The sequence below is a fragment of the Arachis hypogaea genome, chromosome 13, assembly GCF_003086295.3.
Source record: "Arachis hypogaea cultivar Tifrunner chromosome 13, arahy.Tifrunner.gnm2.J5K5, whole genome shotgun sequence".
In the NCBI taxonomy this organism is placed as follows: domain Eukaryota; kingdom Viridiplantae; phylum Streptophyta; class Magnoliopsida; order Fabales; family Fabaceae; genus Arachis; species Arachis hypogaea.
The window spans coordinates 78,098,015-78,170,103 of NC_092048.1; the positions used below are offsets into that span (position 1 = coordinate 78,098,015).

Genomic DNA, 72,089 nt, shown 5'->3' on the forward strand with positions numbered 1-72,089 from the left:
CTTGGTGTTGCTTCTTTGAAATCAGAATGAGTAAAAGAGGTATGCATGGTTTTTCTTTCATTTGGTAATTTATCATTTGCTTCTTCTTTCTTTGTTTTTCGCTTCTGGGTTCGCTCATGGGGTTTGAGAAGGAGAAGAAGAGGGAGATTGACTGGTCGTATGACTGGGTTAGTGAAGATGTGAAGGCTCGAGCATTCTTGTTTCGTGACGAGGCAGCTGTAAAGGAGGTAGATGCAGTTAAAATCGTGAGGGTTGGGTTGGGTGTTCATGTGGAGTTACTGCCATGCAGTAGTGAGGATAGGGTTTATCATAGGGGGCAGGGGTTTGAATATTTCTATATGCATAGTTGTGTTTTCGAAGAACTAAGAGTGAGATTATCTTTTACTAGCTTTGAATGTCAAATTTTGAAGCAACTAAACTGTGCTCCGTCACAATTGCATCCTAATGGTTGGGCATTTTTGCGATGTTTTGAAATACTAATGGAATATCTTGAGGAAGATCCTTCTATCGATTTGTTTTTTTTTCTCTATTCTAAGCTAAAGGAGTTTAGAAAGGGGGGTGGGTTAATCTAAACAGTACTCCTGGGTTTGGTATCTTCAAATTGTATAAATCCTCTTTCAAGGACTTTAAAGAGATGTACGTGAAGGTGATGAATGTTGAAAATGAGTTTCCATTTTATATGGACGAGTTTTTGGCTGAGAGGTTTCCGTTATGGTGGTGCTCGGAACCCCAGAATATACTCGGGGCCGAAGTGATTACTCCGAGGAATGTTTGTATTATTGAGTTTCTAGTGGAACAAATTGATCGGAAAGACTTGATTTCCATGTTTGAACTGTTAAAGTGGGAGGAAAATAGAGAGGCTGTGGTAGATAATATGGGTGAGTTGTGTCTATATCTTATTGTTTATTTGCGTATTTGAGCTTTACTGAGTTGCTGTTGTGTTTTTGGAATTTGCAGGGGGTAAGTATCCTGGGGTTTCAGCTGCTTCTCTCAGGTCACATTTTAAAAGTAAGAACTTGGAGAAAGAGATGTCGTCGTCCAATCACAAAAAAGGTGGGGGAGCTGGAGAAGTTAGTCAGCCCCGTCAGGGGCGTAGGAAAGTGATTGCGAAGAAGAGGAAATCAGATGTGGTTGATTTATCCGAGGAATCTAGTGAGAAGGAACAGGGAGTGTCTTTAGAGGAGATTCATGCTTTTGTGGTAAACCAGAAGAAACTTCATGAAATGGCTGAGCATAGTGAGGGTTTATCTATATGGGGGAAGGAGTATCCCTATATGGCTGTGGCGGATGAGCATTGTCAGTCTGAAGTTGATGTATCGCTGGCAAATGAGGTCGGTGAAATGGCTGTTGGGCAGTATATGCAGGTAAGGTCTTTAGCTGTGTTATGATTCAACTTTTTGTTAGTAGGGTCTTTTATAATTTTGTTGTTGTTGTCATGGTTTGTAGGTTGTTGGTTTGAGGTTGGCTAGCTTAGGGCGTAGCCAGGAGCTGAGGCATAAGAAAGTGGCGGTGGAAAGAGATGAAATTTTGTTGTTGAAAGAAGAATTAAGTAAGAGCAAAGGTGTTGTGTTCGAGCTACAGAATAAGTTAACTGATACTGAGAAACAGTTAAAGGAAACAAAGAATAATTATGCTAAGGATGTTGAGGATTTGAAGAAAAAGGAAACTGATCTGGCGAGGATGGAAACCCGGCTGATTGATGTAACTACGCAGCTTAAAGAAATGGAGAAAAAGAAGGGTGATGAAATTTTGGATTCGTTTGTTGAAGGTTTTGAGAGGGCGTCTTTACAGGTGAAGTTCCTTGCACCAGATGTTAATCTGTTTGAGATGGATCCTGGGAAGATCGTCCGAGATAGGAAGATGGTTGAGGATGATGGCATTGCCGAAGATGAGGCAGAGAATGTTTAGTATGCTATTGTAATGTTCCTTTCTGTAGAAATTTTTATGTTCTGAATGTTTTGTGTTTGATGATGTAATTGATGATACATTATTGATAGTTGCTATTTGTAGCTTGCTAGTAGAGTCGTTTGACTTTTTTATTTATACGTTCCGAATTGATTTAAGGTGTTTGAAAAGGCCTTTGCTTAATTGATGGGAACTTCTGTTCAGAATATTCCTTTTAATGTTTGCCGAGAATGCACGGATTGTAATTAGGCGAAGATATTCGTCGTTTGAGATTTGACCATAGATGAAGTTAGATCTATGATTTTGAATTGTAAAAGCAAATATCAGAATGATGGAGGGACAGAGTTGGTATAAACTTTAGTTTAAAAGAATGAAATAAAGTTTATTATACACAGTAATATTGGTGATCCTTTGGATTCAAAGATTCAGGTAGGCTAGCCTCATTAAAACCTCTCCAAGCAAAACCCTTTAGAAAAAATCTTGGTAATAGGAAAAAGAGTACAAGCATGTCCCTGACGTTTAACTATAAAACTTCTTTAGGGAGGAAATGTTCCAGGTATTAGGAAGGGTTGTACCATTTACTAATTCAAGTCTGTATGCTCTGTTGCCGAGGACTTCTATAATTCGGTATGGACCGTCCCAGTTTGTTGCGAGTTTACCATGAGATGATGGTCTCCGTGCCGTCTCTGTCTTTCGAAGTACTAGATCGCCCTTTTGAAATGATCAGCTTCTTACCGATTTGTTGTGTCGCCGAGCTATTGTCTGTTGTGCTGCGCATTTTCGTAGCATTTCTATGTCCCTTATTTCTTTGACGATATCTAGCTCGGCTCTCCGAGCTTCATCTTGGTTGCTGAGATGAGTTCTGATGGAGCTTTGTGAGATCTCCAAAGGTATCATAGCTTCAGAGCCATACACAAAGTGGAATGGCGTCTCTTTTGGTGATGATTGTGGTGTTGTATTGTATCTCCAAAGGATTTCAAGTATTAGTTCGGCCCAGAGTCCTTTAGCATCATCTAGCTATTTCTTGAGTGCATGTAGTATGACCTTATTTGCAGCTTCTGCTAATCCGTTTGTCTGAGGATGTTCAACAGAGAAAAAATATTGCTTGATTTTGAGGTTCTGCAAAAAAGATTGAAATTTCTAATCGGCGAACTGGCGACCATTGTCAGTGATGATATGGTGAGGTAGGCCAAAACGGCAGATAATATGTTTTCACACGAAAGAAATCATTTGTTGGGATGTAATTCTGGCTAAAGGTTGGGCTTCAACCCACTTGGCAAAATAATCAATTGCAACTATGAGAAATTTTACCTGGCCCGGTGCCATTGGGAACGGACCGAGGATATCCGACCCCCATTGATTGAATGGCCAACTTACGTCGGAATAATGTAAGAACTCAGTAGGAATGTGTATGAGTGGTGCATGTTTCTGGCAATTGTCACATGTCCGAACTTTGTTTTGGCTATCCTGTTGTAAAGTCGGCCAAAAGAAACCGGCGCGGAGTATTTTTGATGCTGAACTCCGAGCTCCCGTATGTGTTTCGCAAATTCTTTCATGTGCTTCGGACAGGGCTACATCAGCCTCCGCTTTGGTAACGCACTTTAGCAACGGGCGAGTGTATCCTCGGCGGTATAAAGTCCCGTTGAGTAATGTGAAGAAAGATGCTTGTCTTTGGAACCTTTTTGCATTGTCGTCTGTTAAATTACCTATTTGTAGATATTGTATGAAGTCATTCTGCCAATCTTTTTCCTGTTTAACGCTTAACACATCTGTTGGGTTAACACTTGGAGAGGTTATGGTAGACTGATGTAATGTAGATAAGTCGGGTTGTGTGCTGCCGAGTTTAGATAAAATGTCGGCCCTTTGGTTTTATTCTCGTGGTATGTGTTGTATTTCAAATTTTGAAAATTTGGAAGTTAAATCTTTTACTAACAATAGATATTTAGAAAGTAGTAGGTCTCTTACTTGGAAAAGGTCGTTTACCTGCTGTACAACCAGTAGGGAGTCACAATATACCTTAATGGCAGATATGTGGAGATCTAAACAAAGTCGGAGTCCTGCAACGAGGGCTTCATATTCGGACTGATTATTGCTGGCTTTAAAAGATAGGTGTAAGCAATGTTCGAGAATGAAGCCATCGTCGGCCTCCAGACAGATTCCGGCACCATATCCCTCCTTGTTTGATGAACCATCTATATATAAGCTCCATTTTTTTGCATGGTCGTCTTCAGAGGGTATCGTAAGCTCTGCAATAAAGTCTACCAAAAATTGTGATTTAATCGGTCCTCTGGATTGGTACCTGATGTCGAACTCAGACAATTCGATTGACCACTTAATAAGTCTGCCTGTAATTTCTGGCTTGTGTAGCACTTGTCGTAATGGGTGATCGGTCCTGACGTAGATGACATGACTTTTGAAATAAGGTCGGAGTCTTCTTGCTGAGAATATTAATGCTAAAGCCAACTTTTCTATTCTGGGATAGTTGAGCTCGGCATGTTGGAGAGTTTTACTGACAAAGTATATTGGATGTTGAATTTTGTCCCTTTCTGTAACAAGAGCGGAGCTTATCGCCCAATCAGTAACTGATAAATATAAGAATAAATCTTCCCCTTGAAAGGGTTTTTGTAAAATTGGCAGTTTTGAGAGGGTTGTTTTTAGTGTGTTAAAAGCTCTCTCACAATCATCATTCTATTGAAATTTGTTTTTCTTTTTTATTGTTTGGAAAAAAAGAATAGATTTTGAAGCTAAACATGGGACAAATCTCGATAGTGCGGTGAGCCTTCCTGTGAGGCGTTGGACTTCTTTTACTATTTTTGGGCTTGTCATATCCACAACTGCTCGGCATTTGTCAGGATTCACCTCAATGCCCCTGCTTGTTAGTAAAAAAACCTAGGAACTTTCCACCTTGAACTGCGAAGGCGCATTTCTCCGGGTTTAGACGCATGTTGTAGCTGCGTATTTGGCCGAAGATTTCTGATAAGTCGTCAATATGGTTTTTGCCGATCTTCGTCTTGGCAACCATGTCGTCGACATATACCTCTATATTTCTACCGATCTGCTTGGCGAAGACTTTGTCCATAAGACGCTGGTAAGTTGCTCCTGCATTCTTTAGTCCAAAGGGCATAACTTTATAGCAGTAATTACCGAATTCAGTGATAAATGCCGTTTTACTTTGATTAGAGGGATGCATGAGGATTTGATTATAACCCGAATAGGCATCCATGATACTCAAGGTAGCATAACCGGAAGCGTTATCTACCAAAGAATGTATGGATGGTAAAGGATAAGAATCTTTCGGGCAGGCTTTGTTTAAGTCAGTAAAGTCGACGCACATGCGCCACTTACCGTTTTGTTTCCTTACCATTACCACGTTTGCCAGCTAGGTAGTAAATTTGATTTCTTTGATGAATTCTGCATTGATCAGCTTTTGAGTTTCCTCTAATGATGCTTTTTTCTTTTCATCGCCGAGTTTTCTTTTCTTCTGCTGCACTGGTCGTGCGGACATGTTTTTAGCTAATTGACGAACGGATTTTTTGCTAGTAAAGAATTCACAAATAAATTCTCGTTGCTAGTATAGTTTCTAAACCAACAAAGAATCCTTTCGTACAAAAATTTTGTTTGTCACTTAAGCAAACCCAATAAAAATAATAACCGAAATATTTAAACCTCGGGTCGTCTATCAAGGAATTGCAAGGAAGTGTATTATTATTGGTTATGGGTTTTTCAGAGAAATTTTTAGAGTTGGAGAATAGAAAAAATAAATAATTATAAGTTAAAGGAATGAAAATTAATGAGAGGTTTTACGTAATTAAAATAAAAGCCTTGAGTGGGAGAAGATTAATTGGAAGTTCTATCCTTGTTGGATTTCCCAAGATTAATAGTAATAGGTTGTTGTTTCTACTTAGTTGAAGTTAAGTAGGGAGCCAACTTCTATTCACAAGTCCTAATCCTCTCCCTTGGGAAGAATTAGCATTAGTAACTAGAGAGCTAGCCAACAACATCCAATTACCAATTAATTCTTGAGTATTCCAACTCAAGGGTCTCCTGTTAATCAACTCCCAAGTCATGTTAGGAGTCTACTCTATCAACATGAATACAATCTTCGTTGTTATGAAAAAGGAATAGAAAAGAGACATGATAATTGAAATAAAATTGGAAGCAATTAAATAAACAATAAAATTAAATGAAAAAGTACTTTTGCATTAATAATTTAAAGGAACATTAAACCTGAAATTGAGAATAAGAAGAAATCCTAATACTAAAACTTAAGAGAGAGGAGAGAGCCTCTCTCTCTAAAAACTACATCTAAACCTAAAATTGTGTGAATTGATGAATGTCTGATGATTTCTCCACTTTGTAGCCTCTAATCTGTATTTTCTGGGCCAAAAACTGGGTCAAAAATAGCCCAGAAATCGCTGGTTGCGAATCTTAATACGCTGGTTTTCCGTCAATGCAATGCGTGCGCGTAACATGACGCATGCGCGTCACCTAGCTGCATAGTGACTATGGCAAATTATATATCATTTCGAAGCCCCGGATGTTAGCTTTCCAACACAACTAAAACTGCCTCATTTGGACCTCTGTAGCTCAAGTTATGATCGTTTGAGTGCGAAGAGGTCAGGACTGACAGCTTTGCAGTTCCTTCAATTTATTGTATTTCTTCCACTTTTGTATGCTTCCTTTCCATCCTCCAAGCCATTCCTGCCCTGTAATCCTTGAAATCACTTAACGCACATATCACGGTATCGAATGGTAATAAGAGATGATTAATATTAGCAAATATAAGGCCAAAGAAGCATGTTTTCAATCATAGTACAAAATCAGGAAGGAAAACGTAAAACATACGAATTGTATGAATAAGTGTGAGAATAATGGATAAAATCCATTAGATTAAGCACAGGATAAACCCTAAAAATGGGGTTTATCACTAATTTATGGCTGATGATATGTGGGTCGATGTCGAGCATGTCAGAAGGCGTCTATGCGAATAGGTCAGCTTGTTCTTGTAGAAAGGTCGTGATGGCCTTTAACTCCACCGCGTCTATTGATGTACCTACATAAGTATATTTGTTAGGATCATGATTGAAATACACTTTCTGTAAGTTGCCTGATGGTGTTGGTCGCTCAAGAAAGTCGGCTCTTGGATCGAGGTCAGCTAATGCTGAGCTATTGGCGACGTGGTGGAGGTTGTTGACTTGTTGCTTGGAACGATTTGGTAGCTTCATGCTGATGTTGTAACATTGGCATGCCTCTTTATGATCTCCATGGATTGTTACAACTTGATCGTCCTGCAAAGGGAACTTAACACATAGGTGAACTGTAGATACAATGGCGCCGAACTTGTTCAAAAAAGGTCGGCCAAGTATGAGATTATATGGGCTAAAGCAGTATACTACTAAACATTGAATATCACATGTTTTGGAAAGGGGATGCTCACCCAGTGTGGTTTGTAAACCACATTGATCCTAATATCGGAACTCGCTCACCCGAGAAACCGACAAGGTCTCCTCCTGTTGATTGGAGGATGTTGTCACTAAGCTTCATTTTTTGGAATGTTTAGTAGAATAGAACGTCGGCGCTGCTTCCGGGATCCAGGAGTACTTTCCTGACCAACAGATCCCCCAATTGAAGAGTGATGACAACAGGATCATCTAGGTTGTGTATGCTTGAATCAAAGTCGGCGTGTGTGAATGTCACTTGCAGAAGCTGGGTTGCGACTCCGGCTTCGCGCTGAGGGCCACCTACCGAGCATATAGCTCGGAATGATCTCTTCCTGGCCGAGCTTAAGGGTCTTCCACTGGCGTATCCCCCTGAAATACAATTGATTATACCTCGGGGCTTTTCATATTGGCTTGAGGATGACTTTTCATTTCCCCGGTGTTGTTGTTCCGACTAATGATCGTTGCTGGAAGGTGGGATACGTTTTTGAATGTGACATCCAATGTACTTGTCAAGATGGCCTTGCCGAGCTAGCCGTTCCAAGAGATCTTTTGCCACCACACAGTCATAAGTGGTGTGGCCGTGCTTTTGGTGGAAAGCACAATATTTAGATTTGTCTACATTCTTAGTTTTCTGGTAAGTGCCGGCCTTCCTTGGTTGCTTGATGAGTTATGAATTCAGAATTTCTTTGATTATATCCTCTCGCTTATTGTTGAACTGCGTATAAGAATCAAAACGAGGTGTTAGTTTAAAACCTTTCTTACTACTCGGAGCTTTATCTTCGTCTCTGTAATTTGCTTTGTTAGACTTGCGAGCCTGTCTGAGTTCTTCGATATCGATTTGGCCTTTGGCTTTCTCACAGAACTCGGCAAGGGTCTTTGGTTTCGCCACCGCAATTGTTTCTTAGAACTTCCCAAGTCGGAGACCGCTTTTGATTGCATGCAGATAGACCTCGGGATGGAGGTCGGGTATGCTAATGGCGACTTTTGTGAAGCGAGTCATATAGTCCTTCAAACTTTCATTTTGCCCCTGCTTAATAGTATTCAGATAATCCGAGTCATGCAGATAAATTGCGGATCCAGCGAAGTGTTCTTCAAATAGCTTGGCTAGCTGCTGAAATCGTGAGATAGAACCTGAGGGCAAATCACAAAGCCAATCAAGTGCAGGACCGTCTAAATAATTCGGAAAACAATGGCATAAAGCAGTATCTGATGCACCGTTAACGATTATTATTGATCGAAATTTCTTGAGAAATTTCTTCGAATCTCTGAGCCCATCATAAGGCGTGAGTGTCAGTGGCAGGGTGAATCTTCGTGGTAGTTCGAAGTTCATCACTTCTAGTGTGAAGGGTCCCACGAGTTCGTCGAGCTCTTCGTTTTCATCTTCAGGTTGGGCTTCTTCAACTCGGATGGTCTCCGAAACATGGGAAGGATCAGAATGATGTTCGTTGTCTGCTGGTTGTTGCCGATGAGCGTTGTTATTCTCGATGCGGGCGTTGTTCATCTCGGCGATTTGGGCAAACATTTTTTGATTCTCCTCTGCCATACGCTGATTAGCTTGTTGCAACTCGGTTACCATCCGCAGAAGTTTGGATGGGGAAGGAGGTAGCACATCAGCCATGAGTGTAAGTGAAGGTAGCAGGACCAAAAGAAAAGACTTATTTCTTCGGCCCACGGTGGGCGCTAATTGTTCTTGCTTGCGAAATAGATCGGCCCCTAACGATGGATGATTGCCGAGCTATCACCTCGGTGGCTGAATGTCCAATCCTTGAATTCGAGCTTTCTTCTCAATGTGACGCAAGAGCGCGAGCAAATAAGAGAGGGGAGAGTGTACTTGCAAAGGAACTCCAAAACTTAAGTCAGTATCTCGTATTATTCGAACTTACTGAAGAAAATACTTTACCTTGCTTTATATGATGGGTTTTTCGTCTGTTACACTTTTGGCATTAAGGTCGGTTTTAAAAATGGTGGATAACGTATCTGACTTGTGTGCCGTTTGATTGTCGGTTATGATAGGAGCATTTATTTGACCGAGTTATAGCTCATAAATGGACGAGCTATAACGGATGACGCAGAGTTATAGCTCGCGTTGATAACGACCATATCAGTTGGATTCCAAATTAATATTAGGAATAAAATTATTGAGAGTACTAGAATAAGAGTACGATGTAAAAAAAAATACTAAAATAACATTCTTATGTTAATACTTAAAAAATGTAACATATTTAATTAAATATATTTGATTAAATGTAACATTCTTTTACACAAAATGTAATATATATATATATATATATATATATATATATATATATATATATATATATATATATTTTATTTAAAAATATATTTTGTCTATTTTTATATGTTATTTTTATTTTAGTAAGTAAATATTAATTTTATTATAAAATTAACTATAAGATGTATTTAAATATTTAAATTAAAATAATAGGAAAATATAAAAAAGAGAAAAGGATAAATAGGTCCCTGACCTTTTGTTCCGCGGACATTTTTGTCTCTGACCATTGAAAAATACTTTTAAGTTCTTGACCTTTACAAAACTTGGACAGATCAGTCCCTGACGGAGGCATTTGGACGGAGGGACCTATTTGTCCTTTTCTCTATAAAAAAATTATTTAAGTTGATGTCTATTTTAATAATTTTTTATTTAAAAGTAATTTAAAATAATATAAATTAAACAATATTTATTTTACAATAATTTATTTTGATACAAAAATTACCAAATATAAATTATTTTATCACAAACTTATTTTTTATTAAAATTAAATTTGTAATTTGTGAAATGAAATCCAAACACACACTTAAAAGTTGGGCTATAATTATAGAAGCGTTCGTTCTTTTGTCCTGATAAAATAGGGCCAAGGCCTATAAGACAAAGCATATTGACACCACTAGCTGTGGTCCATCGGCTGTTGCGAGAATGGTAGCGACGAACGTGAAGGCAGAAACAATGTCTCTGATGGACAAGCGCACTGCCGTCGAGGCCGAGATGAACTCGATCATCGCCCGCCTCACTCAGCCCGGCGCTCCTGGTCTCTCCGGCAATCTCGTTGATTCCGAGGTTTTCTTTTCCTTCTTCCGATTAATGTTGCCCACCGTTCGTTCCGTTTCGGCCACATTTCTCTCTCTTAGAAATTTATTCTTAATTTTCTAGGGTTTTCCCCGTACGGATATTGACATTCCAGTTGTTCGATCTGAACGACGTCGTCTTGCAGGTAGGTTATAGTCATACAATCATGATCGTTTACGATTCTAAACATTATTTTCATTTTGATACGGTTTACTTGGTAAATTGGTGCAAGTAGCAGTAGTTCTTGGTCTTAATTGTCTCGTTACAAGGGTAATTTTTTTTTACCTTCATATTTGATTTATGGATTTTGTTAACATGTTAAAAGGCTATTATCATTTGAAGTTTTAAATTTTTTCTTTTAATATATATATGCATTGAAAACATATATGTAGTTTTTCTATGTAATCTTTTTTTTATTGGTAACTTTAATATGTGTCCTTTAGCTAAACACTTGTGTTGTTAACATTGATATTCACTACAATAGCTTGAAGTGAGGGAAATTTAATACAAATGGAATCGTGGAATAGTGGATATTTGGCATCAGCGTTTACCTTGCCAATTGCGATGCTGCTGCTTTTAATGTCCCATAATTTTGCTAATCTGTGCAGAGCTGCGTAATGACCACAATGAGATAACTGAGAAGATAAATCAAAATATACAAATTTTGCATGCAGCAAGGGTTGGAAATAAATCAACATCCTTCAAGAGTTCAGGTACCAGCAAACAATCAATGTGATTATATTGCTCGTTGAAAACTGAATTGGTTTCGCTTCTCTAATTTTAGCAGTTAATCTAAGCTATTCTATCTTGTATACATATCGTTTATTTGTTCTACATGAACACCTACTACCTCTGTGTTTAAGTGTATAACTAAAGTAGGACTTAAGTCAGGGTTTTAGCATATGGCACTTGGCACCAATATTTTAAGAATGATGTTTTATTCCTTATATAGTTGGATATTGGATCCTCCCTCTTCCCATCTTTATGTAGTGCAATATGTTTTGTAAAGATGTGTCGAACCTGCAATGTGCCACTTTCAAAAAAGGTTTTGCATTGCATTTTGTAGTGCCAACTTTTAAGCAAAATAATACTTTGAGAGAAAAGATTGTAGTACATGGAAGGTAGATCAGAAATCCTGTTAAAACAAGTAAACCAACATGGGGGAAAACTGCACAAAGAAAGAACTTGCTGATCCCTTTGTAGATCCATACTTACACCCTCCTTTGCACTTCTCCAATAATGCCACATAACCAATCTACAAGACAAGACATGCTAATGAAGATATCTATGATGAATCCTCGTACTATAAGCTCATGTACTCTGCACAACATGCTGTCTTCCAAATGAACTTAAATCCTTCCTTCAACGAAATCTGCTGTATGTAATTGATATTTTATTTTTTTGTTTAACAAAACTGCTGGACAAAGCCACTGTTCTTCATAGATGCCGAAATCTGCTTGAAAAGCAGCTTTGGAGCCTTACAATATCAGAAAACATGGATGTTTGACATTACATTTTGTAGTTAAGATGTCTAATTTTCAAATTTCACTCGTGAAGCATGAACGTAAGCATTGGATGATTTATTCTTTTTATCTATCTACCATTTGACCCAAGATTAGTCTCTAAATAGAATAAGTAATAATATTTCATGTTGAATGTTTGCCTTTCTGCTCAGATAATGGTGATGGATCAGATATTCAAATCTCATCAACTGTAGATGCTGTTGCTTCAACACCGTCACAAAACATTCTTCTGAGACATTCCCCTGATTCCATGGATGTGAATGTGTTAGTCAGTAGACCCTTTGCAATGGTTGATGAAATTGCAGATGCATCACCGGCAGCTGAAGATGGCTTACAACTTGGAGACCAAATTTTGAAGTTCGGAAGTGTGGAAGCAGGTGATAATTTGCTCCAAAGACTTTCTTCTGAGGCTCAGTCAAATGTAGACCGCACAGTACCTGTTATTATAATAAGGCAAGGCACAGTGATCAATCTTACTGTCACACCAAGAACATGGCAAGGCAGAGGTCTTATGGGGTATGCTTGCAGTGCATATTATTTGGTTCTTCATTATTTAGTATGCTTTTAGCATCATACTTGTTTCACTATAAGAAGGAAGCTAAGTTAAAACTCTAGTACCCTTATGGACCGTTCTTCTCTACAAAGAGATCTTGTTTAATGAAATTTTTATTGCATTCTCAAGGCAGTTGAACAAATTTTTTTCCCCCACGCTAATTGAATAATTCTCAAGCCAGTTTCTTTCGGAAAACCTTAATGTTATAGAATCTCATTAATGCATTTAGTTTGAGTATAGTGGATTTTAGATACTAGTGATTTAGATGAAAACAAAGTAGCTTGCCTAAATAAAATCACTGGATTCAATAGTCCCTAGCTTCTCCATCATCATTATCTCTCTTCCATTCTAAGTTTTTTGTGGGACATCATTTGTCATTTAGCGTTAATTACTATAGCTCTTGGATCACTTTGTCTTGGCTTATATTATTGATTAATCTTTCCAGAAGTATGAAGAAGTTAAAATTGATTGAGCATTGATTGCCCAGTTTGGGTAAACAACTTAATTAAGCTACTTTTGAAAAAATAGCTTAAACAATAAATGACTATATTAAAAGTAGCTTATAAATAAGTTATTTTTTGTGTTTGGGTTTTTAGTTCTAAAAGTACTTATTTTATAGAAATATGATAAAAAGTAGTAGCATTATGAGAGAAGTCTTTTTTTTTAACTTCTACATAAGCTCCTAAATAGCTTCTTAGAAAGTTGCAATTTGGTTTTGAAAATTGCACCAAACATTAATACGACTATTTTTCATTAGTTAAAAGCTCAAAAAAAATTACTTTTGAAGTTTCCCAAACGGGCCCTGAGTGGAATGGATATATAATATTTTATTCAAGTTGGGCTAACTTTTTTAGGTTCCTGTAGTGTCAACAAGTCTTTAATTTGTTTTCTTGAAGCTAGAAACTTTAATGAAATACTTATTCTTTTAAACTTGTTTTTGTTACTACTAACTAATCCCTACTTTCCTAGAAGCTAACACTGTTGGAGGCTTGGTGCTCTGTTAACTATTGATTGTGAGATCTCAAATGGCAGTTACATGATTGCTTTACCTAACTCATCTGTCATCTCAGACAAAGTTCATGTCACTGTCACGTGATTTCTTTTACTCTACCACCCCTCCCCCCCCCCCCCCCCCCCCCCAAAAAAAAAAAAAACAAAAACTGACCTTTTCATACCCTCCATTGCCTTCTTTCTCTTCTGTCTCTGGTTGAGTGATGCAAGTTACATGGTGATTGCTTCTGGAAAGATTAATCTTTACTTGCATGTTACATTATCCAGATCCTTATCATTGCATTTTGTTAGAAATTGCATTAATAATTCTGTACTAATTGAAAATAGAATTATGCAAAAATGCAAAATGATCAATGTTTGAGGTTGATACTTCCATGACTAATACTACTTGTATGACTAATACTTCTTGCACATGGTTATGCTAGAAAAATGGCATAATACTTTATTGGTTGCTGAAATGCTAATTGTTGACTGAAGAATGCATATCCTTTATCTTGAAAGTTGTTGACTTCTAGAATCCGGTACCTTAGGATAGGGAGATTATCATGTGCATTTTATTTGAAGTTAACTATTAGGATTTAAATGATGTTTGTCTCCAAGTATCTGGATACAATATTTCTTAAAATTTAAGGAGTTTAGATAATAACTTTAAATTATAGAGCCATATTTAAAATAGAAAAGCCCAAAAGAAAGCCACCCTTCAACTTTACTCGATTTTCACTTTAATTCTTTAACTTCAATATTTTTCAAAATTCCTCAAACTTTCAACATCATAGGCACATGGATGATCCCGGAATTGATATTTGAAAGTTGAAAATTTGTACAACCCTAAACCTCCTTGCAACCTCTGGTGGCCATAAATCTGCAGTAACCATGTGGATTACGACAACGAAATCAAAAACATCACCGTCTTAACATTTCATATTAAAATCTCAACTTTCCTCCAACCAATGCTCACATGTCACAAGACTATGACTTCATACTGCATGACCGAATTCATGAAACATGTAACCCACTTTAAATTACTCCATTTTTAAGCAGAAATCATGGGGTATTAAGGATGCTATGCTATCCTCATGACAACTTCATTTCAATTAGACAATGTAGACTACTTATCTTGCTCAATCATGGTTTTAATCCCTACTCTACTGCCTTTCATTTCAATTAGACAATGTAGACTACTTATCTTGCTCAATCATGGTTTTAATCCCTACTCTACTGCCTTCCTTTTCGCCCTCTGTTGATTGTCACTGCTTTTCTTTTCCAGTGATGCTATTGTCAGCAACCCAGGAACTAGTAACTCTCTTCCCTTTATCTGTCTTTGTTTCCTTGCTTCTCCCTCTGTACCTGCTATTTTTTCTTTTCTCTTATCCTTCCTCTCTTTTGGTTTTCCCTTCTTTAGTATCTGTGGTTCCATTTTCCCTCCCTCCTCCTTTCTATGATGCAAACCCCAGGCCCACAGACCTGTTCTTACAATATTGGCCGTTTCAGTTGACTTGATGTTTGGGCAAAAAATTCATTGATTGTGTGTTGTGTTTGTGGATTATGTCTCTTGATTATTAGTGGATGAATTTAAGTTTTATTGTAGATTATTTTGTTTTACTATATTTTTAATGTATTTTCATGTATGCTGTATAAATTCCATAACGATTATCTATCTTTATTAGAATAACGGCCATTCCCACTACCTGCCCTCCTATTATATGGTTTCCAGCTACTTCATGCCACCATCTTAATGATACTAAAGTCACATAAACTAGTTGAAGGGTATGGTCTTTGGGGCACTCCTCAAATTAAATGTTTAGTTAACACTAGTGACATATTGACTAATTTAAACCTTCATTGATTCATTAACTGCTTTAGTCTGATAACTAAGGGGGAAAATGTTATAAATATTCCAAGTTATTATGCTGATATGTGGTATATTTATTGCTAAGCTTGCTTTCTGTTGAATGGTTGCAGATGCCATTTTCGGATCTTGTAGGGTGCGATCATCCCATGGTGGAGGCGGTTGCTTGTTTCCTTTATTTGGCTTTTTCCAAATGCTGTTATTGGCCTCATGTCGTTTTTATCTTTTGCGATTACTCACTTGTCTTGGCAAGATTTTCTGTGTTTGGGTAAAGCTTACTTTAAATTCCGAACAGCCTATATTTGTAAGATTCTCCTTTCAACTAAAAAGTATATTATCCAGTCTCAGAAGGTTTAACCATTGCGATTTAAAACATAAATGTTGGACGGTGAATTCCTGGTATTTAATTTGAAATGTAGTTATGAATATTGCTTAAAATGTGAGTGACTATTTTATAGCAACAAAGTTTTAATGCCTCTATTCTACACTAATCAATGGTTGATTTGAGGCCTAAAATCAAGAATTAGACGCCTAATGGTAACCCCCCTATGATCTACTTAACGACGTGCTTAACCCAAGCAAGAACAGTCAGAAACAACGTAGCAAAATTAAAAACAGAATGATGATCATCTATAGTAAAAAAAAAATGAAGGTGGATGAGACTCACCAATAAATTGAAGAACGAAGAAGGATGAATCCCAAGTGAATGCAGTAGGACTTATAGCGGACAGATAAGGGAATCAGGAAAGAGGAGGATGAGAGAAGTAACAGCAGCAAAATTAAAAACAGAATGATGATCATCTATAGTAAAAAAAAAATGAAGGTGGATGAGACTTACCAATAAATTGAAGAAGGAAGAAGGATGAATCCCAAGTGAACGCAGTAGGACTTGTAGCGGACAGATAAGGGAATCAGGAAAGAGGAGGATGAGAGAATTAGAGGTGAAGACTGAAGAGAGTGAAATGGAAGAAGTATGAGAGAGGATGAGAGAATTAGAGGTGAAGAAAGAGAGTGAAATGGAAGAAGTATGAGAGAATAAAGAACAAAATGGGGGGATGCAGAATAGTAACCGTCAAACGAGAGTGCAAAAGTTTGGACTTTTCTCCCAACTTTCAAATCATCTATAATGAGCATTAAATGCTCGACATAGAAATCAAAACGATGCCCCAGGTAATGGACTGGGGTAGCTCTCGCGTTGAAGGCACGGACTCCACCAACGGACTTCTAGGCTTGGGAAGACTCGATCGAAGCAAGTGCGAGCGGATTGAACGCACCAACCATGAGCTTCGATCTTCACAGTTTGTAAGAACTGTAATTAATTAACTGCTTAACTAAAATAATTTAATTGCCCGAAATAGGTTCAAAAATTTAGAATGTTAATTAGAAAATGTAAATATGATTTTTTGGACTCAGTAGATTTTTCTGAGTTGAAAAATGTAAATTTTTATGAAAAATTGCGTAAGAACGCATACCGGTAAGTTAGCCGGCAGTACCGGCTTAAATCTATCCCGTACTGCGTGATAATAATAAAAACAGTAGAAAAACTTAGGAAAACATTTAGAATTGAAAATCGGGTACTAATTCTAAAGGTTTGGCTCAAAGTTGGGCCAAACGGGCCAAAACGCTAATGGGTTGAACCGGACCCAAGTTGGGCCCAAGCCCAACATATATAACTACTTAAATGAACCCCATTCAGCCACTTTTACCATTATTGAGAGGAGAGTGCAGCTGGTAGGGTTAGAGAAGAGAGAAACCCTCCATTAAAACAGTATTCACTTCCTCATTCTTTTGTTTGTAACTTGAGCTACGGTGCTCCAAATCATGAACGGTTTGCAGCCTTGCAAAGCTCTTACCAAACCCATAACTTCAAGCTACGTATTGTGGTAAGCTTTTCTAAAATCCCTGCCCAGTTCTCAGCCCTTGTGAATTTCTAAATTTTGGGTTTTGGTTTGAGTGGATTTTGTGATTTTGGGTGTTTAGGTACACTCTAGCACTTGGTTTCTATTAGGTTTTGTCCTAATCAACTGTGGGTAAGGTAAGATTGCTCTTCTCCCTTGTGAAATTGTGTATTTAGGAACCCTAGGTATTGATTTGTGGTAAAATAATATGTATAGCTTAGAAAATTTGATTGTTGATGCTTGTTGGAGTTGCTTGGTGATTTGTTGGTGATTGGATGCTTGAATTGGACTCAAATTGGTGTATTGTGCATATTAGGAATCGGCCAAAGTATGATTTCGGTTTTCTCTATGTAATATGTAATATTTCTGGACACTTAGGCTAGTGGACCATATGATAGGTTTGAAATTGATTTTGGTAATTGTGATGTACGATGATTTCGATGATTGTGATGATTTTTTGTGAATAATGAGAATGAATTATGATGTTTGTTGATGTTGAGGATGGTGGATTGATGTTGAGATTGGATTATTGTGATTTTGTGAAATTGTGATGAGGTATGGTAGGTGATGCTTTTGAATAGTGAGATTGTGTTAAAGTTGGTTATGTTGGATTCTTGATGTAGGAATTGTGAAATAATTGAGTTTATGGTAGATAAATTGATTGAAATAGATGTTGAATTGATTGGATTGTAATGGAGAGGTAAAGTAGAGTAATTGGTAGTGTTTTGTGGTAAAATTGAGTAAGTTTTTATTTGGTTTGGTTGTGAATTTTGGAAGTTTGAGAACCTAGCTAATTTTGGTAAAAACTAGTTTTTGGTGAACTTTGACGGATCATAACTTGAGCCCCAATTTTCGAAATTGGTTGAAAATTATCTTAAATTAAAGTTCATTTAAAGATCTTTAAATTGATACAAAGTTTAATGAAAATGAATTTTTGTAGAAGTTATGAGCGTTGAAGTTTGGTGTTTAAAACTGATTTCTGCAACAGAATTTTGCAAATCTGGGATGGCATGCGTACACGGGCACCCTCATACGCGGGTGTACGTCTCTGCCAGTCCCTCTTGCGTATGCGAGATGAGCCAACAGCAAAGAATGCGTACCCGGCCTCCTGCGCCGTATGTGGGTGATGGTTTCTGTTCAGCACCCTTGCATACGCGACTCATGTATGCGTACGCATGATGGTCCAAAACTAAAGTGTGCGTACACAAACTTCGGCGTGCATATCCACATGTCCTGTTTTTGCTGAAAAATCATTTTTCTCGCGTTTTCAAGGTTTTCTAGCTTTTCAAACATCTTTAAGTACTGTTTAAGAATACTATCTAGTGCTTAGGTCCTTATACTACTAAAGATGAGTTAGAGACTTAAATAGATGAATTTTTGTATTAATTTAGAAGACAGCAACTTAGATTTCTAAAGTAATGAGGATGGATTAGTTGATAGAAATGGCGGGGTATTGTAATAATGATTAATATGATGAGTTGTGGAATTACGAATTGATGGTGGTTGAGACGAGTTTAGGACTCGGAGTTGAAAGATGACTTTACTGAGTGTTGAAAATGAATTTTGAAAACCCCTAATACATTGTTTTATGCTGAGACTGTTGAGTCGCTATGTGCCTCGGGAAAGGACTGTGGTAGTCTTTCGCTTGTCGAGGTCGCGGCGCTGGCGTAAGGACGGTGGTTAATCCCGCTTACATTGAGATGTGAGGGCTGTGGTGGTATCTCGCTCGCATAACCTTCTCTACTACATGAGTGTACAGGGCCTATATCCCTGGCGTGGCAGATTCTCTGCTGCATGAGTGTGCAGGGCCTATATCCCTGGCGTGGCAGAAAGGCTACATCCGAGAGGATATGTCGGGTTGGCATTTATAGACAAACAAGTGATATCACGAGCCAAATAGGACAGGCATTCGTCATGTGCATATTCTATATGTTTATTTGCTTTGTCGACTTGCATTGTTTGCCTGATTGTATAATATGTTTAATTGCTTCTTGCTTTACTTGCCATACGTGATAATTACTTATGCTTTACTTGTATGAATTACTTGTGTTTTCTACTGGGGTTGAGGAGGTTCAGTAGGCGATGGCGATGGGATTGCATGACGGTTAGGCTGGCAAAGGATGTGGGACAGCGGTGTAAATGTTAGTTTAGGAATTCCTTAAGATAGAATACCCTAATTCATTTATTGTTTTAAAGTTACGGTTTTAAATTTAGTTATGCTTTAAGTATTATGCTCGATGTGACGTTCTAGGATTGCCTCTGGCATCCCGGAATCTTACATCTTACATTACTGGGCACTATTACCAAACTGAGAACCTCCGGTTCTCATACCATATTCTGTTGTTATTTTTCAAATGTAGGTCGTAAACCCACCTCGGTGACTTACGTGATGGTGACAGAGCGGAGGATATTTATCCCATTCTAGAGTTATTTTGGATATTTTGCTTAGTACTCTCACTTTTGTATTTATATTGGCCTTAGAGGCTTACATTGAGAGAGATATATTGTATACTGTTTTCACTTTCAAAACTCTGTATGTCTGTATAAAACTAGTCGGCCTAAACTCCGCGGATTGAGGCTAGTATCTTATGATTATTATACTCCTATATCTACTTCTACCATGTTATTTTGTATCTATATCTTGTGCCTTATTGCTTTTAGTTTCGTGTGAACTTTTTGCACTTTTGTAACTCAGATTTTGAGCTTATTTCTTCCTCAGGCTTTTAGAATGATTATTTCTATATATATATATTATTGTATAAGTCTTAGGATTGTCGTGACCTTTCATTATCCTTTGCTTTACGGCATGAGGTAAGGCTTAGGATAATTAGGGTGGTACATGGTTGGTACGTTGGGAGCACTGTTCCGGCCCAGCCCACTAATACTCCGGGTCGAGTCACGAACCTCCGACCAAACAAGTTCGATGGCCTGAGCTAAGAGGCAACCTGCGCGTCACCTCTCCCTTCCACAAGGAACCTGGACAGCTAGCGGAAGCTTCCAAGAAGGTGGGCCTAATCACGAGGGGCCTACCCGAGTACAGAGTATAAATAGAGAGGGACTTATCCCTCCCCACAGGTACGTCATCCACCTTACCCTAATTAGCCGCCTTTTCGTATGGATACTGACTTGAGTGTCGGAGTCCTTGCAGGTGGCCCCCACCCACCGTCCAGTCAACGTTGTAACCAGGCACCCTTGTCTTAATTTACGCTCAGGTCCTAACCCCTTCACGTCTCTGCTCCAGCCACAACCCAATCAGACATCCCAAACATTCGAGCAGACGATCAGTTGTCATAAGAGGTTTCATTGACGACTAGTGCACCATCGATAATGGTTTCCCTCCCTATGTTTATAGCCATTACTCATTGGTGTATTCTCTCTCTACTTCTCTACTTGATAAATTGTGTTTTCAAATTGATTCATTACACGTCGTTGGGAACTTCATATGGCATCAATACGCATATTCTGTCTTGGAAGAGATTTATACTTGCATCAACCCATGAATTCCCTCATAATGTAAGCAGTTTAGTGCTTAATCTGGTTGCCAAACTTTTAAATGATGGGTCAGCAGTAGATTGGATGGAAAATATAAGTTTTGGTTTGCGAACAAGCATCAAAACGATGTAGAATTTGTATGTCTTTCGAGTTTGATTTTTCTCCCTTGTTTTCTATGTTGCTAGGTTTTCAACTGTTTCTTATTTGGTTTTCCTCAAAACTGGAAAAGCTATGCCGTAAATTTGTTTAGGGATGAATCAACTATTGGCACTGATTTGAGTAGTGTCGTTCCTAAAAATGTATCTTCAATAGATTCTGAGATCTTCTTTGATGGCAAATATTTAGATGACGTTGAATGATTTACTTCTATAATTATTTGTATTAACACGTCTTATAGTTGTTTGATATTTTATCATTTCTTATTTCCAATCTCTTTTTATATCCAGCTTGATGTTTTAAGTGTTACAAGTCAAGAAAAATCTCTCCTATTTTCTTTAAAACCCTTAAACGAAGCATTTGGAGCTCATGGGAAGCCACATCTTGAAGTTGAATGGCATGATTCTAAAACTACATGTTAGGTTAATGCTGCTCAAGGTAGTGGCAGCATTAAGAGTGTGTGTGGTTGGAGGGAATACAAGTGTATTCCGAGAAATTTTGAGATGGGAATGTTTTATTCCCATGTTTGGTTCAAGATTTAAAAAATTATTTTTGGGTATATTTTATTCCACGGAATTGAATTACCACCAATTTAATTCCCATCTCTCCCCTGGTTATCTTTAATTCCAATAGGAATGAAATGTAAATAATGAAACAAAAAGACTAAATTATCCCAATTATTTAATACTAGATTTCACCTTCTTCATTTCTGCTTCTACCACCCTAGAGTTTTGGCGGTACGTGATATCTTTGGTTGATTTTATAGCGTTCAATTAGGTTCTATTGTTATCCAATATTGCACATATTATATGCATATTGCATGTTTTTTTTTCTGGCCCTAGTATTTCCTTTACTTTAATTTATGAAATGTATATGTCAGATTTGGTTAGCACTGAAGTTTTGTTTATACTACGTATTATTTTTCCTGTTTCATTTTTTTATGTTACCATCCAAGACCATGAGATTACAGAAATTCAGGGAGATGCATTTGTGGTTCAATAGTTAAAGGTTCTTCACCATCACTGAGCCGGTATTTCTTTTGTTGTAAATCAATAATTTCCAGTTGAAGATTTGACACATTTTAGAGGTAGGTTGAAATGTAATTGAAAATTTTGGGTCTTTATATTGAAACATTACTGTAGCACTTCTGCTCATCTAGGTCCGGTACAAAAGGGATGTAGAGTGCCTGGGATTGTTTAATGGTAGTTTGTTTAACCTCAGAATTAAACAAAATAAAAAAATAAGTATGAAATCTAAACTTTTTTGTAAACTGAGTATAAAAGAACAAGTAAATCTCTTGGATGAAAAACCAATGCAGTTTAAACAAGTTTCATTAACAAAGCAAAAGACATGGGAAGAGGGACCTAATTGGGGAAATAGACAGTCGGAGACACATTGCAATGCATGGACTCCATATTATTGTTTCTTGTTGAAAATAGCCCACGTTTGGAAGAGTCTATGCTTCTCTGTTCTGCAGTATATAAAACCTAATAATAGACAAATAGCATATTTTAGTTTTAGACCTATTGAGTTATGGTTCGTACTTCTCGGTCCTTATCAGACTAACAAAACTCTCAAATGTAACATCCCTTCTAGAAAAATACCTTGCTTAAGTCATGATATTTCTACTAAAAAAAATATTACGTAATCTTTTCTAATATTAACTACTTATTTACTCAACCTTTATATCGCGTTTTAGTTTATGAGAAAATGCCAGAAAATTTGTTTTTATTCTTTAAAGTCATATACCAAAGATGTTCAATTAATGATAATCACATAAATACTATTAATAATAAATCTTATACAGGCAAACCCAAAATAAAATGCAAATTCAACATACCACACCAACCCCTCTATATAAAATAAAATCTTAGGCAACAAGAGCGAGGAGACTCTATGAAAGTAATTGAAAGCATAAGGAAAGCCTACTAATCGGTCGCAACTTCATATTGTCTTTGATAAACCCCAATTTTGTGGTTTATCTTGTGTATAATTTAGGAGATTTTATCAACTTTTCTCACATTTATTCAATGAAATAGTATGGTTTTGTAATTCTCCTTTAATTTGTGCTTAAGTGTGAAAACATACTTTTTAGGCCTTTAATTTGCTAGTTTTAATTCACCTTTGATTCCACTAGATGCCTTGATGTGTTTGTTAGTGAATTCAGGTTGAAAAGGGCTAGGAATGGATCAAAGGTGTGAAGAGAAAAGCATGCAAAGTGGAGAATTCATGGAAAATCAAGGGTTTGTAGTGCATTCATCAATGCACACGCGTGGAGATGAGGTCACCAGGCGACGCGTACGCGTGACATGACGCGTACGTGTGAGAAGTAAAACGCCAAGCGACGTGTACGCGTACGCATCACAGCTTGCATGTGACCTCATTAAAGTGAAAATGCTGGGGCGATTTCTGAGCTTCCCAGGCCAAAATTCAAATGATTTCGGAGACTACTTCATGCAGAATTGAAGATTGGACAGGGGGCGGGAGCAACTAGTTTAGTTTTTTTCACCATGCTTTAGTTAGTTCCTAGAGAAAGAAGCTTTCTCTTCTCTCTAGAAGTAGGTTAGATATAGATTAAGATTTCTTTAGATCTAGGTTTGAATCTTGCTTTGATTTACTTTTCCTTTCTAATTTCTTGTTCCTTTACCTTTGCTTTCCTAGTTTAGTATTTTACTCTTTGTATTTCTTTACTTGTTGTTGATGCACTCTTGTTCCTTTTATTTTCCTTTAATGCAATTTTTGTTTGATTTCTTTTAATATTTAATTGCATTGTTGTTGTTAATTTCCTTGTAATTGGTAGTTGTAGATTTATATTTCTTGAAATTTTATTTTACTTTCTTTTTATGCCTTCCAAGTGTTTGACAAAATGTTTGGAAGGATGTTAGAGTAGATTTTTATGTTTTTGGCTTGGGATGGTAACTTAGGTGAACTTGAGTTACTAACGTCCAAGTGATTGATAATTGGTGTCCATTGACTCTAGCTTCCACCAAGTTAATTAGTGAGGTGGCTAGGACTAATGCATTAGGATTGATAAAGCTCATTTGACTTTCCTTCACTAGTTAGAGGATGACTTAATGGGATTGATCCTTGCAATTATCATGTTGTGGTTAGTAACAAGGATAAAGATCTTAACCATCAACCCTTGCTAAGACCTTTTTACATTTGAGTTCCATTTACTTTCTTGCAATTTACATTTCTTGTCCCTTATTCAAACCCCAAAATATACAACCCATAACCAATAATTAAGAACACTTCCCTGAAATTCCTTGAGAGACGACCCGAGGTTTAAATACTTCGGTTATTTTTATTGGGATTTGTACTTGTGACAAACAAATTAAATTTTGATTGAGGATTGTTTGTTGGTTTAGAACTATACTTGCAACGAGATTTCATTGAGAAATTATATATCGACAATTTTTCTTATATCAAATGGCGCCGTTGCCGGGAAATTGCAAATGTGTGCCTTGTTATTGGTTATTGTACATATGTTAATATTGTAAATAGCTTGATTTTTGGATTGCTTGTTAGTTTTTGCTAGTTTTAGGACTTTGTTTCGTTATTTCTTGTAGCTTTTATCTCTATTTTCTCTTTTTACTATGAATTCTCACCCTTTTGGCTATGAGTGTGGTTACAATTATGTTGTAGAAAATGGGAATTTCAATGAGAATATGCATCAAGGATGGAACAATCAAAGGTGGGAGGAGCCTCAAGCTTATGGACAACCTTCTTGGCAACAACCTCTGCCGGTTTCTTATAGGTATAATTCCACTCCTAATACATATCAATCTAATGGATGTGGTGCTCCTCATTGTGGTCGTCAACAACCACCACCATATGCCTATGAACCTCATCCTCAACATAGCCCTCAACTATACTCACAAACCCCTTTTTACCAAACACCTTCCTATAACCCATATTCATCATATAACCAATTACCTTTACCTCATCCTTGCGACCATTATGTAAGAAAATCCTTAGAGCCACCACAATTCCAATACAATTACTCCCAAGAATCACCTCAATACACACCATCTCCATATTTCTACTAAGAAGAACCACCTTCCTATTATGAACCCTTTTTCCAAAATAATGAACCTTCCTACCCACCCCAATCTCCAATAGATGAAACCCTTGGTCTTATCCTTCAAGGGCAAGAAGAGATGAAAATGGAGGTACTAGAATTCACGGCCGCCTTGGAGAGGTAGTAAATCGATTAACCTCCCAATGTTTGAGCACTCAAGGAACTCCCATGGCCACATGTGGAGAATCAATTGAAGAGCGTAGCATGAGGGAGAGATTGGAAAATCCGGTGGAGAAGGAGGAGTTAGATTTTGTATTGGAACAATTAGAGGAAGCTATGATTGTTGAAGAAGAGGAAGAAGTGGTTGAAGATTTAGGAGATGTTGAAAGTCCATGGGAATGTAGAATCATGGAGCCCTCTTCCAAGAAGCTTGAAATTGATGTTGAGGAGGGTGTATGATGAGCGGATATTTTATACGCTTTTTTGGGTTAATTTCATATAGTTTTTAGTATGTTTTAGTTAGTTTTTAGTTTATTTCCATTAGTTTTTAGAAAAAAATCATATTTCTGGACTTTACTATGAGTTTTGTGTTTTTCTGTAATTTCAGGTATTTTTCTAGCTGAAATTGAAGGAGCTGAGCAAAAATCTGATTCAGGCTGAAAAAGGACTACTGATGCTGTTGGATTCTGACCTCCCTGCACTCAAAGTGGATTTTCTGGAGCTATAGAACTCAAAATGGCGCGCTTCCAATTGGGTTGGAAAGTAGACATCCAGGGCTTTCCAGCATTATATAATAGTTCATACTTTGCTCAAGGATAGACGACGTAAACTGGCGTACAACGCCAGTTCTCTGCCCAATTCTGTCGTCCAACGCCAGAAAAGGATTAAAAGTTGGAGTTCAACGCCAGAAATGGATCCAAACCTGGCGTTGAACGCCCAAAACAGCCTTATGCACGTGAATTGCTTAAGTCTCAGCCCCAGCACACACCAAGTGGGCCCCAGAAGTGGATCTCTGCACCATCTATCAGAGTTTACTCATTTTCTGTAAACCTAGGCCACTAGTTTAGTATTTAAACAACTTTTAGAGACTTATTTTGTATCTCATGACATTTTTAGATCTAAACTTTATACTCCTTGACGGCATGAGTCTCTAAACTCCATTGTTGGGGGTGAGGAGCTCTGCTGTGTCTTGATGAATTAATACAAGTATTTCTGTTTTCCATTCAAACATGCGTGTTCTTATCTAAGATATCCATTCGCGTATAACTATGGAGAAGGTGATGATCAGTGACACTCATCATCTTCCTCAATCCATGAACGTGTGTCTGACAATCACCTCCGTTCTACATCAGATTGAATGAATATCTCTTAGATTCCTTAATCAGAATCTCCGTGGTATAAGCTAGATTGATGGCGGCATTCATGAGAATCCGGAAAGTCTAAACCTTGTCTGTGGTATTCCGAGTAGGATTCAGGGATTGAATGACTGTGATGAGCTTCAAACTCGCGAGTGCTGGGCGTAGTGGCAGACGCAAAAGGAGGGTGAATCCTATTCCAGCATGATCGGGAACCTCAGATGATTAGCCGTGCTGTGACAGAGCATTTGGATCATTTTCACAAGAGGAGGGGATGTAACCATTGACAACGGTGATGCCCCAACACACAGCTTGCCATAGAAGGACGTGCGTGCGTGAATCAGAGGACAGAGGAAAGCAGAGATTCAGAAGACAAAGCATCTCCAAAACTCCAACATATTCTCCATTACTGCATAACAAGTAACTTCTAACCCATGCTCTCTTGTTTACTCGCAATTTAACTGATAAATACAATTGACTTCCTGACTAAGAATTGCAAGATAACCATAGATTGCTTCAAACCAACAATCTCCGTGGGATTCGACCCTTACTCACGTAAGGTATTACTTGGATGACCCAGTGCACTTGCTGGTTAGTGGTACGAGTTGTGAGAAGTGTGATTCGCAATTCGTGCACCAGTGTACAACCTCCAAAGCATATCGTAGTTGGAGACTTCAAAGAGGTTGATCAAGAGATGGATTCAATCATTGATGAATTCCTATCTACAATTGAATCCTCTCCCAATGGACTTGACGTAGAGATTAAAGAGGAAGAGGTTGAAATTGAAGAAGCTTGCTTAGAGGTGGAGGTAATCAAGGAAGAACACAAGGGAGTAGAGCTTGCAAGACCAATAGAAACACCTCTCCCAAGCCATCACCATCCATTCTTTCATTAGAGTGGGTAAATCTCTTATCCATAAGCTTTATGATTCCACTTGAATATGATTTGTTTGAGACGGATGAAAAACTTTGAGCTCTTTGTGGCTTTAAGAGCAAAAGGGAGATGGTTAGTGGTTGGCATTGTGAATCAAAGTTCATGATGGTGTTCAAGGCTTAATAGCAAGGGTTGGTGTAGAGCTAGATTGCTTGGGTCTAGGAGGATGTTTGGTCGCTTAAGTGAGAATTCTAAGGTCATGCCACCCAAATGGATTAATGATGATCAACTTGAAGACAGGTGTAGAAACAAGATTTGGGATCCGAGAATACATGAGGATCAATTTTTGGATCCCTTAACTTGTGCAGAACTCCATCAAAGCTTGGAGCTATTAATTTCGAATGATGGAGCCTATTGGAAGTCCAAGCATTGGTGGATGTTCAAGGATGGATTCAAGCACAAGCCACCTTGATGAGGAGCTTCCCATAAGTCCAACTTAAGGACAATAAATAAAAGTGCTAGGTCGGAGACAACCCACCATGGTAACCTCTTTTCATTTTTCTCTCTTGTACATATTGGTAAATTAGTTTAATTTCATGTTTTGTTTAGTTTATTTAGTAGTCTAGTATGTTAAATAAGGTTTTGTGGTGTTTTGGTAGCTCTTTGGAGGTTTGGAATGCTTGGTTTGGTGCAAGAACTTGAAAAAATTTTTGAAAAATAGAGCACCATGCCACGCGTACGCGTGGCCCCAAAATTTTCACCTCCCGTACAAATTCTAGAGAGTTATGCGAGTTTTGGGCTTGAATTGTGCATTTAGCATAAAGTCCACCCATGCGTACGCGTCGCACCCATTTCATGTCACCACGCTTACACGTGACACACGCGTACGTGTGGGTTGCCTTGTTTCAGCACCCTTCTTTTCTTCTTTTCTTTCCATTTCTTTCCTTTTTCTCTCTCTTCTCTTTTTTTTCCACCTTTCAATCATTACCCAACACTACCAACCACCATATAATGCCATTTCTTTTAGTTGGTTAGTTAGTTAGTTTAATTTTTGTTTAATTTTCTATTTTTTATTATAAGTGTTGGATTATTAATTTTGTTTTCTATCTATTTTTTTTATTACCGATAAGATGTTATTTTAACATGATTGTTGTTAAATTTCATTGTTGGATTCTTTGTTGAGGTTACAAATTGTTACTTGGTTTGAGTTCTTAATGCTTAATTTTGTGAATACCAAGTACATGTTACATTTCCTTCAAACTTTCTAAGTCTTTTGAATTGCATTTTTTGGCTTCCATTCATTCATCATCTATTGTTAGGCAATAGTATATTATCAATACTTTTTGTTAGGTGATGATTGTTTATGATTGACCCTTATTTACATCACATATTTCATGCATTGAGATTTTGGAATTGTGAGATTGGATTGAAAGCTTACCTAGTGACATATTTTTGAGCTTTGTAAAGCCTTGTGAACCATGCTTGCTATGTGATTGATTTTAACTCTTATATCTCTTTTCATAAATTCCATAGCATCTATGTCTTCCACCTCTATATCACTTAGGTGTTGCAAACAACTTCAATATGTGTCATTGATTGATGTGTAAGTTTCATATTCTATTTTGTTCATTAAAGCTACCTTGCACGTCAATCAATGTCCATTAATTATCTAATTTCACCATTGCTTGATTTTTGCTTGAATGCTTTTATGTTTCTTTATTTCTTGTTTGGTTGTCTTAACCTACAAGTTTTCTTTGAAGTATTTCAAGCACACTAGAATAAGTGAAGTGCATGCTTCTGATGATAAGTCATCTTATGCTAGTTTCACAAGAATTTTTCATTAGTTTCATTAGATTTTATGCACTTTCTTGCACAATAAGTAAGTGATTTGAGTGGATTTTCATGATTATTTTGAATCAATCAAACATCATTTATTTTACACAAAATCATAGATTTTATGCTAGAATTAATTGATTTCATGAACAATGCAAAGACCGTGTGAATTTGGTGAGACTTTGATTGCTTGTTTGGTTGCTTGTAGGTGAAGAAATGAAGAGAAAGGGGATGCAATCAGTAAAGCGTTGCGTTCAAAAAGGAAGCGCCACGCTCAATAGCCAACACAGCTAGCGTTCACTTCGGAAGTGAGCGCCACGTTCACTTTTTCACCTTTTTCGTGGATTTCAGCCTGGGAGCCAAGTCCTCGTGCCATCTGTACACTAGGAGCATTTAAATAATGAATGTAGCACTCAACAAGGGAGCGCTGGCCAAGGAACTAAGGCGCGCTCAAATAAGGAGCATAGCGCTCACTAAGGCAGCGCTCCAAGTGAAGAAAGATAGGGCTCAAACAAAGGAACGTAGCATTCACTAAGGGAGCGCCAGGAAGGAAAATTGGCACGAGGGATGCACACCAAGGGAGAAGTGAATGCAACGTTCACTAAGTGCACTGAGCGCTCCACTGGGAGCACAAAATGCATCCTGATCCACTTGAACCAAGAAAAACCGGAGCCACTTCTTCAAGGCCAAACCAAAAAAAGCCCACTCCAAGTTTTGATGACTGAAAATAGAAAGTGTATAAATAGGAGAAATTTTGATTTGAGGAGGAATTTTTCTCATTTTTTAGCTTTCTCTCTTTTAATTTTCCTTTTTAGAATTTGGAGGAATTGGGATCAGATCTAAGTTTTCTTTCTGTTTGTTCTTTCTTCTGCAACTTCTATTTTTCTGTTTTGGGTTTTGAACTTAGATTGAAGAACTCCACTGAAATTCTTCATTTGAGAATCATCTTTTACTTTTCCTTTTTATAGTTCTAAGAATTGGAAATTGAATCTAAATCTTCTTTTCTGTTTTCATTTAATTTCTTCTGCAATTTCTTCCTTTTTGTTTTGACAAGAGAACAATTGAGCTTTAGACTTTCTTTCTGATTTTGTTACTTTGCCGAAATTGTCAATTTCTTTTTAGGATTTCATATTTGATCTAAGTTTTCTTGCTGTTTTGTTTCTTCAAGCAATTTTCCATTTCTGTTTTGCTATTAAGATCCTGATCTGAATCTCTTCATCTCATAGCTCTCTGATTTATTTGAATTTAAATTTTCTAGTTCAATTTGAATCCCAACACCTAAATCCCTTTATTCCTCATGCAATTTAGATTCCGCAATTTAAGTTTCTTGCACTTTAAGTTTCAGTCATTTACCTTTCTTGCAATTTAAGTTTCAGCTTGTTTACTTTCTTGCTCTTTGAGTTTTTGCAATTTACTTCTTCTGCACTTTAAGATTCATCCAATTTTCATTCTGTATTTTAGTTTACATGCAATTTTACTTCTGTTAATCAAGTTTCACTCAAATCATCAAATATTCACTTAACTAAATTCATCACCTAACTAAAGTTGCTCAATCCATCAATCCCTGTGGGATCGACCTCACTCTTGTGAGTTATTAATACTTGATGCGACCCGGTACACTTGCCGGTGAGTTTGTGTGGAATCATTTTTCCCTCATCAAGTTTTTAGCGCCGTTGCCAGGGATTGATTTAGATTGACAATGATTAAGTAGGGTGATAATCTAGATTAAGCATTTTTTTTATTTCTCTTTCCTTTTGATCAAGCACATTAACTATTTGAGACTTTTTCTCTACTAATCCTAACTGTACTCAAGCTACAGAGTGCTCTATTTGTGTTTCTTGTTGTTTTGGTTGCATGTCAGGAGGGAGAAGAAGTGAACCCACATCTTTTGATCTTGAGCCAGAGAGAACACTCTTAAGGTTGAGAAGAGAAGCAAGAGGGAAGGGAGTTGTGGGAGAAGAGGAATCAGAGGAAGAAAACCAAGAGATGGAAGGGAATGTCCCTAATCCACCAGAAGGAGTGGCTAACAATAATGGCCATCCTCAAAGGAGAGTTCTAGCTTCCTACACCTTCCCTAATCCAAGGCACTATAGGAGTAACATACTTACTCCAAATATTAATGCAAACAACTTTGAATTGAAGCCTCAACTCATCACTTTGGTGCAGAACAACTGTTCTTATGGAGGAGGTCCCTTGGAAGATCTAAACCAGCACCTATCCACCTTTCTGATGATATGTGACACAATGAAGACAAATGGTGTACATCCAAACATATATAAGTTGCTGCTATTCCCATTTTCATTAAAGGACAAAGCTGTTCAATGGTTGGAGGCATTTCCAAAAGAAAGCATCAACAATTGGGAAGATCTAGTGAGCAAGTTCCTAGCCAAGTTCTATCCTCCCCAAAGGATCATCAGACTGAAGACAGAGGTACAAACATTCACTTAGATGGATGGAGAGTCATTGTATGATTCCTGGGAGAGATACAAAGCTTTAATCAGGAAGTGCCCACCAGAAATGTTCAGTGAATGGGATAGACTCCAAAACTTCTATGAAGGACTGACACTGAGAGCTCAAGAGGTACTTGACTATTCAGCAGGAGGCTCAGTGCAACTCATGAAGACAGCTGAGGAAGCTCAAAATTTGATAGACACTGTGACAAACAACTAATACTTCTATGGTCATAAAAGGCAATGCCAACCAGCTCAAAGGAAGGGTGTATTGGAGCTGGAAGGTGTGGATACCATCTTGGCACAAAACAAGGTGATGCGTCAACAGATCCAACAACAGATGGAGATAATGGCCAAGAGGACTGATGGTCTTCAAGTTGCAGTAGTGAACACTCCAAATCAACCACCAGCTGGGTGGGGGCAGAATGAGGAAATCTATGAAGAGCAGCAGCATGAGCAAGTCCAAGGAGTTGGACAAAATGAGTTCCATGGAGATACCTACAACTCATCCTGGAAGAACCACCCCAATTTGAGGTGGGGAGACAACCAAAACCAGCAGCCTTGGCAGAGAAACTCAATCCAGAACAATTCCAGAAATACAAACCATCAAAACCATCAAAACACTAACCAAAACTAATACAGAAAACCATAAAATAATCAACCCCAACCCAACTACTATCCACCCAACAACTCATCCACTAACCAAAATAACTATCATCCACCCTTAACATCCCATAATCAACCACAACCACCAGAAGAAGCTCAAAGGATCTCCAACTTGGAGATGATGATGGAAAAAATGATCAAGCATCAGGAATTGGCCAACAAGAACCATGAAGCTTCACTGTGGAATCTAGAGAGGCGAATTGACCAATTGTCCAAGCAAATAGTGGCTGAAAGAGCACCCAATGCATTACCAAGTGACACCATTTCCAACCTCAAAGAAGAATGCAAAGCAATCTAATTAAGGAGTGAAAAAACCTTAGTAAATGACAAAAAAACTAACAAGAAGCCTGTGGAGAATGATGAGGCCAGCAGCAAGGAAGAAGTGACACTTAAGGAGAAGGACCAAGAAAAGGTCAGGGAGAAAGAGGAACAGCCACAAGCTTCAAAGAAGGGAAAGCAAATCATGGAGGAGTGGTGGACGAAATTGTGATTCACACTTTTCACAACTCCGCACAACTAACCAGCAAGTGCACTGGGTCATCCAAGTAATAACTTACGTGAGTAAGGGTCGATCCCATGGAGATTGTCGGCTTGAAGCAAGCTATGGTCATCTTGTAAATCTCAGTCAGGCGGATTCAAATGGTTATGATTGTTGATAATTAAAAGATAAATAAAACATAAAATTAAATAAAGTTACTTATGTAATTCATTGGTGGGAATTTCATATTAGCGTTTGGAGATGCTTTGTTGCTTCTGAACCTCTGCTTTCCTATTGCCTTCTTCCAACCATGCGTGCTCCCTTCCATGGAAAGCTGTATGATCCTCTCGGATGAAAAATACCAGGTACGATATCTGTACAGCTAATCAACTGTCGGATTTCTCGTTTTGGATGAAAAATACCATGTACAGCTACCGCATGGCTAATCATCTGTTGGTTCCCGCTAGCGTCGGAATAGGACCCTTATCCTTTTGCACATTGTCACTGTGCCCAACATTCGCAGGTTTGAAGCTCGTAACAGTGATCCCTTCCCAGATTCTACTCGGAATACCACAGACAAGGTTTAGACATTCCGGATCTCAGGAATGCTGTCAATGGTTCTAGCCTATACCACGAAGATATTAATCTCACGGACTCGGTCCGTGTATTAGATACCCAATAGAATATACTCTGGCTATCGTTCAATGACTATGTTGAACATCATGTAGACCGCTTGTGGTTGTCAGGCACGCAGATCTTGGCAAACCGAGTAACGAAGATAGTGGGTGATTGTCACGGGTCACCCCGTCATTCTGACTTAACTGAATTAAGTACAAGAGTATATCTTGGAGAAGAAGTAGGCGTGAATTGAAAGAAAAACAATAGTACTTCCATTAATTCTTGAAGAACAGTAGAGCTCCTCACCTTAATCTATGAGGTGTAGAAACTCCACCGTAGAAAATACATAAGTGAAAAGAGGTCTAGGCATGGCCGTGAGGCCAGCCTCCAATGGAGGTTTCAATGTGTCAAAGTTACATATGATCAAAATATGATCAAAAGATATAAAATAAATCTCTAAAAGTAGTTTTTATACTAAACTAGTTACCAGGGTTTACAGAAAATGAGTAACTAAGTGCAGATAGTGCAGAAATCCACTTCCGGGGCCCACTTGGTGTGGGCTTGGGCTGAGCATTGAAGCTTTCATGTGCATAGGCGGTTCTTGGAGTTAAACGCCAGCTTGGGTGCCATTTTGGGCGTTTAACTCCAATTTTGGTGCCAGTTCTGGCGCTTTACGCCAGAAAGTTTTAGGCTGGCTTTGAACGCCAGTTTGGGCCATCAAATCTCGGGCAAAGTATGAACTATTATATATTGCTTGAAAGCCCAAGATGTCTACTTTGCAACGCAATTTAGAGCGCACCAATTGGGCTTTTGTAGCTCCAAAAAATCCACTTCGAGTGCAGGAGGGTCACAATCTAACAGCATCTGTAGTCCTTTTTCAGCCTCTAAATCAGATTTTTGCTTAGGTCCCTCAATTTCAGCCAGAAAATACCTGAAATCACAGAAAAACACACAAACTCATAGTAAAGTCCAGTAATGTGATTTTTGAATAAAAACTAATAAAAATATAATAAAAAGTGACTCAAACATACTAAAAACTATGTAAAAACAATGCCAAAAAGGGTATAAATTATCCGCTCATCACAATACCAAACTTAAATTGTTGCTTGTCCCCAAGCAACTAAAATCAAAATAGAGTCCACCCGATACATAAATGCCACAGACACATAACTGGGTGAACATTTTCAGATTGTGACTCAGCTTTGCTAGAGTCCCCAGTCAGAGGTGCCCAGAGCTCTTAAGCACACTCTTTTTGCTTTGGACCACGACTTTAACAGCTCAGTCTCAAGCTTTTCACTTGACACCTTCATGCCACAAGCACATGGTTAGGAACAGCTTGATTTAGCCGTTTAGGCTAGGATTTTATTCCTTTGGGCCCTCCTATCCATTAATGCTCAAAGCCTTGGGTCCTTTTTACCCTTACCTTTTGGTTTAAAGGGCTATTGGCTTTTTGCTCTTGCCTTTTGGTTTAAAGAGCTATTGGCTTTTTCTGCTTGCTTTTTCTTTCTTTTTCTTTATAATTTATTTCGCCATTTTTTTTCGCAAGCTTTGTTTTTCACTGCTTTTTCTTGTTTCAGGAATCAATTTTATGATTTTTCAGATCATCAATAACATTTCTCCTTTTTCATTATTCTTTCAAGAGCCAATAATTTTAACATTCATAAACAACAATATAAAAAATATGCACTGTTCAAGCATTCATTCAGAAAATAAAAAGTATTGCCACCACATCAAAATAATTAGATTATTTTCAAGATATAATTCAAAATTCATGTACTTCTTTTTCTTTTTCAAAAAACATTTTTCATTTAAGAAAGGTGAAGGATTCATAGGACATTCATAGCTTTAAGGCATAGACACTAAACACTAATGATCATGCAATAAAGACATAAACATAGGTAAAACATAAAGCATAGAAATCGAAAAACAGAAAAATAAGAACAAGGAAATTAAAGAACGGGTCCACCTTAGTAATGGCGGCTAGTTCTTCCTCTTGAAGATCTCATGGAATGCTTGAGCTCCTCTATGTCTCTTCCTTCCCTTTGTTGCTCCTCTCTCATGGACTTTTGGTCCTCTCTGATTTCATGGAGGATGATGGAGTGCTCTTGGTGCTCCATTCTTAGTTGCTCCATGTTGGAACTTAAATCTCCTAAAGAGGCGTTGAGTTGCTCCCAATAGTTATGTGGAGGGAAATACATCCCTTGAGGCATTTCAGGGATTTCATGATGAGGAATTTCCTCATGCTCTTGTTGAGGTCCATGAGTGGGCTCTCTTGTTTGCTCCATCGTCTTTCTAGTGATGGGCTTTTGAAATGAATTTCTCCATCTCCCATGACTCAGAGGTGGAAGCAATTGCCTTCCCTTTCCTCTTTTTAGAGTTTTCTCTGGTCTTAGGTGCCATTAATGGTTATGGAAAAATAAAAAGCAGAGCTTTTTCCACACCAAACTTAAAATGTTTGCTCGTCCTCGAGTAAAAGAAGAAAGAATTGAGGAGAAGAAGAAGAAACAGAGGAGATGGAGGTGAGGAGTGAATTTGGCCAAGGTTTAGTATATATGATGTGTAAAATAAAGGTGGTAAAGAGGGGTATTTATAGGGTAGGTGAGAGAGGGAATTCGAGTATGAGGGGTTGGGTTTGGGAGGGAAATAGTTTGAATTTGAATGGTGAGGTAGGTGGGATTTTATGATGGATGGATGTGAGTGGTGAAGAGATTATGGGGAAGAGGGTAGGATTTGATAGGTGAATGGTGTTTGGGGAAGAGTGTTATGGAAAGGTGTGAAGAGGGAAGAAAGGGAGGTGGGGTAGGTGGGGATCCTGTGGGGTCTGATGACATGTCATCATGTCATGTTTTTCTATGCTTTTTCCTTTGGTTTCAATAGGTTTTATGCACTTTCTTGAGCCATAAGCAAGCCAATTGGGTAGATTTTCATGCTTCCTTTGATTTAATCAACCATGTATGAATTCATGCTATTTCATGAGGTTTCATGCTATAATTGTCACATATTATGAAAGAATGAATATCTCATGATTTTGAGCATAGCTTTGATGTGTTTGGTTGATTAATGATAGGTGAAGAAAGCTTGGAGAAAGGTTGAAGCAAGAAGGAATGGCTAGGAGGAAGAGAGGACGAAAAGTTTGAGCAAAAGTTAGCCTCAAACTTTTGCACAAACTTTTGGGTGAAAAGTTAGCCCCAACGTTAGCCCCTAACTTTTGGGCTAACGTTGGCACATGCAAAACTCTCCCTGGGCACCAAAAGTTTGCGCCAACGTTAGCCCCTAACTTTTGGGCTAACGTTGGCACATGAAAATCACCCCCTGGGAGCAAAAAGTTTGCGCCAACGTTAGCCTCTAACTTTTGGGCTAACGTTGGCGCCACACACCACAACAGCTTGAAGGGGTATACTTCCAACAAGAATAACTTGAGCTACAGAGCTCCAAATGAGGTGATTCAAAAAGAAATGGAAAGTAGGAATCAAGCGCTTTCCAAGCATATATGGCACTGCATGGTGGACACTAAAATTAAGGGAGAAAACTGCCCCGCAATGTGCATAAACGAACATGGTGGCAACCTGCAGTGAGGCCAACTGACCTCTGCACCTTCAACGGAGTATAACTCGAGCTGTAGAGCTCCAATTGATGTGCTTCCAAAGGCATTGGAAAGTAGACATTCAGGGCTTTCCAACAATGTATAATAGTATGGGGTGGACAATACGTTTGAGCCTCCAGAACTGGCGTTTTCGCCAACGTTTGAGGCAAACGTTACCTCAAACGCTGCACACCAAAGCCAGCGACCATGCCCTCTTCAAATGATCATAACTTGAGTTGTAAATGTCCAATTGAAGTGATTCCAATTGGGTTAGAAGGCTGACATTCAGAGCTTTCCAACCATATATGATAGTCTATATTGGGCATAAAATTGGCAACATGACAAGAGGACAAAGTTGGCGCCATAAATGTGCATAAGGGAGGCCAACGTTGGAGCAAAAGTTAGACCCCAAACTTTTGCCCCAACGTTGGTAGCAGCTGGATATGGGTGCTGATATAAAAAGTTTGGGTAAAAGTTTGCCTCAAACTTTTACTCAAACTTTTACTCAAACTTTTGCAAACTCAACCCGGTTCAATTCGGTTCCTCTTCAAACTCCAAGAGCAATCAACCAAGGCCTTTATCAACCCAATTCCATCAAGAGCAAGGGCCCAATTGACACCACTCAAAGGCACAAGAGATAGTTAGAATAGAAATTTCATTTTAATTGTAATTTGTTTGAATTTCATTTTCATTTTGTAAAAATGCCTATAAATAGGCATCTGTTTCATATTTGTAGGTAGGCTGGCTCCATTAGGGAGCACGAGGATTTGAGAGCTCTCTTTAATTTTCTTTTCTTTGTTTTTGAGTCTTGGGTGGAGAATTGAAGGTGTTCTGTTTCATTCTCCCTCTGAGATTTCTCTCTGCTTTCTTTACTGCTTAATTGAATCGAAGTTTCTGTTAATTGCTCTTCATCTACTTTCTCTGCAATTTACATTTCCTTTGCAATTGTTCTTGTTGGATCTAGGAAGGCATTGAGATCTAGACTTGGTTATCTAGTCTCTTGGGTTCTGAGATCTTAATTCCAATTTTACATTCTCTGTTTATTGCTTTTCATGTTTATTTACATTTCTGTTTTGGTTCCGAATCAATCAAATCCATCTTTCACTTCTCTGCTTGTTGCAATTTAACTTTTCCTTGTTTAATTTTTGCAAATCCAATTCCCAATTCCCTTTACATTTAATGCAATTTATATTTCTTGTCATTTAAGATTCTTGCAATTTTAATTTCTTGCTCTTTAAGTTACTTGCCAATTTACATTCTGCAACTTTAAATTCATTGTCATTTACTTTCTGTTGGCTACAATTTCACACAATTCACTAAATGTCAGCTTGACTAAACTAATCACCCACTAAAATTGCTTGATCCATCAATCCCTGTGGGATCGACCTCACTCCCATGAGTTATTATTACTTGATGCGACCCGGTGCACTTGCCGGTTAGATTTGTGTGTTTTGGGAGAAATTCATTTTTCCACCAAAATACTCATCAAGTTTTTGGCGCCGTTGCCGGGGATTGATTAGATCAACAATGATTAAGTGGGTGAGAAGTCTAGATTAAGCATTTTCTTTATTTTTGTTCTCTGCTCTAAGTTGAAACCAAGGTGTTTGAGTTATTGCCTCACTAAGAAATTCATCTCTGAGATATGAATTTCAATTCTCCTTGGTGTTGTGTTTTACAAAATTCAAATGGAGTTCAACTCATCTTATGATCAAACAAATTTTATGGGATATTACCCATCATCACCAATCTCTAATGGTGGCTGGGAATATCACCAAGAGAATACACATTCTGAGCACTCCAATTCATGGAGATTTGCTTCAGAACCACAAGATGAGAAAGAAAATCATATGGGATATTTCCCTCCACCACAAAATGATGCAAGTCATGATTCTAATGGTGGCTGGGAAGGGAATTCTAGTGCTTCATATGATATTCATCCGAAGATATTATCACTTGACCATATTTCAACCGAAAGCCCCTTTCAAAACTCACCACCCGCACAAACTTCCATGGACCACTCGAGCCTCTCAAAGATTGAGACCATGCTTGAAAAATATGCGAAAGAAGCACAAATATTTGAGAAAAGGCAAGAAGCTTTCTTCAAAAATATGAATGGAGAAGTAGAGAAAATAAGGAGGAGCTTAGAACCACTGAGCAAGAAAAATGAAGGCCAATTGATGGATATGAAGGAGAAAGTGGAAGAGCAAGATAAGGAGGCCACTGCATCAAGTGAACTTTCAATGAAGAATGAGGTGGTTGAACCTGAAACTTCACTTGAGATGACAAGAGAACATGAAGACTCACAACTCTCACAAACCTCCCTTGACCAAAATGCCTCAACACCTGAATCCATGATTGAAAGGTATGACGAGGAGATGAAGAAATGTTGGGAAGATCGACAAACCTCTCCCATGATAGAGCTATTAAAACAAATGTTGGGTGTAAAAGAGGAAGTGGAGGAGCAAGAAAGTGAAGAAGTCATTCCAAACTCAAGTGAGGCAGAGAAGTACATAAAGGAGGAGTTCATGGAACCACCAATACAAAAGGCTCTGGATGAATACAAAACTCCAACAATCACACAACCACCAAGACTTGGATTCAAAGAAGTGAAGGCAATTGACAAAAGCACCAAGAAGAGGATTGTGACCAAACTACCAAGGACAACATTCAAGAGGAGGTCAACCACAAGCAATCCAACCCCTGGACCAATAGCAAGCAAGCTCAATCAAGCCATGTACAACAGAAAGCTTGCTGAGAGGAAACCAAGACAGGGGGCAATAGCTGAATCTTTTCCTCTCTTGAAGTCATTCCTCTTAACAAATTGGAAGAAGAGGAAGAAAGTAAAGAACAGGTAGACAGTAGGTATATTTCTTCTCCTTGCTTTGTTAAATTTCAATAAAATGGCATATGATCACATTCTAAGTTTGGTGTTGCCTTGCAACAAATTGTTTTCAATCCCGTTTGGATGATTGCATCAATTCTACATGAAGTGTCATGCTAAGATTCTAAGTTTGGTGTGCCACTTAATTTGCTATGCAATGAATCCAGCAACATCACTTGTCTGCATAATCATATTGCCTTTTACAGTGTTATTTTTTCTTTTTAGTTGGATAATTTTTGTTTTCTCTTTGTTTCATTTATTTACTTGTTTTTAATGCTTTCCTTCAGTAACTGTTTTTGTTAATACATCACCAAGACATCCTTATTCATAACAGACTCATCATTTGGTGATTGTATTTAACATATAACAGTTTCTTTTGTTTAGTTTTAGTTCAAATAAATTGACATATGGTTGCATTCTAAGTTTGGTGTTGCTAGGCAACAAAATTTGGTTCCAATTCTTACAAGATACTTGCATTAATTCCAAGTGAAAGTGTCACACTAAGTTTGGTGTGCCACTTATCTTTTACGCAATGTATTGTGCACACCTTCTTATCTATGCAATCATAATGTCTCTGTCTCTTATGCCTTGATTATTATCTTTAATTTTGCTTGCTTGAAACACATGTACTACTAACATTCCTTGTGTAAGACATTCATGATCCATCTTAGCCCCATAGCCACGGTTCTAATAGTTGCTTGAGGATGAGCAAGCATTCTGAGTTTGGTATGGGAAGGAGGAGAATGGGAGGAAATTGACAACAATAGAGAAGATGAACTACAAGGTTGTAAAGTTCCTTTTCCTCTCATTTGTTTCAAGCACTATAAACTGCATGATTGTCTTTACCTTCTGTGTATGCATGTGTGTATGAAAAGGCATAGTTTGATTTCTAAATTGCAACATGGTGCTATGTCATTATGATTACCAACTTGAGTTTTGTAAATTCAAAAGCAACAAAGTATCATGATCATAAACAAACAAGGCATTAAAGAAGATTTTAGCATGTGCATAAAAGTATTGGTAAGCTAGTATGTTTGATTGTTGCTTAATTGTATTAGATTTTATTTAATTGAAGTTTTCATATAGGACATTTTGTGAAATCTTTTGAAAATCATGAAAACCTTGAAGAAGCAAATGCAAAAATAAAGCAAGAAAAGAAAAAGGGAAAGAGTGAGAAAGCTGAAGGCTCTGAGTACCAATGTTAATTTATTTGCTAAGTACTTGTGGTGTTTATGTATCAAGCCAAATGCTTGAAAACAAAACACTTAGAAGTCAAGGCTAGGCTCAAAGTGCAAAAGCACTCCCTCAAAGCTCAAGGCTCTGAGCATCAATGATTAGAGAGTTAAGAAAAGAAAAGAAAAATGAGCTTAATGAAGTCCTCTAATCAAATGCTTGTGGCGCTTATGTATCAAGTGGTAATACTTGAAAACAAAGCATTTAGAAGTCGTAGCTTTGTTATCAACTCATGGGGAAAAGCACCCAAAAGGAGAAGCTAAATAAAAAAATCAAAAGCTTGTTTCAAGGAAGAAATATAAAAGAAAGATTTCATAAATTGAGCTAGATGGAAGCATCAATCATTTACATTTCTTTTGTGATTGTAGCATGCTTAGAAAACTAGCTTACCATGAACATTGAGTTGCTATTCTTCTTACCTTGGATTGTCAATCTTTATTGCATGATTCTTTTCTTGCTTGGGGACAAGCAAGGTTTAAGTTTGGTGTTGTGATGACATGTCATCATGTCATGTTTTTCTATGCTTTTTCCTTTGGTTTCAATAGGTTTTATGCACTTTCTTGAGCCATAAGCAAGCCAATTGGGTAGATTTTCATGCTTCCTTTGATTTAATCAATCATGTATGAATTCATGCTATTTCATGAGGTTTCATGCTATAATTGTCACATATTATGAAAGAATGAATATCTCATGATTTTGAGCATAGCTTTGATGTGTTTGGTTGATTAATGATAGGTGAAGAAAGCTTGGAGAAAGGTTGAAGCAAGAAGGAATGGCTAGGAGGAAGAGAGGACGAAAAGTTTGAGCAAAAGTTAGCCTCAAACTTTTGCACAAACTTTTGGGTGAAAAGTTAGCCCCAACGTTAGCCCCTAACTTTTGGGCTAACGTTGGCACATGCAAAACTCTCCCTGGGCACCAAAAGTTTGTGCCAATGTTAGCCCCTAACTTTTGGGCTAACGTTGGCACATGAAAATCACCCCCTGGGAGCAAAAGGTTTGTGCCAATGTTAGCCTCTAACTTTTGGGCTAACGTTGGCGCCACACACCACAACAGCTTGAAGGGGTATACTTCCAACAAGAATAACTTGAGCTACAGAGCTCCAAATGAGGTGATTCAAAAAGCAATGGAAAGTAGGAATCAAGAGCTTTCCAAGCATATATGGCACTGCATGGTGGACACTAAAATTAAGGGAGAAAACTGCCCCGCAATGTGAATAAACGAACATGGTGGCAACCTGCAGTGAGGCCAACTGACCTCTGCACCTTCAATGGAGTATAACTCGAGCTGTAGAGCTCCAATTGATGTGCTTCCAAAGGCATTGGAAAGTAGACATTCAGGGCTTTCCAACAATGTATAATAGTATGGATGGACAATACGTTTGTGTTTCCAGAACAGGCGTTTTCGCCAACGTTTGAGGCAAACGTTACCTCAAACGCTGCACACCAAAGCCAGCGACCATGCCCTCTTCAAATGATCATAACTTGAGTTGTCGATGTCCAATTGAAGTGATTTCAAGTGGGTTAGAAAGCTGACATTCAGAGCTTTCCAACCATATATGATAGTCTATATTGGGCATAAAATTGGCAACATGACAAGAGGACAAAGTTGGCGCCATAAATGTGCATAAGGGAGGCCAACGTTGGAGCAAAAGTTAGACCCCAAACTTTTGCCCCAACGTTGGTAGCAGCTGGATATGGGTGCTGATATAAAAAGTTTGGGTAAAAGTTTGCCTCAAACTTTTACTCAAACTTTTGCAAAGTCAACCCGGTTCAATTCGGTTCCTCTTCAAACTCCAAGAGCAATCAACCAAGGCCTTTATCAACCCAATTCCATCAAGAGCAAGGGCCCAATTGACACCACTCAAAGGCACAAGAGATAGTTAGAATAGAAATTTCATTTTAATTGTAATTTGTTTTGAATTTCATTTTCATTTTGTAAAAATGCCTATAAATAAGCATCTGTTTCATATTTGTAGGTAGGCTGGCTCCATTAGGGAGCACGAGGATTCGAGAGCTCTCTTTAATTTTCTTTTCTTTGTTTTTGAGTCTTGGGTGGAGAATTGAAGGTGTTCTGTTTCATTCTCCCTCTGAGATTTCTCTCTGCTTTCTTTACTGCTTAATTGAATCGAAGTTTCTGTTAATTGCTCTTCATCTACTTTCTCTGCAATTTACATTTCCTTTGCAATTATTCTTGTTGGATCTAGGAAGGCATTGAGATCTAGACTTGGTTATCTAGTCTCTTGGGTCCTGAGATCTTAATTCCAATTTTACATTCTCTGTTTATTGCTTTTTATGTTTATTTACATTTCTGTTTTGGTTCCGAATCAATCAAATCCATCTTTTACTTCTCTGCTTGTTGCAATTTAACTTTTCCTTGTTTAATTTCTGCAAATCCAATTCCCAATTCCCTTTACATTTAATGCAATTTATATTTCTTGTCATTTAAGATTCTTGCAATTTTAATTTCTTGCTCTTTAAGTTACTTGCCAATTTACATTCTGCAACTTTAAATTCATTGTCATTTACTTTCTGTTGGCTACAATTTCACACAATTCACTAAATGTCAGCTTGACTAAACTAATCACCCACTAAAATTGCTTGATCCATCAATCCCTGTGGGATCGACCTCACTCCCGTGAGTTATTATTACTTGATGCGACCCGGTGCACTTGCCGGTTAGATTTGTGTGTTTTGGGAGAAATTTATTTTTCCACCAAAATACTCATCAGGGTCCGCAGATCCTGAGGTATCAAAGAATTTGGGTCCCTGCACCATTCTGGCGTTTAAACACCCACTGTGCGCCAATTCTGGCATTTAACGCCAGCTCTGCTACCTTTTCTGGTGATAAACACCAGGCTGATGCCTCTTTATGGCGTTTAACGCCCATCAGACACCCTTTTCTGGTGTTAAACGCCAGTCTGTCTGCCAATTCTGGCGTTTAACGCCACCCAGATGCCAGACACCCTTTTCTGGCGTTTAATGCCCATAATGCTGCCAGGCTGGGCGTTAAACGCCCATTCTGCTATCTTTACTGGCGTTTAAACGCCAGTTAGCCTGTTCTCCAGGGTGTGCTATTTTTTATGCTGTTTTTTATTTTTGCTTTAATTCTGCAGTGGTTTTTGTGACTCCACATGATCATCTACCTAAAAAAAACATAAAATGACAATGGAAAACAAATAAATATAATTAAATAACATTGGGTTACCTCCCAATAAGAACTTCTTTAATGTCAATAGCTTGACAGTGAGCTCTTAGAGAGCTTCACAGAGATTCAGAGCTTAATGGTGGCCTCCCAACACCAAACTTAGAAGTTGAGTGTGGGGATTCTGTTTGACTCTGTATTGAGATAAGCTTTTCATGCTTCCTCTCCATGGTTACAGAAGAAGATCCTTGAGCCTTAAACACAAGGTAGTCCTCATTCAATTAAAGGACTAACTCTCCTCTGTCCACATCAATCACAGCTTTTGCTGTGGCTAGGAAGGGTCTTCCAAGGATGATGGATTCATCCTCATCCTTTCCAGTGTCTAGGATTATGAAATCATCAGGGATGTAAAGGCCTTCAACCTTCACTAAGACATCCTCTACAAGTCCATAAGCCTGTTTCCTTGATTTGTCTGCCAATTCCAGTGAGAATCTTGCAGCTTGTACCTCAAAGATCCCTAGTTTTTCCATTACAGAGAGTGGCATGAGGTTTATTCCTGACCCCAGGTCACACAGAGCCTTCTCAAAGGTCATGGTGCCTATGGTACACGGTATTAAGAACTTTCTGGGATCCGGTTTCTTCTGAGGTAACTTCAGTTGAGGCCAAGCATTCAGTTTATTAATGAGCAATGGAGGTTCATCCTCCCAAGTCTCATTACCAAATAGCTTGGCATTTAGCTTCATGATTGCTCCTAGATACTGAGCAACTTGCTCTTCAACAATGTCTTCATCCTCTTCAGAGGAAGAATACTCATCAGAGCTCATGAATGGCAACAGTAAGTGCAGTGGAATCTCTATTGTCTCTGTATGAGCCTCAGATTCCTTTGGTTCCTCATTAGGGAACTCCTTAGTGGTTAGTGGACGTCCATTGAGGTCTTCCTCACTGGATATCATTGCCTTTCCCTCCTCTATACGTTCGGCCATGTTGGACGTGTTGATGGCCTTGCACTCTCTCTTTGGATTTTCTTCTGTATTGCTTGAGAGAGTACTTGGAGGGAGTTCAGTTACTCTTTTACTCAGCTGACCCACTTGTGCCTCCAAATTTCTAATGGAGGACCTTGTTTCATTCATGAAACTGAGAGTGGTCTTAGATAGATCAGAGACTATGGTTGCTAAGTCAGAGAGGCTCTGCTTAGAATTCTCTGTCTGTTGCTGAGAAGATGATAGAAAAGGCTTGCTATTGCCAAACCTATTTCTCCCACCATTATTATTATTGAAGCCTTGTTGAGGTTTCTGTTGATCCTTCCATGAGAAATTAGGGTGATTCCTCCATGAAGGATTGTAAGTGTTCCCATAGGATTCTCCCATGTAATTCACTTCTTCCATTCTAGGATTCTCAGGATCATAAGCTTTTTCTTCAGAGGAAGCTTCTTTAGTACTGCCAGATGCAGCTTGCATTCCAGTCAGACTCTGAGAAATCATATTGACTTGCTGAGTCAATATTTTATTCTGAGCCAATATGGCATTCAGAGTATCAATCTCAAGAAATCCTTTCTTCTGAGTCATCCCATTATTCACCGGATTTCTTTCAGAAGTGTACATGAATTGGTTATTTGCAACCATTTCAATGAGTTCCTGGGCTTCTTCAGGCATCTTCTTCAGATGAAGAGATCCACCAGCAGAGTGGTCCAATGACATCTTGGACAATTCAGACAGACCATCATAGAATATACATAGGATGCTCCATTCTGAAAGCATGTCAGAAGGACACCTTCTGATCAATTGCTTGTATCTTTCCCAAGCTTCATAGAGGGATTCACCTTCCTTCTATCTTAAGGTTTGGACTTCCACTCTAAACTTGCTCAACTTTTGAGGTTGAAAGAACTTGGCCAAGAAAGCATTGACCAACTTTTCCCAAGAGTTCAGGCTTTCTTTAGGTTGTGAGTCTAACCATATCCTAGCTCTGTCTCTTACAGAAAAGGGGAAAAGCATAAGTCTGTAGACCTCAGGATCAACCCCATTGGTCTTAACAGTGTCACAGATTTGCAAGAATTTAGCTAAGAACTGATGAGGATCTTCCAATGGAAGTCCATAAAATTTGGAATTCTGCTGCATTAGAGAAACTAATTGAGGCTTAAGCTCAAAGTTGTTTGCTCCAATTGCAGAAATTGAGATGCTTCTTCCATAGAAGTCAGAAGATGTTGCAGTAAAGTCACTAAGCATCTTACTTGCATCTCCACCATTGTTATTGGGTTTGGCCATGTCTTCTTCTTTTTCAAAAATTTCTGTAAGGTCCTCTCCAGAGTGTTGTGCTTTAGCTTCTCTTAGCTTCCTCTTTAGAGTCCTTTCAGGTTCAGGATCAGCTTCAACAAGAATGTCCTTATCCTTGTTCCTGCTCATATGAAAAAGAAGAGAACAGAGAAGAAGAGGAATCATCTATGTCACAGTATAGAGATTCCTTTATGTGAGTAGAAGAAGAGAAGAATAGAAGAATGAGGTAGAGAGAGAATAAGAAGAATTTGAACACAAAGAGAGGGAGAGGGTTCAAATTTTTAAGAAGAAGAGAAGTGTTAGTAATTAAATAAAATAGATAGAAAGAGATGATAGAGAGAAGAAATTCGAATTTTAATTATAAGAAAAAATATTTTTGTTTTTATTTTAATTATAAGTTAGAATTCGAAATTTAAGAAAAAATAAAATAAATTAGAATTTAAAACAATTAGTTAATTAAAAAGGAATTTTGAAAAAGTTGTTAGTTGGTTTTCGAAAATTAGAGAGAGAGAAAAGTAGTTATGTGGTTTTGAAAAAGATAAGAAATAGTAAACTTTTAAAATCAAACAAAAAAATCAAGTGGTTAATTGAAAAAGATTTGACAATCAATTTTGAATAGATAAGAAGTTAGAAAAGATTTGGAAATTGAATTTTGAAAAAGATATGATTGAAATTTATTTTGAAAAAGATTTGAAAAGGAAATTAATAAAGATTGAACCTTTCTTAATAAGCAAGCAACAACTTGAAATTTTTGACTCAAAACATTAAATGTCAACATTAATTTTGAAAATATGAAACAAGAATAAGAAAAAGATTTTGAAAATTAATTTTTGAAGAATTTTCAAAAAACATGAAAGAAAAATGAAAAAGATTTGATTTTGAAAAAGATTTGAAAAGATAAAATTTTTAATTTGAAATTTTGACTTGACTAACAAGAAACAACTAAATTTTAAAAACTTTTGACCAAGTCAACTCAAAACTTTCGAAATTTATGAGTGAGATAAGGGAAAGATATTATTTTTAATTTTTGAATTTTTAATAAGGAGAGAGAAAAACAACAAAATGACACAAAACATAAGAATTTAAGATAAAAACAAATAATGCATGCAAGAACACTTTGAAGGTCAAGATGAACACCAAGAACACTTTGAAGATCATGATGAACATCAAGAACATATTTTTGAAAATTTTTTTAAGGAAAGAAACACATGCAAGACATCAAACTTAGAAATTTTTAATGCTTAAACACCATGAATTCGAAAATGCACAAGAAAAACAAGAAGAGACACAAAACAAGAAAATCACAAGATTTAAACAAAGAAAATCATCAAGAACAAAAGAAGAACACAATGCATGAAATTCAAAAATTTAAGAAAAATTAAAACATGCAGTTAACACCAAACTTAAAATTTGACACTAGACACAAACAAGAAACATAAAATTTTTGGTTTTATGATTTTATTAAATTTTTTTTTGTATATTTTTCGAAATTTAACATACCATCATGAAGCTCGAAGATGGAATTCATTCTTAAAAATTTTGATGAATATTTTCAAAAATTAAATATTTTATTGAATTTTTTTTTCGAAAATAAAAAATATAAAAAGCTTAAACATAAAATAAAATTACCCAATTTAAGCAACAAGATGAACCGTCAGTTGTTCAAAATCGAACAATCCTCGGCAACGGCGCCAAAAACATGGTGGACGAAATTGTGATTCACACTTTTCACAACTCCGAACAACTAATCAGCAAGTGTACTAGGTCGTCCAAGTAATACCTTACGTGAGTAAGGGTCGATCCCACGGAGATTGTCGGCTTGAAGTAAACTATGGTCATCTTGTAAATCTCAGTCAGGCGGATTCAAATGGTTATGAGTGTTGATAATTAAAAGATAAATAAAACATAAAATAAAATAAAGTTACTTATGTAATTCATTGGTGAGAATTTCAGATAAGCGTTTGGAGATGCTTTGTTGTTTCTGAACCTCTGCTTTCCTATTGCCTTCTTCTAACCATGCGTGCTCCCTTCCATGACAAGCTGTATGATCCTCTCGGATGAAAAATACCAAGTACGATCTCTTTACGGCTAATCAGCTATCGGATTTCTCGTCTCGGATGAAAAATACCATGTACAACTACCGCACAGTTAATCATCTGTCGGTTCCCGCTAGCGTTGGAATAGGACCCTTATCCTTTTGGACACTATCACTACGCCCAACATTCGCAGGTTTGAAGCTCGTCACAGTCATCCCTTCCCAGATTCTACTCGAAATACCACAGACAAGGTTTAGACTTTCCGAATCTCAGGAATGCTGCCAATGGTTCTAGCCTATACCACGAAGATACTAATCTCACGGACTCGGTCCGTGTATTAGGTACCCAATAGAATATACTCCGGCTGTCATCCAATGACTACGTTGAACATCATGTAGACCGCTTGGGGTTGCTAGGCACGCAGATCTTGGCTAAGCGAGTATTGATGATAGTGAGTGATTGTCACAGGTCACCCCTTCATTCTGACTTAACTGAATTAAGTACAAGAGTATATCTTGGAGAAGAAGTAGGCGTGAATTGAAAGAAAAACAATAGTACTTCCATTAATTCTTGAAGAACAGCAGAGCTCCTCACCTTAATCTATGAGGTGTAGAAACTCCACCGTAGAAAATACATAAGTGAAAAGAGGTCTAGGCATGGCCGTGAGGCTAGCCTCGAATGGAGGTTTCAATGTGTCAAAGTTACATATGATCAAAAGCTGATCAAAAGATATAAAATAAATCTCTAAAAGTAGTTTTTATACTAAGCTAGTTACTAGGGTTTACAGAAAATGAGTAACTAAGTGCAGATAGTGTGCTTGGGCTGAGAATTGAAGCTTTCATGTGCATAGGCTGTTCTTGGAGTTAAATGCCAGCCTGGGTGTCAGTTTGGGTGTTTAACTCCAATTCTGGTGCCAGTTCTGGCGTTTTACACCAGAAAGTTTTAGGCTGGCTTTGAATGCCATTTTGGGTCATCAAATCTCGGGAAAAGTATAGACTATTATATATTTCTGGAAAGCCCAAGATGTCTACTTTCCAACGCAATTAAGAGCACGCCAATTGGGCTTCTGTAGCTCTAGAAAATCCACTTCGAGTGCAGGAGGGTTAGAATCCAACAGCATCTGCAGTCCTTTTTTCAGCCTCTGAATCAGATTTTTGCCCAGGTTCCTCAATTTTAGCCAGAAAATACCTGAAATCATAGAAAAACATACAAACTCATAGTAAAGTCCAGAAATATGATTTTTGAATAAAAACTAATAAAAATATAATAAAAAGTGACTAAAACATACTAAAAACTATGTAAAAACAATGCCAAAAAGGGTATAAATTATCCGCTCATTAAGGAGCAATCACACAAATAGAGGAAGATAGTGAAGACTTACACCCCTCCCTTGTCATATCCTCAAAGATTTCACAAGGAAATCAAAGACAAACAATTTTCCAAGTTCCTAGAAGTTTTTAAGAAGCTGGAAATTAATATTCCCCTTGCTCAAGCATTGGAGCAGATGTCTCTATATGTAAAATTCCTAAAAGAGCTTATCAACAAGAAGAGGAGTTGGAATGAAAAAGAGACAGTAATCTTGACCCAAGAAAGCAGTGCTGTCATCCAAAGAGGTCTTCCACCAAAACTCAAAGATCCAGGAAGCTTCATCCTATCTTGCACTATAGTCAACAGAACATTGGACAAAGCCCTCTATGATCTAGGAGCCAGCATCAATTTGATGCCTCTCTCATTAATGAAGAAGCTTGCAATAGAGGAAGTCAAGCCCACCAGGATGTCACTTCAAATGGCTGACAGATCACTCAAGATACCAAATGGAGTTGTAGAAAATTTATTAGTGAAAATTGGAGAATTTATTTTTCCTGCTGACTTTGTTTTCTTGGACATGGAAGAAGAGGGACACAGTTCAATCATTGTTGTGGAGAAAGGTGAGATGACCCTTAGGGTTCATGATGAAAAAATAATCATCAATTTCTTCAAAGCTATGGAACACCTCCCTGAGAAAGCACAGCACAAGAGAGTAGAAATGATAGAAGATCTGGTAGAGGAAGTGCTTGAAGTGATCAGTCAGGGAGAACAAGGAGGAGAGATAGAGGCAGCTCAAGATGCCTCAAGGGAACACGTGACGGAAAGCTCTTCTGAAAGCAAGGCAGAGGAGAAGCCAACCTAAGAATTGAAACCTTTGCCTCCACACCTTAAATATGCATTCCTTGGTACAGCAGATAGCTTCCCAGTGATCATCAACTTTACCTTGAGTAAAGAAGAAGAAGGAAGACTCCTTGCTGTATTGAGAACTCACAAAGATGCACTAGGATGGACCATTGATGACCTGAAGGGCATAAGTCCTGCCATATGTATGCACAAGATACTCCTGGAGGAAGACTCCAAACCGGTTGTGCAACCTTAGAGAAGACTAAACCCCACAATGAAAGAAGTTATCCAGATGGAAGTGATGAAGCTCTGGAATACTGGGATTATCTATCCTATTTCTGATAGCTCATGGGTGAGTCCGGTTCAAGTTATGCCAAAGAAGGGGGATAACTGTAATACCCAATGAGAAGAATGAGTTGATTCCTATAAGGACAGTGACTGGTTGGAGGATGTGCATAGATTATAAAAGACTGAATGAGGCTACAAGGAAAGATCATTTTCCTCTCCCCTTCATTGATCAGTTGCTGGAAAGATTGGCTGGGCATGCCTATTATTGCTTCCTGGATGGGTGCTCTAGGTACAATCAAATAGTGGTGGATCCCAAGGATCAAGAGAAGACCTCCTTCACATTTCCATTCGAAATCTTTGCCTACAGAAGGATGCCCTTTGGGCTACATAATGTCCTTTCAAAGGTGTATGCTTTCTATATTTTCTGACATGGTGGAAAAATTCTTAGAAGTATTCATGGATGATTTTTCTGTCTTTGGTAACTCATTTGATACCTGCCTGCATCATTTGACTCTTGTCTTGAAAAGATGCCAAGAAACTAATCTGGTCTTGAATTGGGAGAAATGCCATTTCATGGTTCCTGAAGGGATAGTTCTTGGGTATAAAGTTTCAAGCAAAGGTATAGAAGTTGATAAGGCTAAGATAGAGATCATAGAAAAGCTTCCTATACCTGTTAATGTAAAAGTAGTAAGAAGTTTTCTTGGACATGCTGGTTTTTACAGGAGATTCATCAAAGACTTTTCAAAAATAGCCAAACCACTAAGCAATTTGCTAGTGATTGATAATCCTTTCATCTTTGATGACAATTGCAAGCATGCCTTTAAAACTTTAAAAAGAAAACTCACTACAGCACCAATCATCCACCCCCAGATTGGGAGTTGCCTTTTGAACTTATGTGTGATGCAAGTGATTTTCCAATTGGTGCTGTATTGGGGCAAAAGAAAGACAAACTGCATCATGTTATATACTATGCAAGTAAGGTGTTGAATGAAGCGCAGAAAAATTTACCACTACTGAGAAAGAGCTTTTGGCAATTGTATATGCATTTGATAAATTTAGACAATACTTGATTGGCTCAAAAGTTATAGTATATACTGATCATGCTGCTCTCAAGTATCTTATGTCTAAACAGGATTCAAAGCCAAGACTTATTAGGTGGGTGTTGCTGCTACAAGAATTTGACATTGAAGTAAGAGATAGAAAGGGGAGTGAAAATCAAGTTGCTGATCATTTATCAAGGCTGCCACAAGAAACAAATCAAGAAGCTTCACATCCAATGAACAAAAGCTTTCCATAAGAACACCTTTTACAAATTCAACAAGCTCCCTGGTTTGCAGTTATTGCAAACTACAAGGTTGGAAGGAGGATTCCCCAAGAATTCACCAAGCAACAACTGAAGAAGCTGCTCAGTGAGGCCAAGAAATTCTTATGGGATAAACCATTCTTATTCAGGAGGTGTCCAGATGGAATGATTAGGAAATGTGTTCCTAAGATTGAGATGAGAGACATATTGTGGCATTGTCATGGCTCAACTTATGGTGGACATTTTGGGCCAGAAAGAACAGCAGCCAAAGTACTTCAAAGCGGATTTTATTGGCCAAGAGCTGGAGGATTAACAAGAAGGAATGAGATGCCTCAGAACTACATCTTGGAGGTAGAACTCTTTGATCTTTGGGGAATAGATTTTATGGGCCCTTTTCCACCTTCATATTCCTTCAGATACATACTTGTAGCAGTAGAGTATGTCTCAAAGTGGGTGGAAGCCATAGCAACAACCACATGTGATGCACAAATTGTCCTTCAATTCCTTAAGAAGCACTTTTTTACTAGATATGGAGTGCCTAAGGGTCTTGTCAGTGATGGTGGTAGTCATTTTTACAACAAACAGATGGAGAAACTACTTCACAAATACGGGGTGATGCATAAAATAGCCACACCATATCACCCACAGACCAATGGCCAAGCAGAGCTTGCAAATAGGGAGTTAAAGAGAATTTTGGAGAAGATAGTGGGGAACACAAGAAAGGATTGGGCCAGAAAATTAGAAGATGCTCTCTGGGCATACAGAACAGCCTTCAAAACTCCTATTAGAAAGTCTCATTTTCAGTTATTATATGGCAAGTCTTGTCATCTCCCTGTAGAGCTTGAGCATAAAGCTTTCTGGGCCACTAAACTCCTCAACCTTGACTTTCAAGCAGCAGGACAGAAGAGGCTATTGCAATTAAATGAGTTGGATGAGTTTAGACTGGAAGCCTATGAAAATGCTAAGATATACAAGGAAAAAGCTAAGAGATGGCATGACAAAAGGATTTCAAAGAAGGAGTTCAAACCAGGATAGCAAGTACTTTTGTATAACTCCAGGCTCAAAGTTTTCCCTGGCAAACTCAAGTCTAAATGGACTGGTCCCTACATGGTGACAAAGGTTCTTCCTTATGGGAGCCTTGAACTGCTAGATGAAGCAACAAAAAATAATTTCACAACAAACGGTCACAGAGTAAAATATTACTTGGGAGGCCATTGGGACAAAGAAGAGAGCATTCATGAGCTGTGATAAACAAGGATGAAGAACGTCAAGCTAATGACGATAAAGGAGTGCTTGTTGGGAGGCAACCCAACCAGAGGTGGATTTCTTTTCTTAACTATTTCAATAAAAGGGTTAAGTAGATTTATCTGTATTGCAAGGAGCTAAGTTTGGTGTTGCACACCAAAACAATTTAAGGGTGAATGAAGGATGTTAAGTTTGGTGTTCCACCAAAATTCTCATTTAAAAACACATTTCAACCCTCTGCATAAATGGTTACTAGCTCCAAGCAATCAGGGAAACCACTAAACCATTGTCTGTTTTCTAGATTTTAGTTTTATTACTTTTAGCAAAAGCACAAGGTTTCATGTAACTGATGCATTATAGACAGTAGCAAGGGACTAAGTTTGGTGTTCCCTCACCAAAGTAAGTTCAAGAACCTACAATAATTCATGCATGCTAACCATTTGCCTAAGTGCTTGAAAAAACAAGCAACTTCTAATAATTGTATAGAAGAGACACTCAGCCTCTTAAAAGAATCATCACCAAGGGAAATGCAAAAGTAAAAGATGATGATGACAAAAGGAAAGCTGCAAGACACTCCTGAGAGGTTGTATTGTAACAAAATTCACTCTGCTTTGAAATGTTCTGAATGAGAAGCTGCTGTTTACCTTGATGTTTAATTCAAATAGTACAAATTTTGATGTCTGCTAAATGCACTAGCTGAAATGCTTGTTTTCATCTTCATCTGCATTAAATTTATGTCTTGTTTCCCTTTTGCATCAATAAGAGAAAATGTTTGAAATAGAAAGTGATTGTCCAATGTAGTAGGAATTAGAATAAAAACTTGTGGTGGTAATTTCTTGATTAGATGATAAGCTCAACAATAAAAGCTGCAGAATAGAATATCTTTTGTAGTGTGAACTAAGTGGCTGTTATAAAACCTTATATTAATGAACATTCCTAGAAAATGAGAAAAAGTAAGAAGGAAAAAGAAAAGAAAAGCCAAGGATTGGCAATAAGAATGAAAGAAACAAATAATAAGGCTAGACACCAATAGCTTGGACCTTAGGACATATGCTTGTCGTGCTTCTTTTACTAGGATATGCTTGGACAATTTGGTTCTGAGGAGTCTTTTAAAACTTGGTAACTTGGATTAGCTAATCCGGGATTGCCAACCGAAAGTTCATCTCTTCATCTCATAGCTCTCTGATTTACTTTAATTTACATTTTCTAGTTCAATTTGAATCCCAACACCCAAATACCTTTATTCTTCATGCAATTTAAGTTTCCTAGCAATTTAGATTCAGCAATTTAAGTTTCTTGTACTTTAAGTTTCAGTCATTTACCTCTCTTGCAATTTAAGTTTCAGCTTGTTTACTTTCTTGCTCTTTAAGTTTCTGCAATTTACTTCTTCTGCACTTTAATATTCAGCCAATTTTCATTCTGCATTTTAGTTTACTTGCAATTTTACTTCTGTTAATCAAGTTTCACTCAAATCATCAAATATTCGCTTAACTAAATTCATCACCTAACTAAAGTTGCTCAATCCATCAATCCCTATGGGATCGACCTCACTCTTGTGAGTTATTACTACTTGATGTGACCCAGTACACTTGTGGTACACGAAATTGTAAATCACACTTTTCACAACTACGCACAACTAACCAGCAAGTGCACTGGGTCATCCAAGTAATACCTTACGTTAGTAAGGGTCGATCCCACGGAGATTGTCGGCTTGAAGCAAGCTATGGTTATTTTGTAAATCTTACTCAGGCAATTAATGATAAGAATGATTGTATTTATAAAAAAAATAAATAACATAAATTAAATAGTACTTGTAATTCAGTAATGAGAAACAGGTTGAGGTTCCGGAGATGCTTTATCATCTGAATCTCTACTTTTCTACTGTCGTCTTCTTCAAAAATGCATGGCTTCTCTCCATAGCAGGCTGTACGATCCTCTCGGATGAAAAATACCAGGTAATGTCACCGCACGGCTAATCATCTGTCGGTTCCCACTAGCGTCGGAATAGGACTATTATCATTTTGCACACTGTCACTGCGCCCAACATTCGCAGGTTTGAAGCTCTTCACAATCATCCCTTCCCAGATCCTACTCGGAATACCACAGACAAGTTTTAGACTTTTCAGATCCCAGGAATGCTGCCAATTGGTTCTAGCCTATACCACGAAGGTTCTAACCTCCGGACTCGGTCCGTGGATCAGAAACCCAAGAGATACGCACTCAAGCTGTCACCCAATGACTACGTTGAGCTCAGATAGAATGGAGTGGTTGTCAGGCACACGTTCATAGGGCTGAGGATAATGATGAGTGCCACGGATCATCATATTCTCCATATTGAAGTACGAGTGGGTATCTTAGAATAGAATCAAGCGTGATTGAATAGAAAACAGTAGTAATTGCATTAATCCATTGAAACACAGCAGAGCTCCTCACCCCCACTTATGGGGTTTAGAGTCTCATGCCGTCAGAAATACAATATGAAGTGTAAAAATGTCATAAGTTACAAAATGAATCTCTAAAAGTTGTTTTTATACTAAACTAGTAACTTAGGATTATAGAAAATGAGTAACTAGGTGCAGATAGTGCAAAAACCCACTTCTGGGACCCACTTGGTGAGTGTTTGGGCTGAGCCTTCAAGCTTTCACGTGCATATGCCTCATAGTGGCATTAAACGCCACCCTGGGTGCCAAAATGGGCGTTAAACGCCGAAAAAGGTGCTAGTTCTGGCGTTTTACGCCAGAAAGTTTTAGGCTGATTTTGAACGCCAGTTTAGGCCATCAAATCTCGGGAAAAGTATAGCTTATTATATATTGCTGGAAAGCCCATGATATCTACTTTCCAACGCAATTAAGAACGTGCCAATTGGGCTTCTGTAGCTCGAGAAAATCCATTTCGAGTGCAGGAGGGTCAGAATCCAACAACTTCTGCAGTCCTTTTTGCCTCTGAATAAGATTTTTGTTCAGGTCCCTCAATTTCAGCTAGAAAATACCTGAAATTACAGAAAGATACACAAACTCATAGTAAAGTCCAGAAATGTGATTTTTGAATAAAAACTAATAAAAATATAATAAAAAGTGACTAAAATATACTAAAAACTATGTAAAAATAATGCCAAAAAGGGTATAAATTATCCGCTCATCACAACACCAAACTTAAATTGTTGCTTGTCCCCAAGCAACTAAAAACAAAATAGGATAAAAAGAAGAGAAAATATAATAAATTTAAAATATCAATAAAGCTCATTTCCAATTAGATGAGCGGGGCTAGAGGCTTCTTGCTTCTGAATAGTTTTGGCATCTCACTTTATCCTTTGAAGTTCAGAATGATTGGCATCCCTAGGAACTCAGAATTCAGATAATGTTATTGATTCTCCTAGTTCAGTATGTTGATTCTTGAACACAGCTACTCTATGAGTCTTGGCCGTGACCCTAAGCATTTTGTTTTCCAGTATTACCATTGGATATATAAATGCAACAGACACATAACTGGGTGAACCTTTTTCAGATTGTCACTCAGCTTTGCTAAAGTCCCCAGTTAGAGGTGCCCAGAGCTCTTAAGCACACTCTATTTGCTTTGAACCAGGACTTTAACTGCTCAGTCTCAAGCTTTTCACTTGACACTGATGAGTCCAATTCACACCCCCATTCAAAAAATGGTGAATCGGTTCTTTTGGCAAGCGCACCAAAATTATCGTCAAGTAATAACCCACAATAGAGTGGGATCGTACCCACAGAGATTGGCAAATTCGAGCAGTTTTAATCGATTGATGAATTAGTTAAGCGGAACAAGTAGATTGTGATTTGCAGAATTATAAATGACAAAAATGTAAATGGCTAGAATATAAAGAAAAGCAATAAAGTGCAGAAATGGAAATGGCAGAATGTAAAGTGCAGAATCATAAATGACTTGAATGTAAATGGGAGTGGAGAATTGTTGAATGTAAAATTAAGCTATAAAGAAAGGGATAGGTAAGAATGGGGAAATTCATTGAGATCAGGAGATATTGTCTCTTTGGATCAATTCTAGCTTATATCCTCTTCAATCATGCAACTCATTGACCTCTTGGCAATCATGATTGATTGAGCCCCAATCCCTTGATGACTCAATCTCTCAGATCTTGATCAATAGCCAATTTCTTGGTCTAATTGCTCATGAAGAGAGATATGCTTGGTCCCTGATTATACCACACACCATCATAGGTCCAAGTAGAGGGAGGATTATATGTCACATATCCAAACACCAAAACCCAGATTCTACTCAAGTGTGAGAAGGGATTTCAAGCATGGTTTCATGTTTCCTTTCCCAAGGTTCCCATGAAACCCATTTTGCATTCAATCTCTTTCCCAAGATAATTGAACACTAAGCATTAAGAACGAAATTCCTTCTAGCAAATCAAAGAGAAGATGAAGAGAAGAAGAATTTCACTATCATCAATCCATCAAGTACAACAGAGCTCCCTCTCTTAATGAGAGGGAATTTAGCTACTCATAGCTCAAAGAAAAGTACTCAAAAGTAAAGAAGATGATGAAGTGTAAAAGTGAATCCAAAACTAATCTTTCTAACTGCTTAACCCCCTTCTCAGTATTCCTTGGGGGTATTTATCCTACTCCTAGTAAAAATAAAAGAATTACAAAAGTGAAAAAAAGGAAAATTACATTTTGGAGGGAAAAGAAACTCAATAAGTGTGACTTCCCAGCTGGCGTGTGGTTGGTGCTCCAGTGGCGTGTCACGTGCTTCCTTGATTCTGGCTTGGCGTGCCACGCCCAGTCCCTCAAGTGGCATGCTCGTCTTCATAACAACCTTGGCGTGCCACGCCTTCGAGCTCAAGTGGCACGCCCTAGCTTTTTTTCCACTTCTCTTTGCCTTTGGAAACTTGAACTAGCGTGGCACGCCCAGGGTATGGCGTGCCACGCCCTTTCTGCATCCTTGACCAAGCTTCTCTGGAAAGTTGGACTAGCGTGGCACGCCCAGGGTCTGGCGTGCCACGCCCCTTTGTGAACAAGTGATTCTTCTGTTTGGCGTGCCACGCCACGAACTCAAGTGGCACGCCCCAATGGTTCTTTACTCTCTGAATGACACTGGTGTGCCATGCCTGGGGTTCAAGTGGCATGCCTAAGTGAGGAATAGTGGATGGCGTGCCACGCCTTCGACACCAAGTAGCACGCCCCATGTATTTGGCCTCCTTCACCCTCTCTGGAAATTTATACCAGCGTGCCACACTTAGAGGCTGACGTGCCACGCCCATGATCTTGCCTTGGTTCTAGTAGCTGGCGTGCCACGCCTCAACCTTCAAGTGGCACGCCATAGTGAGATTCTTGGGTTGGCGTGCCACGCCTTCAACATCAAGTGGCACGCCTAGCCCTTGCTTTGGTCTCTTTGTGCATTGGCGTGCCACGCCTTCGACCTCAAGTGGCACGCCCAGTCTTCAATTGCCTTCAGTCCTTTCTCTGGATTATCGTACCTGTGTGCCACGCCATGCTGCTCAAGTGGCACACCCATACATTTGTGGACTCTTCAAGCTTGGCGTGCCACGCCTGGATCCTCAAGTGGCATGCCCAGTCTTCAATTGCCTTCAGCCCCTTCTTTGGATTATTGTACCAGCGTGCCACGCCATACTGCTCAAGTGGCACGCCCATACATTTGTGGACTCTTCAAGCTTGGCGTTCCACGCCTGGATCCTCAAGTGGCACGTCCAAGTGACTTTTTGGAGCTGGTGTGCCACGCCTTCGATACCAAGTGGCACGCCATAGTGAAGGTTCCTCCTTGAGTGGTGAGTTGGCATGCCACGCCCCTTGGCTCAAGTGGCACGCCCATAGTAGCTGATGGGTTAGGCGTGCCACGCCCATCCTGGCATGTCACGCCCCTTTTGTGTCCTTCATTGTTGCTCTCTGGAACTTTGTACTAGCGTGCCACGCCCAGTCCCTGGCGTGCCACACCCATATGCATGCTTGAACTTCTCTTCTGGAATTTAGTACTGGCGTGCCACGCCTAGCTCCTGGCGTGCCACGCTAGTGCATTTTTTTGGCGTTTGCTCCCAAGTGGCACGCCAGTTTCTCACGCCTAGCTTCTTTGTTGCTTTCTTCCCATTTTTGATGCCTTTTTCACCAGAAATTCAGCACAACTCATCTCAAAGTAGTGTACCATAATATTTATCAAATAATACATGAATTGTACTGATCAAATGAGATTTAGGCTCTTTTATGGTCCTCTTTATGCAAGAAAGAAGGGTAGATGATTTTTATTGAGTTTTAACTATTTTTCAGATCATGCAGCTATCTTAGAACAAAAGCCGGAAAATTGATATTAAAAAAAAAATAAAAAAAAGAAGAGCACCCGACGCGCAAGTGTCGCTGACGCGTACGCGTCAGATGGGTATGCGTAAAAAATAAAAATGGACAGAGAGTTGCACGGGAGTGGCACAGGAATGATGCCTTTCGCACAAACAAGCCCATGCGTACGTGTACTGCACGTGTGCGCATCATTCGCGAATCGCACAAAACCCAGGGTACGCGGACGCGTGCCTGACGCTTACGCGTCATTAAGTAAATTTTGCGACCTACGCGTACGCGTGTCGTACGCGTACGCGTCGCCTGCGCGCACAACTACACTAGTTTGCCGCCCAGCTTTAACTTTCTTTCTCCCTCTCCCAATCCTAATTCTCTCTTGTTCTTTTATCCTTTTATTCTTCCTTCATCATAATATTTGTTTCTATTTATTTTCAGTTCTTCTTTGCTTGAGGACAAGCAAACCTTTAAGTTTGGTGTTGATGCTTCGCTTAGAAGTTTTCTGTTTATTTTTATGGCACCAAAAGGGAGGCGAATCATCTTCACTGAGGAGCACAACCTGAAGAATAAAATAACCGCTAGGATAACTAAGGTGGTTGAGTTCCTTTCATTTTTTTATTCCTCCCCTCTTTTTCTATATTATGTTCCGGTTTTCTGCTATTTTGCTTTGTTTGTTGCATGATCCTTTATTAGTTAGAATCCTAGGTCTAGTTTAGTTTTCTCTTAATTGCTTTAATTCTGATAAGATGTCTCATGTATTACTCACTGAACTTGAATTCAAATAAAAAACACAGAAGTGATGTATTGCATGAGAAATTGAGTTAATTTTAAGAGTAGTCTTATTTACTTAGATGTGGTGGTAATACTTTTTGTTTTCTAAATAAATGCTTGAACAGTGCATATTTTTGATAGTGAAGTTTATGAATGTTAAAAATTATTGGCTCTTGAAAGAATGATGAAAAAGAGAAATGTTATTGATAATCTGAAAAATCATAAAATTGATTCTTGAAGCAAGAAAAAGCAGTGAAAAACACAAGCTTGCGAAAAAAAATGGCGAAAAGAAAAAAAATAAAATAAAGAAAAAGACAAAAGAAAGAAAAACGAAAAAGCAAGCAGAAAAAGCCAATAACCCTTTAAACTAAAAGGCAAAGGATAAAAAGGATCCAAGGCTTTGAACATTAATAGAGAGGAATACCTAAAGGAATAAAATCCTGGTCTAAGCGGCTAAATCAAGCTGTCCCTAACCATGTGCTTGTGGCGTGAAGGTGTTAAGTGAAAAGCTTGAGACTGAGCGGTTAAAGTCGTGATCCAAAGCTAAAACGAGTGTGCTTAAGAACTCTGGGCACTTCTAACTGGGGACTCTAGCAAAGCTGAGTCACAATCTGAAAAGGTTCACCCAGTTATGTGTCTGTGGCATTTATGTATCCGGTGGTAATACTGGAAAACAAAATGCTTAAGGTCACGGCCAAGACTCATAAAGTAGCTGTTTTCAAGAATCAACATACTGAACTAGGAGAATCAATAACACTATCTGAATTCTGAGTTCCTATGGATGCCAATCATTCTGAACTTCAAAGGATAAAGTGAGATGCCAAAACTATTTAGGATTGCAGTTGTAAACCCCACTATAAGAAGAGACATGAGCTTAATCGAACTCCCATCCTCATGCAAATTCACATCCTAAGCTTATATTAGTTGTGGTTGCTTGAGGACAAGCAACAATTCAAGTTTGGTGTTGTGATGCATGAGCATCTTTCCTATCTTTTCCTAGTGAATTTGCATCTAATTTGTTGAGTTTAATAGAGAATTAATTATATTTTAGCCACTATGGATGCTACTTTGAGTCTTTTGCAATTCTGTTTATTTTAGGTAGCATTCGGATGGATTTGATGGAGTTTCTGCAGTACAAGAATCAAAGGAGATGGCAGCGAGGAGCGACACGTGCACGTGACTGACGTGTACGCGTGAATATGAGCTTTCCATGACGACGCGTGCACGTGAATGACGCGTACGCGTGATTTGAAGATTTGCACAGCGACCCGTGCGCGTGACCGATGCATCCGCATGACTCGCGAAAAAGACCATCGACGCGTACGCGTAACTGACGCGTACGCGTGACATGCGCCATGTGCAGAAGACGCAAAAAAATGCTGGGGACAATTTCTGGGCTGTTTTGACCCAGTTTTCAGCCCAGAAAACACAGATTAGAAGCTGCAGAATGGACAAAACAAGTGGTCTCCACTCATCAACTGAAGACTTGTTAATTAATTCAAATTTAAATTCAAATATTATTTTTAGGAAAAGATATTATTTTAGTTTTAGATAATAGATTTTAAATTATTAGGATTAGATATAAAAGGGATTCCAACAGAGTGATTCCAACACAACATTATTCCATTCCAATTTACAATTCCTAATCCTCCATTGTTAAGGTTAGGAGCTCTGTCTATTTGTATGGATTGATTTTATTGCTTTTTCTATTTTAATTTATGCATGGATTTATAATTTAAAAATTATTTTCGCTCTTTATCTTATGAATTTGGGTGGAATAGAAGTATGACGCTCTTTCTATTTGAGTTCTTGTATAACTTGGAAAAGCTCTTTACTTGAACAACAGCTTGAAAATATATTCTCCTAAATTTTAATTATCTGGTTTTAACGGGATACGTGACATATAATCCTTTTATCTTTGGGTAATTAGAGTTTTTGTGGCATATAAACTGGAATTTGATCATGCAGCTTCTAGTTAGAATTAATTGACCATGGAATTGGCAGTTAATGAATTTTAGAGGAGACTAGAAAGGTCTAAGGAATTAGGGTCTAGTCACATATAGTTTGCCATAAATTAAATCCTACATGATTAAAATTGTTAGCAAGAAAAGTTAATCTGGAAAAATAGATAACTCTGAAGCCTTAACTAACTTCTCCATATTTTATTCCCAAATTAATCATTTCCCTGACTTCTGTTTAATGCTCTTTGAATATTCAAACACTCTTTTCTCTTTGTCTAACTAAGCCAATCAATCAATCATTGTTGCTTAGTCCTTCAATCCTCGTGGGATCGACCCTCACTCACCTGAGGTATTACTTGGTACGACCCGGTGCACTTGCCGGTTAGTTTGTGGTTATAAATACCGCAGACTCTGCCTTACAGGTACGACATTCTAGCTGTGTATGAATTGATACCCTCTGCAACTGCAAGTGATCCCAGGCTATCAGTTGCAGGTGCAGCTCTCAATAGCTGTATATTACTAAAAAACGTTCTGTGGCCGTACCATTATCCATCTGATTGCCACCACATAGCAGATGAACATACAATAGATGATCATACCACAAGGTTCAAGTCTTTATTCCCATTCTCATTCATTATCTTTTTACAATCGTAATTATGCAAGTGGGACAAAACCCACGTCCTTGTCAAACAACCATAGCATCACTCGCTACGAGCCTTACAAACCAACAATTTTCAATCTCAACTATCTTTTCTCAAAAGGATCGTTTAAGTTATTATAATAACTTACTTTAATATTCTCAAAATATCTAGTATTTACACTGAAATCCATTTTAATTTCTTTACAATTTTAAAGGTCACTTTAACCATATGAAAACCAACATTTTTCAAGCTTGAATTCATTACTTTTAAACTGAACCAGTTTAGTTTTTCACCTTTCAATAAACATCAAAACCAACCAAGCATATAATACTAAGATTTATTTTTAACTTCACGAACCTATGGCTGTCAACAAAACATCCTCGATACTCTAACTTCTTTTCTGTTATTAATATATCACACAAACTCAGAATTGCACAAACTTTATGTCCAGGAAACCATCTTGGACTAAGCTTTCTAAAAAATCAAAAAACATAATTTTATGATTATTCTAGCCTCAGGAATAAAAGAAAACCCGTGACTGCTCTGCAGTGTTTAAAAAAAAAAAACAGCAGCAGCATGCAATATTCAAAATTCCATATAAAATTCAAATTAAATCCAACAACCTTCAAAATTAACATGGTTTAACTTAACTTATCCAGGATTCTTCTTCAATTGATTTCAGCTCAATACCATTTTTGAAGAAATTATGTAGCTTGAAAGTTGTGTAATTCTCTGCAGAGTTCAGTTTTAAAATCCAGTGAACATATCATATTCCAAGTCCCATAACTCACTCATTAAAATATGGACACCCTTAAAATTTAAATCACAAATACTAAACACACATTGTTTTCACCACCAATTAGTTTCACTTCAATATCCATCCAGAATCAAAAGTTATAAGCTTACAAAGTTACTTACTTAGAAAACATAATTTGATTTTTACTGCATAATACATCATACTTCAAATTTCATATCTTTAAGATTACAACTCCAACAGTTCAAACAATTTATGACATTAAAGTAATAGGACCAAAGTTTCATTTAAAATTAGTTCCATTTCGAAATTCAAACTGGAGAATTCCCAGTAGAGAAAATAAGTTGCTGCCATTTTAAGAGTTTAGCAGAAAAATCAGATTTGACAACCACAATTCAAAAATTCACCATAAATCATATACTTAACGAAAAGGTCTTAAATTCACTAGTGCAGTTCCATATTTCCAAGCTTAACCCAAACTTAGTCCCATGCAATTCCGATCAATACAAAATTAGTTATAACCTTTCAAAGTTACTGATTTCATTTAAAGATAATGCAGAAAATCAGATTTCACAGTTTAACTTTGAAAAATCATAACTAATTCTCCAGTTATTACGAACCTCTCAAAATTGAATCTTAACAACTATAGTTATCGTAATTCACTTAAATTTTAATCTCATATTATTTTGATCACTATCGAATTACCCGTTCGCTTTCAAAGTTGTCGTTTAGTTTCAACAAGAAGTTCAACATTTGAAGATTCAATCCTTCAAATACTCTCAAACCAACTTCCAATCAGTCACCAATCAAATCCACTACCGTTACAATATATCAAATAATCAGTTCAATAGCAACCAATCCAATATAATCCATCAAAATTCAGAATTCTCAGCAATCACTCATCAGACAATTCACAATCCACATATAATCAATCCATAACACTAAATCAACAATTCCAATCACATTCGTAGCCACAATTCAACATCCATATTACGAATTAATTACTCACAACAATTAAGCCTATTTGCAATTATTCAATAAACTTTGTGGGTATTCTTAAATTAAAATTGTTAATTTTAAAATAAATCTCTACCTCGGATGAGCTGAACCCGTAGGAATTAATCACGATAAACCCAATTATTTTGATTTTACAGTAGCAGCAACAATTCCAATTGAGACTGCGGCAGGAGCACCAACTTTGATCACACTCACAGCAACAACAATTTTGACAGTTCCAGCAGAACATAGTGATACTAAAACGGAGATATCAACTATTGAAATTAAGATAAAAATATAGCAGAGAAACAGGATGTTAAACAGAACATGAATAGAAGAGTTACAGGATTACGAACGAGGGTTCGGTGTCAGAACGAAGAGGATGGCATGAAAACTTGTCTAATCCGGCGACAAGCTTCAACGGTAACAATTCCAGCAAACGCAATAGAGCCAAAAACATCAGAGGCAAATACAGGATTGTTACAGAGTAATAAGAGTTCAGAAATGGTGGTTCTGGTAGCTAGGGTACAACCAAATCACCATAAACGATGGCGGCAACCAAGAATTCCGACGACATCGGCGTCAGAGGAATGGCTCCTCCTCTATTGCACCACTTTCTCACGCGCGTCCCATCCTTCCTCTCTGCGGAACATCAACAGTGACCTCCTCTCTCCCTGTACGGTTCCTTCCAGTGCTGGCGGCGGCTTCCATCAATGACAGCGGCGGCAACGACATCACCATCTTCTCCTCCCTAATCGCTCGTTCTGTGCGTATCTCTCTCACTCTTGCGTGCGACAGCCCCAATCATCTCTTCCTTCAGCAACACAACGGCGGCAGCGGTGGCAATGACACCCACCGACACTGTCTCTCCTTCTTCCCCCTCTCCTTCCTTCTCATTCTTCCCCCTTCAAGCTTTCCCTTCTCTCATTTTTTTCCTTTCGTATGTGTGTGCGCGTTGTTAATTCTGTGATATTAGGTTAAAATTAGGTTTTGTTTCGAAATTTTTTTTTTTGGTGATTGATTTGAAAATTTAGAGTTAGAATAAAATATATACGAATAATACAATAATTTTATAAAATGTTTGAAACAAAATAATAACCTAGAATTTAAATATAATATTGTAAAGATTATTAATATATAAAATTTTATCTATTAATATATCAATGAGTTTAAATAATTATTTTTAATTTAAATTATAAAATGAATATATTAATTATATTTTATAAGGTATAGTTTAAATTTAAAATATCAATTATCTAAATTAAATTATATAATTTTTAACACCAAAATTTTAATTTTAATATATAAAATAACTAATTATAATAAAAGTTGTACATCAATATTAATTGACTTGAAGTATTTATAAAAATCAATTTAATCATTCCTAATAAATTCATTTCTAAGAGCTCAAATTAATAAAATAAACCATAATTTATTCATAATAGAAATCACTTGAATTAAATTATATATGGTTCTTCCATTACTGAATTCTAATTTTAAATTTTATAAAATAACCAATTATTGAAAATTATACAAGAATGCTAATTAACTTAACTCTAAATATTTATAAAACTAATTTAATTATTCTTTATAGATTAATTTATAAAAAAAAAACTGTTCAAATTAATAATAAGTCATAACTTATTCATAATAGATGTTACTTAAATTAAACTGTACAATTCTTTCTTATTTTCAATTACTAAAATTATGTAAAATATTCAATTATAATAAAATTGTATGAGAATCTTAATTGATTTAAAAATAAATTTTGCCTTATATTCAATTCATAACAGAATTTTTAAAAGCACAGGATGTTACATTCTACCTATCTTACAAAACTTTTTGTCCTCGAAAATTGATATAAGATGGAGAAAAAGTTTATATGCACATCCTTTTTTGAACATTTCAAATAAATCAAGAAAATTATATCATATAGATATAGAAGAAAATATACAAGGTGATGCAAAGGTTGATAAAATAACATGACGTAAACTAAGTTTTAAAATCCAAAATCAAATAGGTACAATGTTTGGTTAAAATTCTCAATGAAGTGTGATTACCTCCTCTTGTCGCCTCAAATCACCACGACTCCTTGTAACCTCGTAAACTTACCAGTTTCACCTTCTGCACGCACAAATTGTGTCTCTAAGAATTAAGGTATTGCTTGCTATATCTCGGTATCACATGCGTCAATAAATTGAATTTTAATTAGGAAAATTAAAAATGTAAAACTAATATCAAAATAGGATAGAGCTCGTTAAAATGAGAATTTCGACACTAATTTCAAAGAATTCGGCATAAGATTGGGCCAAACCGGTCGAACTGGACCCGAATTGGGCTCGTGGGCCCAACCGTTTCATTTAAATAAAATGAGGTCAGCTCATTCTTCTTCTTCTTCAAAGAAGAACCATGCAGCATGCAAGGAAAAGGGAAAGAGGGTTCCAAACCGTTGGCATAGCTTCAATCTTCTGTAACTTTCAATCCGGAGCTCCGATTGACGAGCTGTTTACGGCCACGCATTCGTCTCGGAGTTTTCTTCAATTCTATCCGAACAAAGTGGTAAGTTTCTCTCCAATTCATTCCCAGTTCACTGTGCCCCTTTTCTACACGAAAATTGTTGAGGTTTTGAGTGATTTTGATAATTTTGGTGGTTTAGGTTCAATCTAAAATTGGATAATTGTTGGGTTGTACTCCAATCATCAATGGGTACGGTAAGAACAACCTAAACCCGAGTCAATTTTTATTTTACTATGTAAAAGCTGAATTTGGAATATATATGTGTATTAGGTGTGAATTAAGTGTATATATAAGCATTGGAATTGAAAAGTAAGCATTTGGAAGCTTGGTGGTGATTGAAGCTAAGATTGTGGCTGGTTTCTTTGAGCTTGAGGGGCTGTGCTGTAGCTTGTGAGGCTACCTTGGATTAAATAAAGTGATCGACTAAGGTATGGTTTAGGTTTCGCGCGTTTAACATTTAAGGTGTTGTGAAAACTTAGTCTAGAGAACCATAGGTTAAGTTAAAATAGTTAGATGCATTAAATGATTAGCTTTGTGAAGATGTTGGATACATTTATGGTTGAACTTGTATTGGAATGTATGAGCATGAGTTGTTGAAGTTATTGAATATGTGTTGTTGAAATTGAGCTTGTGTTGGAATTTATGAGCATGAGTTGTTGGTATTGAATATGTGTTCTTGGAATTATTAATGAAGAGTTGATGATGATGTTGATATATGTTAATGGAATTTGGTTGATATATGTCAATCAAGGGTTGATATATATGTTGAAGGGTTAATATATGTTAATAAAGGGTTGCTCATATATGTGATATATGTTGATATATATTGGTGGCTATGACTTGTTGAATTAGTTAAAAGTAGTTTAGGAGTAGTTATTAATGAAATGGGCTTGATATGTTATGAATATGCAGGTTTTATGGGTAAGGAATATGAATTTGGTGAAAATGAGGTCTGGAAGTAATTTGGTAAAAAGTGGGTTTTGATGAACTTTGGTAGTCCATAACTTACTCCTAAAAATTTGGATGGAAATGTGGTTTATCTCAACTAAAAGGTGGTTTTACAAGTTTTTGAATGATATAAATTTTGTGAAAAACAGAATTTTGTAGAGAAAGTTATAGATGATGGAATTTTGATGTAAAAAGAGTGTTATGCAGGAGATAAATCTTTGGTTATACAGCTTTCTGGACAATCTTCCTTTTTTTGGAAAAACGTACGTCCACGCGTATGCATGGCCCACGCGTACGTGTGGCGTGACATTTTAAACTACGCATGCTTGAGTAGTCCATGCGTACGCATGAAGAACCAACATGAATGACCACGCGTACGCGTAATCCATGCGTACACTTGACATGCTGTTATCACCTATGCGTACGCATGGTAAGGGAATGCACGCGCGTGCTATTTTTCACACTCCCACGCGTACGCATGGCCCACACGCACGTGTGGTTTTGGCTTGCTGCAGAACCAGATTTTTGGTGTTTTAAACCGGATTTTCACTCTTAAACCTCCATTTTTCTTCCTTTTAGACTTAAGGTATAGTACTAAGTCTAGTAGCTAGTTGAAACAAGGAAAATAAGATAGCTTGGAAATGAAGTAAGCAGTAAAATGATGAGTTATGTGAAGGAGAAGAGAATGTTAAATAAAGTTTAATGCTATGGCTTGATAAATGATTAAATATTGATTACGAAAATGAGATGGCTTATGAATGATGATATCTGAGATACGAGTTTCCCTGGGTAAGAACCGTGGCTTGCCACCATGTGTTCCAGGTTGAACTTCGATACTCTGTTGACCCTACGTCGTAAGGGTGACCGGGCACGTATAAATTTCCGGGTATGGATAGCCCCTATTGAGTGTTTTAAATGATGAATGAATGTTAAATCTATGCATAGACTCTTGGGGATGTGCGACAAGGGACAGTCTCAGGTTTTCGGACTTGTCGAGTTGGCTGGATAACTGACAGATGAGCCTCATCAGCCATAGGACAGGCATATATCATGTGCATTTGTTTGTCTTGATTGATATGCATTACATGGGATTGCCTAACTGAATATATACATCCTGTTACCTGTTATACTTTCTACTTGCACTATCTGCTTATTATTTGTGTGTGAACTTGTTTGGTTGCTTGTCTCTGTTGAATTACGGATGGTGGAGGGATGGAGGAAGGGTGAAATGGTTTGGAGTTATGTTAGGTTTAAAAAGTGAGTAAGTTCAGAAATGTTTAGGTTACTTACCCTTATTTATGGTTTCTGTTTAGAAATTAAGTCTGACAATTGAATGACGGAGTTCTAGGATTGCCTCTGGCATTCCTAGGACCTTATTTACTATACGCGTGACACCTTTACCATGCTGAGAACCGGAATACTGTGTTGTTGTTTTCAGATGCAGGTCGAGAGGCTCCTCGCTAGACGTCTGGATCCCTGAAGCGGAGTAGTCCCTGGGTTATTTTGGGTTTTCAGTTTGTATATATATTTACTTATGTGTTTAACTTTCTCTCCAATAAACTCGATTATTTTGTTCCTCAAAGAGGTTGAAGGAGAGTTAGGGCCTTATTCCTGTATTTTGAGTATTCGGGGATACTTGTATGTATATGTAAATATTCTTCGGCCAGTCTTGGCTTCGTAGGCTGAGTCAGGAGCTAGTTATGCTGTAATTTTTTGGCTCTCTATTCACTTTTTAGCTTACTCGTATCTATGATCTTGAGGTTTCTTCACACGCAAGTTGTTCTGTCTCCGGAGCGTTGAGCTTTTTATTTTGCGATTTTATTTTACCCATCTTTCAAGGCTCCTAGTTTATTATATTCTTTTATTTATTATACGTATGTATTTTATTTTAGAGGTCGTAGCGCCTCGCCACCTCTGTTTTACATCCTAGGTGTAAAGCTTTGTGTGGTAGGGTGTTACACTGACTTTACTCGAAGATACAAAATACTAGAAAGGAAGGGTAGGCGACAAGGATAATATTTCGCAAGGACTTGAAAGAATGCTTGAAATCATCAATAAACAAGGATGTATATAAATAATGAAATGTACCGAAAAGAGAGTCAAATCAAAATATTATGAAAGAATTTTGAATAAAAAAAGCTTCAATATGAACAATAATATGAAAAATAAATCAACTTCAAATTAAACCAAATGAAAGTGGTTTATCTTTTCAAAAGAAAATATATAATGATTCAACATTTTTCAAAAGAACTAAACAAAGTATAAATGATATGTTATGCCAAATTAATTTCAAATTAAAATAAATTATGAGGTTTGGAAAATAAAGCTTATTTAGTGCTAATGGCAAAATATTTCCTTTAAAAATCTTGGAGGATAATTAAGTATATAATTAAATAAGGGTAGGCATAAAATTGTAGTAACATTGGAAGAAAATCAAGTTCTATTTTGAGAATAAATTCTGAAATAGAATTTTTCTATAAATCAATAAAAGATAAGTGGGATATTACAAATAAATAAGATTAAACTATATAAAGAAGTTTCAGAGTTTATGTAAGGAAGTATATGCTGAATTAAAAACAATTTTACCACCATTCAAAAAGGGTTGTGGATACAATCGTGTAACAAAAGAATTGAATCGAAACTTTCTCAAAGAGGATCTGAAACAAGTACTCAAGAAGGAAATGATAAGAAAAGATATATCGCACCAAAACAAGTCTGGAATTTATCAAGAGATTATGTCGTCTATGTAGAGGAACACAAAATCGAAGAATATCTTGTATAGAAATCAAATCAAATCATCTTGAATGAAATCAAAAACAAAACTCAGAGAGGATACTATAAAATATGATGTATCACAGCATGGCAGGTTCAAATCACCTCAAGAGATTATATAGTTCATGTAGAGAAATGCGAAATCAATAACTATGTTCAAAGGATCTTAACATAATCAGAAGTGTGAACAGATTAAGGTATGCGTAAGATATGGAATGTAAAGAAAAAGAATTCAAATTATATCTCAAGGAAAATAATTAAAACAAAGAATTCCAAGATAAGAGTTAGAGGAATATATGATTTGGTAAATCACTTAACACGATTAATACGCACATGTCAACACAAACCAACCGAAGGAGGATACTTAATGTTTCCAAAGATTCAAGGATCGGTGTCGTATCAAAACAATTTCCAAAGTTAAATTAAGAAACACATGATTCATGAGGAGGAATATAAGCAATATACAAGATAAACATTTCAAAAGATTCAAATGAATAGTTAGGATTACAATCAAGTAGAAATGTACAGGAACGATGAAGTATGGTAAAATAGGAGTCGAATCATATCTTAAAAGAGAAATCTAAAACAAGTAATCCTAACGCAACCGATAAAAGAAAAAAAAAGTGACTAAGTTACACGGCATGAGCAAAGATTATACTTCGAAACAGAATAGATTTTAAAAAGTAACCTCTAACGTACCCAAACCCAGTGACTCGCATTATCTACTACTTCTATTTTGTCTATGATAACAAATTAGTGTTTCCATATACATAAATCATTAGTGTTAAGTTGGCCAAACTTAATACCATGAAGTATATTATGGTAAACTGATAGCATTAATTAACAGATAGTCATGCATATAAAACATAAACTCTCGTCACTATGACATGTCAGAGTATGCAATGAAGCATAGTCAGTCCACTCCCAAGACTCTACAGGAAGGACTGCTCTGATACCATAATGTGATGTTCCTTCTAGCAAAATACCTTACTTAAGTCACGGTATTTCTACTAGAAAGAACATTACGTAACCTTTTCTAACATTAACTACTTATTTATTGAGCCTTTATATCGATATCGCATTTTAGTTTTTGAGAAAATGCCAAAA

General features: G+C 37.5%; 1 protein-coding gene across 1 annotated transcript; it reads left to right on the forward strand.

Moving 5' to 3' along the window:
• Positions 1–10,165: 10,165 nt before the first annotated feature.
• On the forward strand, positions 10,166–15,805 carry LOC112732304 (probable 26S proteasome regulatory subunit p27). The gene is made up of 5 exons (XM_025780973.2): positions 10,166–10,422; positions 10,516–10,576; positions 11,040–11,144; positions 12,107–12,470; positions 15,481–15,805. Exons 1-5 carry the CDS (start codon positions 10,282–10,284, stop codon positions 15,500–15,502), a joined length of 693 nt encoding a protein of 230 aa, XP_025636758.1. The 5' UTR covers positions 10,166–10,281; the 3' UTR covers positions 15,503–15,805.
• Positions 15,806–72,089: the final 56,284 nt, after the last annotated feature.

Coding starts and splice junctions, on each gene's coding strand:
- LOC112732304 (XM_025780973.2), top strand. CDS start 10,282: ATGGTAGCGACGAACGTGAAGGCAGAAACAATGTCTCTGATGGACAAG. Junction 10,423..10,515: donor GCAATCTCGTTGATTCCGAG/GTTTTCTTTTCC, acceptor TTAATTTTCTAG/GGTTTTCCCCGTACGGATAT. Junction 12,471..15,480: donor CAAGGCAGAGGTCTTATGGG/GTATGCTTGCAG, acceptor GAATGGTTGCAG/ATGCCATTTTCGGATCTTGT.